Below are 72,089 nucleotides of genomic sequence, written 5' to 3'. Positions count from 1 at the left end.
GTCTATGGGACTCGAACGTTCGAAATCAAAAGTGCTCATTTTAAAGGCTAATTTGCATGGTATTGTCCTAAAAAGGTTTTGGGGACCCGGGTCCTACCCCAGGGGACATGTATCAATGCAAAAAAAACTTTTAAAAACGGCCGTTTTTTCGGGAGCAGTGATTTTAATGATGCTTAAAGTAAAAAAAAAAAAAGTGAAATATTCCTTTAAATATTGTACCTGGGGTGTGTCTATAGTAGGCCTGTAAAGTGGCTCGTGTTTCCCGTGTTTAGAACAGTCCCTGCACCAAATGTAATTTTTAAAGGAAAAAATCTCATTTAAAACTGCTTGCGGGTTTAATGTCATGTCGGGTCATGGCAATATGGATGAAAATCAGTGAGACAAACGGCATGGGTACCCCCCAGTCCATTACCAGGCCCTTTGGGTCTTGTATGGATATTAAGGGGAACCCCGCACCCAAATTAAAATAAGGAAAGGCCCTATATACTCTGAACAGCAGTATACAGGCGGTGCAAACAAGACAGGGACTGTAGGTTTGTTGTTAAGTAGAATCTCTTTGTAATTTTGAACGGGTAAATTTTTAAAGCGTTTAGCTCCAGCCAAAAAATCTTTTTTAAGCTTTTTGGAAAACATAGGGAAGGGTTATCACCCCTGTGACATTTGTTTTGCTGTCTTTCCTCCTCTTCAGAAGATTTCACCTCACTTTTTGTCCCAATGAAAAATGTTTTTTGAAAATTTGGGTTTTTTAAGGAACAAGGATTGGAAAGCATCAGTGGAAAGGAGAAATTGTTTTCCCATATTAACTCTTACAGGAGAGAATTTCCCTTCCTAGGGGTAGATTTCATCTCACTTCCTGTTGTCTCCTTCCGTTTGCAAGTAGGAGTCGTTTGTAAGTTAGATGTTTGAAAGTAGGGTCCTGCCCTATATACTCAGCAGAAATTTGGGCCTTAGGTGTTGCTGTGGCCACAACACTGTAAGCCCTCACAGGGCCCTGCTGTGAAATATTAGATCAAGAATTGTAATTACATGCCCCTGTTGAACAGGAGCTGAAAAATTAGGCCTTAGGCACTGGTGCTGGTGCCACAACACTGCAACCCCTCACAGACACTCTAGTTGGAACGCAGGAACGAGCCCTGCTGCAAAGTATTGCTTCAAAAATTGTAATTACACGCCCCTGTTAGACAGGGGCAGAAAAATTGGGCCTTAGGCACTGGTGCTGGTGCCACAACACTGCAACCCCTCACAGACACTCTAGTTGGAACGCAGGAACGAGCCCTGCTGCAAAGTATTGCTTCAAAAATTGTAATTACACGCCCCTGTTAGACAGGGGCAGAAAAATTGGGCCTTAGGCACTGGTGCTGGTGCCACAACACTGCAACCCCTCACAGACACTCTAGTTGGAACGCAGGAACGAGCCCTGCTGCAAATTATTGCTTCAAAAATTGTAATTACACGCCCCTGTTAGACAGGGGCAGAAAAATTGGGCCTTAGGCACTGGTGCTGGTGCCACAACACTGCAACCCCTCACAGACACTCTAGTTGGAACGCAGGAACGAGCCCTGCTGCAAAGTATTGCTTCAAAAATTGTAATTACACGCCCCTGTTAGACAGGGGCAGAAAAATTGGGCCTTAGGCACTGGTGCTGGTGCCACAACACTGCAACCCCTCACAGACACTCTAGTTGGAATGCAGGAACGAGCCCTGCTGCAAAGTATTACATCAAAAATTGTAATTAACACGCCCCTGTTAAACAGGGGCTGAAAAATTGTGCCTTAGGCACTGGTGGTGGCGCCCAGAACCAAAAATGTTCTTACAAGCTATCAGCGTGATGATTGAGGAGGAAGAGGATAATTACTCAGGGATAGTCACTCAGCATCAGCATAGGCAGTCTTTGAAGGGATCTGAGATTTAAAAAAAAATTATTCGGTTACATCAGCATCAGGTGCTTGGTAGCTGGTGGTGATCCAAGACTCATTCATTTTTATGAAGGTCAGCCGATCGACCGAGTCGGTGGACAGACGCACCCTGTGATCGGTTACCACGCCTCCAGCAGCACTGAATGTGCGTTCCGAAAGAACGCTGGATGCAGGACAGGCCAGTAGCTCAATTGCATACTGTGCAAGCTCTGGCCAGTGATCCATCCTCAAGACCCAGTAACCCAGAGGATTTTCGGTGGGAAAGGTGTCCAAGTCTGATCTTGCCCCTAGGTATTCCTGCACCATGTAAAACAGACGCTGGCGATGGTTGCTGGAACCGATCATACCTTGGGGCTGCGGACCAAAAAATTGTCTGAACGCATCGGTCAGACGGCCACCTTCTCCACCGCTCCTTCTTTGACTGACCGAAGCCTCAGCAACACGTTGTCCAGAAACAGGAGTTTGTAACCTCCCAGTCTCTGGGAACGCATTGCACAGACCTTTCTGCAAGGCCTCCCGAAGATGTTTCATCCTCTGCTCCCTCTGCGATGGCAAGATAAGGTCCGCAACCTTACCCTTGTAACGTGGATCAAGGAGGGTTGCCAGCCAGTATTGGTCCTTCTCCTTGATACCACGAATACGAGGATCCTTACGCAGGCTTTGCAGGATCAGGGAGGCCATGCAGCGTAGGTTTGCTGAGGCATTCAGTCCGGAGTCCTCTGGGTCACTAAGGACGACAACGTCTGCAGCCACCTCCTCCCAGCCACGTACAAGTCCATGTGTTTCTTGGGACTGATCCCTTAAAGACTGCTGCTGATGCTGAGTGCCAGGCTCCACCTCCATACTGACACAATCTTCCTCCTCCTCCTCCTCCTCCTCGTCCTCTTCCTGTGTGATCGGCGGGCACGCAGGAACACTGTCTGGATAAAGGGGGCCTTGAGAGCTAAGGAAGTCCTCCTCTTCCTGCCTCTGTTCTGCCTCAAGTGCCTTGTCCATTATTCCACGCAGCGTGTGCTCCAACAGGTGGACAAGGGGGACAGTGTCACTGATGCATGCACTGTCACTGCTCACCATCCTCGTGGCCTCCTCGAATGGTGACAGGACAGTGCATGCATCCCTGATCATGGCCCACTGGCGTGGGGAAAAAAAACCAAGCTCCCCTGACCCTGTCCTGGTGCCATAGTCGCACAGGTACTCATTGATGGCCCTCTGCTGCGTGTGCAGCCGCTGCAGCATGGCCAACGTTGAGTTCCACCTGGTGGGCATGTCACAGATTAGGCGGTTCTTGGGCAGGTTAAACTCCTTTTGGAGGTCCGTCAGCCGAGCACTGGCATTATATGACCGGCGGAAATGCACACAGACTTTCCTGGCCTGCCTCAGGACATCCTGTAAGCCCGGATACCTGCCCAAGAACCGCTGCACCACCAAGTTAAGGACGTGAGCCAAACAGGGCACATGGGTCATTTGTCCCTGTCGGAGGGCAGAGAGGAGGTTGGTGCCATTGTCGCAAACCACCATTCCTGGCTTAAGTTGGCGTGGCGTCAACCACCTCTGAACCTGCCCCTGCAGAGCTGACAGAACCTCTGCCCCAGTGTGGCTCCTGTCCCCCAAGCACACCAGCTCAAGCACCGCATGGCATCTTTTGGCCTGCGTACTTGCGTAGCCCCTTGAATGACTACGGAGCACCGCTGGTTCCGAGGAAGAGGCCATGGAGGAAGAAGAAGAGGAGGGGGTGGAGGAGAGAGGTGTGTCACAATCAGCATTTTGGAGGCGTGGTGGCGGAACAACCTCCAACACTACTGCACCTTGTCCTGCATCCTTCCCAGCTGCTAGCAGAGTCACCCAATGTGCCGTGAAACTTAGGTAACGTCCCTGTCCATGCCTGCTGGACCATGAGTCAGCGGTAATATGCACCTTACCGCTGACCGCCCTGTCCAGCGAGGCATGGACATTGCCTTCCACATGCCGGTAGAGAGCCGGAATCGCCTTCCGTGAGAAAAAGTGGCGTTTGGGTACCTGCCACTGAGGAACCGCACATTCCACAAACTCACGGAAGGGGGCAGAGTCTACCAACTGAAAAGGCAGCAGTTGAAGTGCTAGCAATTTTGCCAAGCTAGCATTCAACCGCTGGGCATGTGGATGGCTGGGAGCAAACTTCTTTCGGCGGTGCAGCAGCTGGGGCAGGGAAATTTGCCTGGTACAATCTGACGTCGGTGTACCAAAAGCAGATTGCCCACAAGTACTTGGCTGTGACACACCTAATTCTACACCTTTATTCCTCTCACTGCAGGTCTCAGAGAGGACTGGAGGTCTAGTGGGGTTGGAAATCTCAGCTGATGAGGAGCAAGGAGAGATCCTCTTTGTTCTTTGGTGTGGGTCTTTTAGATACGCTTGCCAACGAACTGCATGGCAGGTCAACATATGTCTGGTCAAGCATGTGGTACCCAAGCGGGAGATGTTTTGGCCACGTGAGATACGCTTGAGACATATGTTGCAAATAGCAGCGGTGCGATCTGATGCACTCGTCTCAAAAAAGGCCCACACCAAAGAACTTTTTGAATAACGCGCAGAGACTGCAGCGCCCTGCACATGTGGAGCTTTGGGGTGTGATGCAGTCAATGTGCTGCCCTTAGGCTGGCCCCTGGAGGGCATCCTGCCTCGTTGGTGATGTGCCGCCTCCTCCTCCTCCTCCTCCTCCTCTCTCCTATCAGGCACCCACGTTGAGTCAGTGACCTCATCATCCCCTCCCTCCTCATCACTGGAGCAAACCTGGCAGTATGCTGCAGCAGGGGGAGCATGACTGCCAGATTGCTGTCCTTCTTGGGCACCCCCTCTGTCCGTGCTCATGTTACTGCCTTCATCGAGCTCAGTATCATCATCAGAGCCTTCCAAACGCTGGGCACCCTCCTGGAGCATGTACCCAACACTGTGGTCAAACAGTTCGAGGGAATCCTCATGAGGACATGGTGGAGCTAGGGAAGGAGTCACTGATGACATTGAGCTGAGGGAAGAGGCCGCTGCTTTGCCAGACAAAGCACCCTGGGCATGGGTGAGAGAGGATGAGGAGAATGAGGACAGCTTGGTCATCCACTCGACCAAGTCTTCCGCATGTTGCGGCTCAACACGGCCAGCTGCCGAAAAAAAGGCCCAGCGTGTCCCATGGCCACGTGCTGATGAGGATGCACCGTCTCCACGACCAGCACTAGACACAGAGCCTGCTTGCCCTCTCTTATTGGCTTGTGACTGTCTGCCTCTCCTTCTTGGCCTTCCAGACCTACTAATGGCCTGTAGCTGCACTAAGCTGGGATAGAACACCAGTAATTTTCTTCAGGTAGCTTTATATACTGTAACCAGACAAGCCTGCCTGTCAGTAGGAAGATAACAGGAACGGATCTAGCTGAACACTGTGAGCAGGACGCACTGTACTAAATGTAAATAGTCTAGCTGCCTGACCGTGGTACTAATAGGATCTAATAGAACACCAGTAATTTTCTTCAGGTAGCTTTATATACTGTAACCAGACAAGCCTGCCTGTCAGTAGGAAGATAACAGGAACGGATCTAGCTGAACACTGTGAGCAGGACGCACTGTACTAAATGTAAATAGTCTAGCTGCCTGACCGTGGTACTAATAGGATCAAATAGAACACCAGTAATTTTCTTCAGGTAGCTTTATATACTGTAACCAGACAAGCCTGCCTGTCAGTAGGAAGATAACAGGAACGGATCTAGCTGAACACTGTGAGCAGGACGCACTGTACTAAATGTAAATAGTCTAGAAGATAACAGGAACGGATCTAGCTAAACTGAATACAGTGTATATATATATATGCAACACCTGGGATGCATATATATACACAATACACTGTAAGTGCAGCTAACTGACTGACTGTTCTGCCTAATCTATCTAACTCAAATCAAATGACACTGTCTGTCTCTCTCTCTCTCTCAATGAACGCCGGAACACACACTACACAGGGCCGCCGTGCAGGCGGCCTTATATAGTGTGGGGCGTGTACTAAATCCCCTGAGCCATAATTGGCCAAAGCCTCCTTGGCTTTGGCCAATTATGGCTCTTTGTTCAGGCGGCGCTGTGATTGGCCAAGCATGCGGGTCATAGTGCATGCTTGGCCAATCATCAGCAAGCAATGCACTGCCATGCCGCAGTGAATTATGGGCCGTGACGCGCCACACGAATTTGGCGCGAACGGCCCATATCGTTCGCAATTCGGTGAACGGGCGAACAGCCGATGTTCGAGTCGAACATGGGTTCGACTCGAACACGAAGCTCATCCCTAGTTACAAGTATCTGGAGGTGCACATAGATAATAAGCTGGACTGGAACAAGAACACTGAGGTGCTCTATAGGAAGGGCCAGAGCTGCCCCTAATTTTTGAGGAGACTGAGGTCCTTTAACATCTGCCAGATGATGTTGAAGATGTTTTATGAGTCTGTGCTGGCCAGTCCTCTCCTGTATGCAGTGGCATGCTCGGGAAGCAGACTTAAGCCTCGTACACACGATTGGATTTTCCGCAGACAAAATCTCGGACTTTTGTCCGAAGGCATGTGCCTGGATTTTGTCTCGCATACAAACGGCAAGGAATTGTCGGCCAACAAACACGAACGTAGTGACGTACTACATGTTTTACTACATGTTTTTTCAGATCTTTAGCGCCACACTTTGGGCTCCTTCTGCTAATTTCGTGTTAGTAGAAGTTTGGTGAGTGTTGATTCGCGCTTTTCATTTAGCGCTTTTCAGTTCCGCTTTTCATTTCGTGCTTTTCAGTTCGTTTCTGAACGGCCGTTAGTCAACCAGCCATGTTGCGGAATCGGAGGAGATAACGTGTTATTTATTATTGGCCTTGGAGTTATAGTTTTTCCAGTCCAGGAACAGGACGAGGAGGAGTTCTTGGACCAAAAATTGGTTGCTTTACAAATCGTGACCAATTATGTCATATTCCTTTGCTGCGGGAGCTCCAGGAGAATAATCCAGATGATTTTTTGAATTATATCCGGATGACGGACCCCTGCTTTCACCAACTCTTGGCATTGTTGACCCCCTATATTAAGAAGCAGGACACATGCATGAGGCTTTTATTTTATTTTATTTTGAATAATATTGACTTGATTTGTTATATTTTCTATATTTTTGGATGCATAGAATGCACTTTTTGGTTAAGTTCTATTGGCAGATAGCATGTCTAATTTTATTTGTTTTCTTTTTTTAATGCTCAATAAAAAAAATAGTGTAGAATAATACTTGGCTATGTGTTTTACTTCAAATGACAGTTTGGGAGTAGGCAGTTACATTTAAAAAAATACAATGTAAAATTAACAAGAGACACCAACATAGTTGTATCTTTGATCTTAAAAAACTACGGATAATGGTGTTGTGGTCTTGCCCAAAAAAAAAAAAGCATAATAATATTATTCTTGATATCACTAAAAAAAAAAAAGCCTTTGAAAATTTGTTTGCAATAACTCCATCAGTATCACCAGCAAAGCAGCTTCATTATTATCCCATTAAAGAAGAAGAGAATTGTATTTGGAGATTTCATAATTAACCACGTCACCAATGTTAATTCTCCATTACAAGCGCTAGTTTACAAGACCGACCGCTTCTGGCTCGTCCTTGCTTCCGAGCATGTGTGTTCGTACTTTTGACTTTTGTCCGACGGACTTGGGTACACACGCTGGGAAAATCAGACAACAGACATTTGTCCGCGGAAAATTTTAAAACCTGCCATCCAACATTTGTCTGCGAAAAATCCGACAACAATTGTCCGATGGAACGTACAAACGGCTGGATTTTCCAGACAACATCCTGTCATCACACAAATCCATTGGAAAATCCGTTGTGTACGAGGCTTTAGGGTGTCCGACACCAACAGACTAAAACAAACTGATTTGCAAGGCCAGTGATGTTGTTAGATTGGAATTGGAGTCTTTTACAACAGTTTTGGAGAGGAGAAGGTTGTTCAAGTTATGTCCTATCATGGACAACTCCTCCCACCCACTCTACAATACACTAGTCAGTCTGCGGAGTACTATCAGTGATAGATTGTTACACCCACAATGCACCACAGAGTGACACAGGAAATCATTTTGCCTATGGCGATCAAGATATATAATTCTTTTCTGTGAGGGCTGGAGGTGAACATTTATTTCTGGTTGTTTATGATCAGGATTTTGTGTTGTTTTTATCGTATGTTGGTATTGGTTATTATCTGGGGTGGTGTTAGAGAAAGTGGTGTATTATTTGTATTTGGTAGTTTGCCTGTTATTTTAATCTGTGTTATTTATTTTATGTTGTATTTTAATTGTATGGATGTTTTATTTGTAGTGTAGTTTTAATTTTGTTATTTGGTGTTAATGGCTGTTATTGGTAATTTTGTTGTCTTTTTGTATCTTGTTCAGTCTTCTGTTGTGATCTTGTGTTTTTTTAAGTGTGTCTGTTTCGTAACAATTTCTCAATTTCCCTTTGGGAATAATAATGTATTCTGCATTTGGATTCCAAAACTTTTTGAATTTGAAAACTTTTCGAATTCGAAAACTTTTCACATTCGAATTTCGTCCGAATTTTTTTTCATTATTTCGGATTCGGTAAAATCTGGTAATATTGTAATTCGGAAATTCAGATAAATCTGAATTTCTGAAAATTCTTCCGTATTTAAATTCGGAATGAAACGAAACGAACAGCACATGTCTAACACTTCCCATCCCCCATGGTTCCCCAATATCCTTCCCCATCTTTCCTTAGGGTTTCCTGGTCAGAGCAATTCCCATTGGTCAAAGTGGTCACATGCCTGTACGTGACCAATCGGAATCACGCTATTCCATCGAGCCCTTAAGCCTGGTACACACTACAAGGTTTTCATATCATTCAACCCAGTGAGTAAAAAAAAAAACTGACAGCTGCAACCATTCACAGTGAACAGTTGTTTCTTCCTCAAAAGACCCTGAGATGATGGTTCGTCCAAGTGCCCAATATGTGGTCAGTGGAGCAAAGGATGGGGTCAGCGGGATAGAGGATAAGACGGCACTGGTGGGCACTGATGAGGAAGCACTGATAGGCAGCACTGAAGGGCACTGATAGGCGGCACCAATATGTGGCACTGATTGTCAGCACTTATTTGCCCTGATAGGCAGCACTGATGGACACTAATTGGCAGCACTGATTGGCAGCTCTGATTGCCACTGGTAGGCAGCACTGATGGGCACTGTTGGGGCTGCACTGATAATCAGGACACTGATGAACAATGCCCTGATAATCAGTGCAGATGTCCACTTTAACACTGGCCATTTACCGGCTTTCTCCTCTCCTCTCCTCACCCTGTGACATCGCGAGGAAAGGAATGCCGATAACCGGCAAGTGAATTTACATTGTAATCAGCTGTGATTGGACACAGCTGATCAAGTAGCAAAGAGTCAATGTGAATGGTTCTTTACCCCAATTTGTGATCAGCTGTGCAAGTCGCCTGCAAGACGGTGCCACCCCCCCTGAAAAATGCTGCCCAAGGCAAACACCTTGTTTGCCTCATGGCAGATACGCCTCTGGCTGTACTAACCATCCAAAGTTTGAACAGCGATCTCCTCCACTGAGCTGTTGTGTTCTGACATGGGGACGGCCTCCCCGCCAGAACACTCCGATCAGCCCTCTCTGCCATTGGCTGAAAGTGCTGATCGGGAGTCGGTCAGCTGTGGGTTTTTCAGCACATTCATCTGACAGAAGGCGGCCAAACGGCTGGCTTCTTTCGGACAGACCGACATACAGACAGGCCGAATGTCGGACAATTTTTATTGAACCGGCCGAAGTCTCCCGACATTTGGCCCGTGTCTATGGGAAAGACTAGGAGGAAGAGTGGGGCTTCCAAGTCCCCAGACAGCTGCATCAGCTGTGTGGGCACTGACAGCTAACCTACAAGGAGGTGGGGTGGGTGTAGGGTGTTAGTTCACCTTCATTTCATAGGGTGAACTTACACTTTAGTTCTTTCTTAGGCTAGGTTTACACTTGTGGTTGAAGGGCAGTAAAAACACGCAGATGATCTGCATTTTACTGCCCCAACCGCTCCCCCTTATGCAAGGACAAATGTCAAAAATGATCCTGGTTGCAGCAGGGTGGTGCAGGTTTTAGGGGTTAAATCAGGTAGTGAGGAGGCAACATACCACCTCCTCACTGCCTGTCAAACACCCTCTGAAAAGTGATCCCCGGAGGATCACCCTTCAGAGAGCCACGCATGTATAAATGAAGACCTGCATTCCGGACCTTCATTTTTGAACACACAGGACCCTAAACGCCGATACAACATTCAGCCTCATCCAGCCGCAGCCTGCCATAGACTTTGACAGGCTGTCTGCAGGGCTGGGTGCTGCACCTGCCCTTCCCGGGCACACTAAACCGCTTTAGACGGCCCGTGTGCAGGGAACCTTACTCTAAAATATGTTCTGCAGGATTTAGCCTCTCAGCTTGGTTATACCTTCTAAACTTTTATGGAAATTTGTGATCTAAGAGCAGTGGCGGCTGGTGGGACCCGGAGCAGCCGGCGGTGCGGCAATGACAGCACCCCCCTCCTTACCCGATCGTGTCTGTGATCTCCTCTTCTTCTCCTCCTGGAAGTTCGGTGAGCGGCAACCACAGGTGCAGTGAGCAGGGCGCAGGTGCGGGGAGTGGCAGCCACAGGTGCGGTGAGCAGGGCGCAGGTGCGGGGAGTGGCAGCCACAGGTGCAGTGAGCAGGGCGCAGGTGCGGGGAGTGGCAGCCACAGGTGCGGTGAGCAGGGCGCAGGTGCGGGGAGTGGCAGCCACAGGTGCAGTGAGCAGGGCGCAGGTGCGGGGAGTGGCAGCCACAGGTGCGGTGAGCAGGGCGCAGGTGCGGGGAGTGGCAGCCATAGGTGCGGTGAGCAGCCCACAGGTGCAGGGAGCGGTGGCCATAGGTGTGGGGAGCAACCCGGAGGTGCATAGAGCCATAGGTGCGGTGAGCAGCCCGCAGGTGCAGGGAGCGGTGGCCATAGGTGCAGGGAGCAGCCCGGAGGTTCGGGAATGGCAGCCATAGGTGCGGTGAGCAGCCCGCAGGTGCAGGGGGCGGTGGCCATAGGTGCAGGGAGCAGCCCGGAGGTGCAGGGAGTGGCCCACAGGGGGCGGTGGCCATAGGTGCAGGAAGCAGCCCGGAGGTGCAGGGAGCGGTGGCCATAGGTGCAGGGGGCAGCCGGAGGTTCGGGAGTGGCAGCCATAGGTGCGGTGAGCAGCCCGCAGGTGCAGGGGGCGGTGGCCATAGGTGCAGGGAGCAGCCCGGAGGTGCAGGGAGTGGCCCGCAGGGGGCGGTGTCCATAGGTGCAGGAAGCAGCCCGGAGGTGCAGGGAGTGGCAGCCATAGGTGCGGTGAGCAGCCTGCAGGTGCAAGGAGTGGCAGCCATAGGTGCGGTGAGCAGCCTGAAGGTGCAAGGAGTGGCGGCCATAGGTGCAGGGAGCGGCCCGGAGGTGCAGCCATAGGTGCGGAGAGCGGCCCAGAGGTGCGGGGAGCGGCGGCTCCGGTGTCAGCTCCTCCCCACAGTGTACTATAGGTCTGAACTGTGATCTCCTCTCTTCCTTCTCCCGGAGGTGCGGGGAGCAGCCTGGAGTTTCGGGGAGCGGCGGCTCCAGTGTCCTCCTCCTCACAGTGTACTGTAGGTCCGGGCCGTGATCTCCTCCTTCTTCCAGAGGTGTGGGGAGCAGCAGCTCCAGTGTCCCCTCCTTCATCTCGTACAGCGTACTGTTCCTCTTCCACCTAATAGTATCGCTAACGCTTAGGCCAATCTGGAAACAGTTCTCACGACCTGCCTCCTGATTGGCGGGGAGGAACTTTAGTGTGAAAATAAGGAAAATTAATTTGCTATAGTCACACAACAGAGTGGGATCGGGACGCAGTGCTCTGCGCCCCCCGAGTCCACCCATTTTTGAAGCCTATTAGTGCCTCTAGCTCTAATCACATGCTTCAAAAATTCACCCACCACCCATTGGAATCCATGCACCCGCTGCCCTGATATGTAGATCCGGGGGCCAAGCGCATGGATGGGGGGGGGTGGTGCCCATGCGCCCTCTATGGATGGCCCGCCACTGTCTAAGAGGTATGTTTATTCTTGCTGAAATGTTGCTAGTATTGTTCTCTCTGTGACACCTCTGGCATACATATCCTCAGTCAGAACTATAACACTTCGTTTGCTTTTTGCTCAAAAATATGTAAATAATAATTCTGGAAATGCGAAAAAATTGCAGACGAGTATATTCACTGCTTCAGACAAAACATTTGAACAGGGAGGGAGATTGTACGGCAAAACTTCTTGCAACACAAAACTGCAGTTCCCGCAGTCTGCAATATCTGGCTGTAATTAATCAAACCTAGAAGCAAGCCTTTCGACTTTAGCACAGCTGCAGCATTTCCAACATAGTGTAGCTCACCTCCCAAAGGACATTTAAATAGTTACAGTGTAAGCTGGCCATACATTATACAATTTACTGATTCAATTTCCTTTAGATTTACCTTCAACTATGTAGTACAAGGGCCTTCCTGATTAAATATAAATTGGAAGTGTTTAGGTTTGACCTCATATTATATGGTTTTGGTAAATCAAAAGGAAAATTGTACAAGAAAATTGTATAATGTAGGGCCAGCCTGAGGCCCCATTTACACCTGAGAGATTATCCGCTTGAAGTTTGAAGCTCAAAAACGTTGGGGGAGAAAAAATTAATTACTCTCTATTCTCCACTCCCAGTCGCCTGAAGCTCAAACAAGTTCTGGAGCTTTTTTTTGTCGCTCGAATCGGGCAGATTTGGGCATTTTTAGCGCGTTGGTATTCCCATAGAAATGAATGGAAACACGCCATTCGTGCGTTTTTGCGTGATTCTGTGCACGTTTTTGCTTGATTTTCTGCTCAAATGAAGAAAAGTTAAAAAAAATAGTAATAATATATGAATAAATACATGTAAAATAAATACACAAATAACTAAAAATCATCATAAATAAGTAAAATAATATGTAATAATACATTCATAAATAATAATTAACCTCTAACCTTAAAAAATATTAAATACATTATTATTAGTATTAATAATGTAGCACCCTCTACCAATAGGTAGAGGGTGCTAGGGTTTTCAGCACACATAAATTTAAGCAGGCCTATGCTGTAAGCTAGGCCTGTCTGTTTTGATCTGGGGCCTGGGAGTGGTCAGAGTAGCAGTGGGTGTGACCACCGGTGCTCTAGTTCTGGGGCGCCTACCCTGCTTCCAGAGAGAAGGTTCTGGAAGAGGGGCAGGGCCTGGAACTGGAGTGGCAGGCAGCTCTTGTGGAGCCCTGACCAATCCCCAATTGGTATTGGCAGGGGGTGGGCCTCCTATATAAGCTGAGGTGATATGCCACTGAGGGGAGAAGTCAGCTGAGTGAAGTGAGGAATGGAATACTAGGCAGCAAGAGGCCCTCCCCATCTGGGGGGGGTGCGCCAATCGCAAGAGAAAGCCCAGGGAGAGCTGTGAGGGAACTTTGCCTCTACACGGTCATTGGCAATGTCTTTGTCACCACATGGCAGAGAACTCCTGGAGCAGAGGGGCAGGTGAAGCTGTCAGAATGTATGGTCCGGTCAAGTTCCTCACCAAGGACTCAGAGCTGTAGAAGGTCAGTGAGTGTTACCACAGTGGAGGGCTGGATGTGCCAGGAAGTCTGTGAGGGAACTTTGCTTCTACACGGTCATTAGCAAAGTCTTCATCATACACACGGTGGATGATGGGGAGTCTTGCATCAGAGAAGAGACTGTGGTTACCTGTGTCAAATCGATGTGGCCTGAGAGCACAGGATTTGTAAGTTGGGCTGGCTGGGAACAGTAGTCCACCATCTAAGTCATGTTTTTAAACAACTAGTCCTCCAGGAAGAGGTTCTGCAGGTCTCAGGCCTAGTAGCAGCGAGCAACCTGAGCCTGTAAAGGGACTTATTCAGAGGGTCCCTATTACCCAATAGAAGAAGAAGTGACATACAGTGGAACCTCGGATTACGAGAATAATCTGTTCCAGGAGTATACTTGTAATCCAAAGTACTCGCATATCAAAGTGAGTTTTCCGATTGAAGTCAATGGAAACGAAAATAATTTGTTCCGCATTGACTTCAATGGAATGCAATACCGCATGCGGCCAGAGGCCCGAGCACACTTCAGCGGATCTCGGCAAACCTCGAAAAGACTACGTTCACGAGCCTTTCCGAGGTTTGCCAAGGTCAACCGAACTGTCCTCGGGCATTTCCGTGCATTTCCGAACGCAGACGATCGGTGCTGTTCGGCTCCGGCGCCCCCCACCTCAGGCCAAAAGCGGTAATGCACAACACTTTTGGCCTGAATCCTGCTCGTTTTGCGAGACAACACTCGCAAACCGAGTTAGGATTTTTAGAAATACAGTGCTCGTTTTGCAAAACACTTGTTAGCCGCATTGCTCACAAACCGAGGTTCCACTGTACTTCAATTCAGTAACTACAAGTGTGTGCAGGAGGAAACCAGTGTGGGTAGAAGGAACAAATTTGTACAGGAGGAGTAACAGTCTGCATGGAGATGCAGGAGAAGATTTACATTCAATGTTCATGCACATCTAATCTTCTGGCTCTAACATTGTGCTGTTGTGCTTAAATTATAAATATGATGGCAATGATCAATCCTATGGGCATCCCATATCCCTATTCCCTATTCAAGTTGTACCCCCCCAATAAAACAACAAAAACAAAACCAGCAAAAGACTGTTCATTGTCTCCGGAAGTGATTATGAAGTCTGGAAGAGGGGTGAATTGGTGAATTGTTTGTTTCTAGCTGCAACACCATGGCTACATAATAATAATAATCAGGGCTTTTTTTAGCGGGAAACGGGGAACGCAGTTCCGGCACCTTCAGCACAAGGAGTGCTGGGGTATGCTGAAGGGTCTATTCATGCTGGCTGCTGGGGGATCTATTGTCACTGGGGGTATCTATTTCTTCTGGTGGGGGTATCTTTTTTTGCTTGGGGTCAATTGTTAATTTGAGAGACCTACCATTGAGAGAGTGGTCTATTGTTGCTGGCTACTGGGAGATCTATTGTTGCTGGGGTGGATCTATTGTAGCTGGGGGAGAAAATTGTTGCTGGGGGGGGGTCTAGTGTTCCTGGGAGAGCTATAGTTGCTGGGGGATCTATTGTTGCTGAGGGGGTCTATTGTTGCTGGGAGAGATCTATTTTTGCTAGCTGGGTCTATAGTTGCTGGGAGGGATCTATTTCTGCTAGCTGGATCTATAGTTGCTGGGAGAGATTTATTTTTGCTAGCTGGGTCTATAGTTGCTGGGAGGTATTTATTTTTGCTTAAGGGGGTCTATTGTTGCTGTAGGGGCTTTTTGTTTGCAAATTTCATAGAATCATATCAAGCACCAAATAATATTTGGTTTTGTATTGTCTTAAAGGGACGGTGCTTGGAGGTGGGTAGGGGGTGGAGACAAGGGATCCTAGATTGTAAGCTCTAACGAGCAGGGCTCTCTGATTCCTCCTGTATTGAATTGTATTGTAATTGTACTGTCTGCCCTAATGTTGTAAACCGTCGGCGCTATATAATAATTACTTGAAAGGGTGGAGTACCTGCACCTATTCTATGAGAAAAAAGCCCTGAAAATAATAATAATAAAATAACAACACCCAAACTCGAACAAAAATATACATTATTAATATGGTCTGGTCTACACTGTGTGTGTGTGCCTGGCTACTATCACCCTAAACTAGGAAAAAGATTTGGGACAAAAGACATTTTTATTCGCGAATATAGTTACTTAAAAAATGTATTTTGTCCCAGATCTTTTTTCCTAGTTTAGGGTGATAGTAGCCAGGCACACACACACACAGTCACACTTCTGGCTCAGGGAAAAGCCTAGAAGTTGACTTTTTTAAAGATTTATTGCTGAATAACTTGGATAGGGCACGGGGAGCCGTGGGATACTCCATCAACACTGAGCAATAGGCTGAGGACCTTCTCCACTGTGATATTTCTTCTCAGAGTAGCACCCTCCTAGATACTGGAGGCGCTAAGATAGTTAGATAAGTGTGGTTTTAATAAGAAAGTTTAGTTGCCACAGTATAGGCAATGTTGGTTAACCGCTTGCCCTCCAGAAAATTTACCCCCTTCATGACCAGGCCATTTTTTACGATACGTAACTGCGTTATTTTAACTGACAATTGCAAACTGACAAACTGTTGTAATTCCTACACCATTCACCTGATTTGGATGAAAATACCCTCAAATTAAAGCTGAAAGTCTGCAGTTAAAGCACATCTTGTTCGTTTCATTTAAAATCCATTGTGGTGGTGTATAGAGCCAAAAAGATTAGAATTGTGTCGATGTCCCAATATTTATGGACCTGACTGTAGTGGGACTGCAATATTGCGGTGGACATTCTGACAGTTTTGACACTTTTTGGGGACCAGTTACATTTATACAGTGATCAGTGCTAAAAAAAAATACGCACTGCCACTGTACTAATGACACTGGCTGGGAAGGGGTTAACATCAGGGGCGATCAAAGGATTAAATGTGTGCCTAACATGTGTTTTACTAAACTGCGGAAGGTGCTTTCATTAGGGGAAGACATGGATCCTAGTCACTGCTTTGCAGAGACACAGGATCCATGCCTTCCCTCCTGTCAGAACGTAAAACTGTAGCAGTAAAACTGCTATAGGGTGTACCTGAACTGGTTAAAGAGGAGCTCCAGGCTGCTTCAGAAAAAAATTAAGTCAGCAGCTACAAATACTTTAGCTGCTGACTTTTAATATTAGGGGACTTACCTGTCCAGAAATCCAGCGGTGTCCTCACCATCTGCCACCATCTACACTTAGACTTCACAGCCGGTTTCCTACTGCGCATGCGCTGCTGCACTTTGTGAATGGGCTGGCTGCTGGGGAAGGAGGAGGAGGCCGAACTTTCGGTGTACCATACGCAGACAACCAGACTGTATCCTGGCAAATCACAGAGGCTAATGTATAGTTCACTAACAAAATGGTTTGCTTTTGAATGCATGCTTTAAAGTGGAATTCTGGTCAAAACTTAAGCTTAAACCTGCTCCTGCCCCCATTCTAAGCCCTATACTAATTAACCTAGAACGCTCTGGTTCGGTCACATAATCGGTTCCCAGCACTGACTTCAGGGAAGAGAAGAGAGAAGTGGCAAAGGTTGCAGAGTCTGGGTAGTGACATCACCCATAGACTTACTATGGGGCATTCTTTGTCCATTGTCGCTCCTCTCCCTTGAGACCGACACTGAGACCCGATCAGCCGATCACATGACCAGACTGGAGAAAGTCACATGATCTGTGATGCAACACGTCAGCAGGATCCGGGTAACGTCACTTCTGGCCACGGCTGAGACCGGAAGTGTTGAATATATCGATGCTACTTGTCTTGAAATTTTGATGTTATTTCATTAAATGGATGTTTATTTTGTTGGATACAGCTTATGGACACTATCATATATTCATTACGTATATTATGTTATTTACTCATTCATGTGTATATGAGCCATTCTCAGCACTTTCGTTTTTGATTCGCTGCCAAAGTAATTTGGACTTTTTTATATATGGTTAAAAGTTTTTGCTGTGTTCACTCAACACTATAATTAGCACTTTGAAGGTATTGCCGCATTTTTAAATTTATTTTATGACCAGACTGGAGCACCCTTAGATTATTTAAGCATACACATCTTTTCTTGTCCACGTGGCTGCCTATTGTAAACTTTAAAGTAGTATTCTTCTAAAAGGGATAAAACACAGACAACCAGAGATGCCTACAAAAACCTAATGCAGCGTACACACGAGCGGACTTTGCTGCATACTTTGCCCGGCGGACTTTTCAACGGACTTTACGACGGACTTTCTGAATGAACGGACTTGCCTACACACAATCAACCAAAGTCCGACGAATTCGTACGTAATGACGTACACCGGACTAAAATAAGGAAGTTGATAGCCAGTAGCCAATAGCTGCCCTAGCGTGGCTTTTTGTCCGTTGAACTAGCATACAGACGAGCGGACTTTTCGACCGGACTCAAGTCCGTCGGATAGATTTGAAACATGTTTCAAATCTAAGTCCGTCCAACTTTTGAGAAAACAAAGTCCGCTGGAGCCCACACACGATCGAATTGTCCGACGAAATCCGGTACGCCGGACCAAGTCTGCCGTAAAGTCAGCTCGTGTGTACGCGGCATTAGAGATCTTCCAGAGCACTCGGTGCCACAAAACCCGAATACAACATAAAGTAGAAGTCCACCCCAACACTAAAATCTGTAAATCTATGGGCATCCTTAATCTAGAGCCTCTTACACACGGTACGATTGTTGGCCAACCGAGCGTCTGATTTTTGTCAAAAGGGCGTGTGCCAAGATCTTGTCTTGCATACTAACGGTACACAATTGTCGTGCCACAAACACAAACGTAGTAGGTAGTGACGTATCACGAGGAATTTCAGTTCTTGAGCTCCACCATTTGGGCCCTTTCTGCTAATTTTGTGTTTGGTGAGCATTGGTTCTGATCATGCGTGTTTGTACTTTCGACTTTTGTGTGACAGGTTTGTGTACTGACCATACGAAAATGTGACATCCAACCGTTGTCCGCCGAAAATTTACTAGCCTGTCATCCAACATTTGTTGGCCGAAAGTTAGACAACAATTGTCAAAAGGAGCGTACTAACGGTAAGATTTTAGGACAACAGTCTGTCAACAGACAATCCCCTGACAACAATCGTACCGTGTGTACGAGGCTTAAAGTGGTTGTAAACCCTCAGGGACAACTTTCACCTACAGGTAAGCCTAGATTAAGGCTTACCTGTAGGTGCTTGCAATATCTCCTTAACACACATGGTTTAGAAGATATTTGCAAAAAAGACTGTAGCGATGTCTACGGCGCATGCGCGCCATAGACAATCGTGCCGTCACTGGCAGCTCCCGCGAGCTTGCACGGGAGTGACGTCATTGCGGCTCTGGCCAGTCACACAGCCGGAGTCTGTGAACACGGAAGTCACTCCGAGACATGGTGGCGACGGAGGAGGGGAACGAGGACCGCTGCGGGGGCTTCGATCTGAGGTAAGTAATTCAAAATGAGCTAGTATGCTATGCATACTAGCTCATTATGCCTTTGTCTTGCAGGGTGTTTTTTTTTTTCTTTTTTCAGAGGGTTTACTTCCTCTTTAAAGGGCCGTACACACGGTCAGAAAATCTGAAGATAAATTTATTTCGCTGAACGATCTGACGATTTTCTGATCATTAGTATGCTGCTTTTGGCAGCCGATTACGAATTTTCGGCAGACAAAAACTGGATGTGCAGGCTTGAAAATTTTTGTCTGATGTGACCACAACGTCCGATTTTCTTTTCATTAGTACGGTTTTCTGCCAAAAAAAAAAAAAAAAATCTGAAGAGCAAGACTAGGCATGCTCAGAAATGAAAGAACACATACAAAACAATTCAACACATTACGTCACTTCTGACATTGAATTCTGTCGTCAGGAAATTTTCTGATGGTGAGTACCCTCTTCACAATAATCTGACCATGTGTACAAGGCTTTAGACTAACCTAGCCCTGTAAAGAAAAAAAATCGCCATACATACCTTTTCTGAAGCCGCTCTGGTCTGGTGCCACGCTGAGCTGTCATCTGCGGCTTTGCTGTGGAGACGGGTGCAGGAGAGGCAACCGACAACGGAAGCCCCATGGTAAGTCTACGGGTGACGTCACTTCCCTGGCATTTCACAACCGCTGCCGGCTGTCTCTTGCACACATCATGTGACTGCTGGAGACCGCTGGAGACCACTGAAGACGGGAGCGGCTTCAAAAAAGGTATGTATGGCGATTTCTTCATTACAGGTCTAGATAGGTTAGTGTTATATTGTGGATGCCTGTAGATTACAGTATACAGATTTTAGTTTTAGGATGAACTTCAATAATCATTTTTATTTTGCTGCCCTTTAGTCTTTTAGTTGTACTGTTGAAAGCTTTTTTTTATATTTGTTTAATAAGTGCAAAGAATACCTGTTGATCCAAGAGAAGTTGCTAGGATTGTAAAAGATCTAGGGGAATTCTTGGGCATTATGTGGAGAGTATTTCTGTGGGCCAATGGTGCATATGTATGGTAAATAGAGGGTGCTAATGCAATAACTAAATAAATATTAACCAAAATGCTGCAAAATTAAGTGATGTGAATTGTTGAGCAATAATCGTACATATAAACCTATGTAGTATGAATCAAAAATAATGATCAGATAAATGTAAATATACATACAAATGATTAATCACAAAAACATTAAAATTGTGAAAAATAAAGTTCCAAATAAGGAAGAAAGAACACAATTCTAGTATAGACAGTGATCTTCTGTGTGGATAATCTTCTAGGCATATAGTGAGATATCCTTCACCAAGAAAGCGGCACCCAACAGTGCTGGATATAAAATCTGCTTATCGGATCTAAGTGACTTCTTTTATTACAAATAAAGTCACAAAACGCTTGTGCAGGATAGTGCCTGCTCACATGGATAGACTGGAGATGAATAGGAAAGCTTCCTCCCTGGGTAGTTAGACATGGGATATATAAAAGACAATGGAGATGTCCATAGCGTAATTCAGTTTATTAAAAAAGTAAAAGCATAAAACAGAGCCAAAAGGCCGCTTACATTTGCTGGTGCCTACCCGGCACTGGGGCTGCTAGCTCGTCGATAATGGGGCTGTGCATGAATGCTGTCTATCCACCTCCGTGTTCGGCGTGCGTTCCACATGAGACGTGAGATGACGTGACCAGGTACCGCTCTGACGTACGTTTCGTAATAACATCTTCAGGAAGCGTACCTTGGTCACTAGGTTACATGTAACTTATAGTCAAAGGGGGCAGACTAGAGGCGTGGTGATTGCAAAAAGGGGAAAATGGTATTGTGCAGCCGCGATGCAAATTCAAATTGCTTGCAGCTAAAAGACACTTGTGCACACTAAAATAGGAGTGCAATAACTTCGCTTAACCATTTGAGGGTAAATCATTGTATGGGCCATAATAGTTATAATACACAAAAAAAGAGAGAAAGAGAGGCCGGATTGGGGGGCGTGTTAATTGTAAGAGAGGGGACTCGTATTTTACAGCCCCGGTGCTGGTTCACATTGGTTAGCAGCTAATAATTCTTGTACATACAATCATAGAAGTACAATCACTTAAAGCCGAGTTCCGCCGAATTTTTTTTTTTAAAAGTCAGCAGCTACAAAAACTGCAGCTGCTGACTTTTAAAACATGGACACTTACCTGTCCAGGGCGCACGCGATGTCGGCACCCGAGGCCGAACCGTCTCTCGGTCCTCGGGTGCTGCCGCCTCCATCTTCGGTAAGGGAATCAGGAAGTGAAGGCTTGCGGCTTTACTTCCCGGTTCCCTACTGCGCATGCGCGAGTCGCGCAGCGCAATACGGATGGTCCCTGCTGTCTCTGGGACCCGTGTGTTTCCCAGCAGACAGCGGGGGGGGGACAGGAAGTGGCGTAAATAACCGCAGATTCTGCGGCTATCTATGCCGGAAGTGGGTACAGATACCTGTAATATACAGGTATCTGCACTCCCCTCCCCCCTGTAAGGTGTCAACTGTGACACTGGAGGGGGGGAAGAATGCGATGAGTGGAAGTTCCACTTTTGGGTGGAACTCCACTTTAAATTACCCATAAATAAAACATTCCACGACCATAGATATACGCTCAAGTAAGCAATGACCCCAAGCAGTGTGTTTGGGGTCATTGTCCTGCTGGAAGGTGAACCTCCGTCCTAGCCTCAAATCACACACAGAGTGGTACAGGTTTTGCTCAAGAATATCCCTGTATTTAGCACCATCCATCTTTCCCTCAACTCTGACCAGTCCCAGTCCCGACTGCTGAAAAACATCCCCACAGCATGATGCTGCCACCACCATGTTTCACAGTGGGGATGGTGTTCTTTGGCTGATGTGATGTGTTGGGTTTGCGCCAGACATGGCGTTTTCTTTGATAGCCAAAATGTTTAATTTTAGTCTCATCAGACCAGAGCACCTTCCTCCATACATTTTGGGAGTCTCCCACATGCCTTTTCGCAAACTCAAAACGTGCCATTTTGTTTATTTCTGAAAGTAATGTCTTTCTTCTGGCCACTCTGCCATAAAGCCCAACTCTATGGGGCGTACGGCTTATTGTCGTCCTATGTACAGATACTCCAGTCTCTGCTGTGGAACTCTGCAGCTCCTCCAGGGTTACCTTAGGTCTCTGTGCTGCCTCTATGATTAATGCCCTCCTTGCCCGGTCCGTGAGTTTTGGTGTGCGGCCGTCTCTTGGCAGGTTTGCTGTTGTGCCATGTTCTTTCCATTTGGTTATGATAGATTTGATGGTGCTCCTAGGGATCATCAAAGATTTGGATATTTTTTTATAACCTAACCCTGACTTGTACTTCCCAACAACATTGTCCCTTACTTGTTTGGAGAGTTCCTTGGTCTTCATGGCAGTGTTTGGTTAGTGGTGCCTTTTGCTTAGGTGTTGCAGCCTCTGGGGCCTTTCAGAAAGGTGTGTCTATGTAATGACAGGTCATGTGACACTTAGATTGCACACAGGTGGACATCATTTCACTAATTATGTGACTTCTGAAGGTAATTGGTTGCACCAGAGCTTTTTATGGGCTTCATAACAAAGGGGGGTGAATACATACGCACATGCCATCAGTTTTTTATTTCTGAAAAACAGTTTTATGTATATATTTTTCTAACTTTACTTCACCAACTTAGACTATTGTGTTCTGATTCATCACATATAATTCAGATTAAAAAAAACATTGAACTAAAGGCTGTAATGTAACAAAATAGGTAAAAATCCAAGGTGGGTGAATACTTTTGCAAGGCACTGTAAGTGGATGCAAACTGCGTGTGAATTCCCGGGTTCGTCCATATGCAGAAGCTGGATCTATAAATAGCGCTCTCCCTCTACATTGTGCATTTATTTTATCCTGCGGTGGTGGGGATTTGTTTATACTGCAGCACTGTCCTATGTTTATGTTTGTCTTTCATTGTATGTTTCCACTGGATCTTTCCAAGTTGTTGTGTTCAAGACTCTTTACCCCTTTCCAGTTTATTTATAGAGCAGGAAATTAGTTTACTATTGTGCTATTTACAGCATTTGATAAGAGACAGAAAGCTTACATTAGGATTATGCCTACGCTTTAAGATTTTTCTAGTCCTTTTTTGTTCTATCAGCGTTTGCTTATAAAAGCGCAACACAGTCTCCGACATAGAATCCGAATGAACTGTGAAATGAGAACCACATAGTTGTGTCATGTTTGTTGTGTAGCGCACAAAATACAGTTTATAAAAGAAATAAATGTTTTCTCCTTTCAGCAACATTGTCCGTTTTGCTGCATAGGCTTAAAAAATATGCGGCTCGTGGTTTATTATTTTCCATTTATGAAAACATGAAAGCTGCATGAAGCTGCCTTTTTTTTTCTTTCCTATAGTCTTGGGGCCAGTTCACACCATAGAAACGCAGTCCAGATGTGTTCCGGATGCTCTTCTGCATGCACTTTTTTATGCGTTTTTGGTGTGTTTTTAATGCGTTCCAGTGCTTTTTTTTCCTCCCTCTTTTATCTTCACCCACTTACCGACCGTCTCCTGTACATATACGTCGGCAGTTTGAAGATGGATATCTCCGTAACGGCAGCAGCTGCTGCCACAACCGAGGTATCCATCTTTAGAGCCGGCGGTTCTGTGTACGATAATGGTGGTCTCTGCGGCGGATTCACCCGTGAGATCACCGTTATCGGCGGCGGGAAAGATGCCTCCCGCCGCTCTCCCGCGCCCTCCGCCGCTTACCGGAGCCGTCGGCAGCGGCGGAGACGATCGGGACCTGTCCGTGTCTGTGTATGGAGACGAGTGAGGGGAAGATGGCCCCCACCGGTCTCCATACTATAGCAGGGCGGAAGCGACGTCAAAATGCCACTTCCGCCCATACTTTTTAAAGGACCTTTTTTCTGTTGTCATTTTTTCAATTGACAAATTTTTTATTTTTTTTTTTTTATTATTTTTTATTATTTTATTTTATTTCATTATTATTTATTATTTTATTAATTATTGCATTTAAGTCCGAATATGAGATCTGAGGTCTTTTTGAAAAAAGTCGCTCAATTTTTGCCACGATTTTGCTGCGATTTTGTACAAGTCAAAAGGTCACCGATGTAAAAAAGCAGAAAACGTCCGTAATCTGCCAAAAAAGGAGCTCCTGTTCTTTTTTGAGCTTCAGGCGTTTAGCTTCAGATGACAAATGCTCAGATGTGAACAGGGGCCATTGAAATTAATAGGATTTGTGTTGTCGGTCGTTTATAGAGCTAAGGCTTACAGCAGAAAACGCCCAAAAACGCCTGGGTGTGAACAGACCTTCAGGGCCAGTTCACACCATAGAAACGCACTCCGGATTCGTTCCAGATGCTTTTCAGAATGCACATTTTTGGAACGTTTTTGGTGCATTTTTGATGCAGTCCAGTGCATTTTTCCCCCCTATTTCTTTCTTAGACCCCTTCCACACTGAGGCGCTTTTCCGGCGGTTTCACACTAAAAAAAAAGCACCTGAAAAGCTCACGAAAACCTATTTCCATTAAAATCAATTAATGCTTTCCCACTGGGGCAGTGCGCTGGCATGGTGGTGAAAAAACGCCCCTCTCCATTGAAAGCTCTTCAAAAGCACCTGAAAAGCTCTTGAAAAGCGCTTAGTGTTTTACTGGAGGTTTAGAAGCGCCTCAGTGTGAAAGGGTCCTTAACCTTAAGACCCCTTTCAAACTGGAGGTGTTTTTCAGGCGCTTTAGCGCTAAAAATAGCGCCTGTAAAGCGCCTGAAAAAAGCCTCATCTGCAATCCCAGTGTGAAAGTTCAAGTGCTTTCACACTGGGGCGCTGCGCTGGCAGGACGTCAAAAAAAGTCCTGCAAGCAGCTTCTTTGAGGCACTTTAGGAGTGGTGTATACACCGCTCCTAAAGCACCCCTGCCCATTGGAATCAGTGGGCAGCACCGCCGAAGCGCCTTGTGGGCGCTTTTAACCCTTTATTTGTCCGCTAGCGGGGATTAAAAGCTCCCCGCTAGCACCTGAAAAGCACCGCAACAACTACGGTAAAGCATCGCTAAAACTAGCGGCGCTTTACCACCAATGCCCCTGCGCTGCCAGTGTGAAAGGAGTCTTAAAAAGGACGTGTTACAGTGCATTTTTGGTGCATTTAAGTGCGTTCTAGTGTGTTTTTGATGCGTTTTATATACAGCCCACTTCCTCTTTCTTGTCTGGTCATTAGCCTAGGCTTATGACATCATGCACAGCTCTCTATCACTCTCGTGAGAGTTTGCCAGGAAGGGAGGGGGGGTGAGTCATAGGAGGGCCAATGAGAGCTGCAGAGCTGGAGGTGTGTGTCTGTGTAAATCCAGGAAGTGAACAGACAGCAGCTCCAGATGCCCACAGTTAAAATGGCTGCAGACAGACTCAGTATAGGGAGATTTCTGCAGCATATTTGACAAGTACAGAATCACAGTATATATAAAATAATATGCAAAGTGGTTGGAGAGAAGCTTCAGAATGGCAAAGGTGTTTTTATTACAAATTATGTGAGCAGACTGCAGTTCCTTCTTTAACCGCTTGCCTAGTGGGCAGTTATACACCTTCCTGCCCTGGACAATTCTCAGCTTTCAGCGCTGTCACACTTTGAATGACAATTACACGGTCATGCAACACTGTACCCAAATTAATTTTTATCATTTTTTTCACAGAAAGAGAGCTTTCTTTTGTTGGTATTTAAAGTAGAAGTCCATCCTAAAATTAACATCCCGGCATCTACAGATATCCACAATCTAACTCTAACCTATCTAGCCCTGTAAAGAAGAAATCAGTATACATATCTATTCTGCAGCCGATCCGACCCGATCCCACACTAAGCTGTCAGCCGCAGCTTTTGCTGTAGAGTTGGGTGCAGAGGACATGTCTGACAACAAAGCCCCATAGTAACTCTATGGGGGACCTTCGCTCCCCATTCATTTCACAGCCGTTGTCAGTCGTGTCCTCTGCAGAGCTTCCGCCGCTGGAGACCTGATCGGAATCGGTTTCAGAAAAGGTATGTATACTGATTTCTTACAGGGCTAGATAGGTTGGTGTTAGAATGTGAATGTCTGTAGATGCAGGGGTTTTAGTTTTAGGGTGGACTTACACTTTAATCACCACTGGATTTTTATTTTTTGCTAAACAAACAAAAAAATGACAGACAACAGGTAATTTTTCTCTTTCACTGATGTGCGCTGATGAGGCGGCACTGATGGGTACTGATGAGGCGGCACTGATGTGCACTGATCAGGAGGCACTGATGAGGCTGCATTGATGGGTGGCACTGATAAGTGGCACTGATGGGCACTGATAGGCGGGACGGAGAGGTTTTACTGGGATTTTAGTTTTAGGGTGGACTTACACTTTAATCACCACTGGATTTTTATTTTTTGCTAAACAAACAAAAAAAGACAGACAACAGGTAATTTTTCTCTTGCACTGATGTGCGCTGATGAGGCTGCACTGATGGATACTGATCAGGCGGCACTGATGGGCACTGATAGGTGACACTGGTGGGCACTGATGGACACTAATATGTTGCACTGGTGGGCGCTGAGGGTACTGATTTGCAGGACATTCGGGCGCTAAGTGGACCAATGTCCCTCTAAAAAAAAAGATAACCAACATCTGTTTATGTCTGTGATCAGCTGTCATTGGCTGACAGCTGATCACCTGGTAAAGGGCCTGCTGTGATTGGCCCTTTACCCAATCAACGATCAGCCGAGTCTCACGGATTCGGCAATCACAGAGCGCTCTGCCCATCTATGGACACCCTCTCGGCAATTTCAGTATCTTTTGGCTACAGCGCGGGCAGCAAGTGGTTAAATAAGGACGTGTGTTCCAGTGCGTTTTTGGTGCATTTAGGTGTGTTCCGGTGCGTTTTTAATAAGTTTTACTGCGTTCCAGTACAGTTCAGTGCAGAAAAAATGCAGCATGTTCTACTTTTTTTTTTTTTCTGGAACGCACTGAAACTGACCACACTGGTGGGCGGCAGAGTCGCTTCACGTTTGGGGTGCTATTAAGGGATAATGGCACCCATACGCGTGTTATGCAGCGATCACCATGAGATTTTAGAATTGCGGCAATTCCAAATTGCGAAGTGTGAATGGAGCCCCAGAGTCAGCGTTTAACCACTTAAGGACCGCCCCACGTAAATTACCTGTGGCAGGCCCTTAAGCGCAAAAATCACGTACCTGTACGTGATCTTTTCTTCCTGGTCTGGGGCTCCCACTGTGATTGGACCCGATGTCCGCTGGGAACCTGGCGATCGTTCTGAGAGAGGCAGATTGGCGATCTGCCTATGTAAACAAGGCAGATCGCCGTTCTGCCAGAGGGGAAAATGGAGATCTTGTGTTTCTGCTAAGCAGAAACACAGATCTCTGTCTTCCCCTAGTCAAAGCACCTCCCCCAAAGTTATAAAGCACCCTCTAGGGACACATTTAACCCTTTGATCGCCCCTGATGTTAACCCCTTCCCTGCCAGTGTCATTAATACAGTGACAGTTACTTTTTTTTAACACTGATCACTGTATTGGTGTCACTGGTCCCCAAAAAAGTGTCACTTAGTGTCAGATCTGTCCGCCGCAATGTCGCAGTCATCGTTGATTGCCGTTGATTGCCGCCATTAGTAGTAAAAAATATTAGTCCCCAAATAGTTTGTAGATGCTATAACTTTTGCGCAAATCAATATACGCTTATTGTTTTTTGTTTTTTTTTACCAAAAACATATAACAAAAAACATATTGGCCTAAATTGATAAAGAAATTCGATTTTTTAAATTTTTTATTGGATATGTTTTATAGCAGAAAGTAAAAAAAAATTTTTTTTGTTTTTTGTTTTTTGTTTACAGCGCAAAAAAAATAAAAACTGCAGAGGTGATCAAATACCACCAAAAGAAAGCTCTATTCGTGAGAAAAAAAGAAAATTTTTTGGATACAACGTCACATGACCGCGCAATGGTCGGTTAAATTAACAAAGTGCCATAGCGCAAAAAACGGCCAGATCGTGAAAGGGGGGTAAAACCTTCCGGAGCTGAAGTGGTTAATATATTCGTGTAACATTTCTACCAATATCAGGAGAAGAGAAATTTTATTTTAAGCCCAAAGGTTGAGGTCCTAAAATGTTATTTACAGTCTTATTGTACAAGATTCCTTGGGGTCCAGTGTAAGTGATTTACACGAGACGGGCAGAAGGTGAAACATAGTGTGGAATATCAGCACCATTAATCTTCCATATTGCTGCAAAGATGCTGGGAGGAGGTCATCGACACAACTCATTAATCCTTAAGCTTTGTCTTTGCTGATCAACATTTTACTGTACTGGGTTCTGTACTTTAAAGTATATTTTAACTGCTTCAGCCCCGAAAGATTTGGCTGCTGAATGACCAGGCCATTTTTTTGTGATTCGGCACTGCGTCACGTTAACTGACAATTGCGCGGTCGTACAACCTTGCACCCAAACAAAATTGGCGTCCTTTTTTCCCCACAAATAGAGCTTTCTTTTGGTGGTATTCGATCATCTCTGCGTTTTTTATTTTTTGCGCTATAAACAAAAAAAGAGCGACAATTTTGAAAAAACCCACAATTTTGTACTTTTTGCTGTGATAAATATCCCCTTTTTTTTTTAAAAAAAAAGCAATTTTTTTTCTCAGTTTAGGCTGATATGTATTCTTCTACATATATTTGGTAAAAAAAATCTCAATAAGCGTATATTGATTGGTTTGCGCAAAAGTTATAGCGTCTACAAAATAGGGGATAGATTTATAGCATTTTTATTATTTTTTTTTACTAGTAATGGCGGCGATCTGCAATTTTTATCATGACTGTGACATTATGGCGGACACATCAGACAATTTTGACACATTTTTGGGACCGTTGGCATTTATACAGCGATCAGTGCTATAAAAATGCATTGATTACTGTAAAAATGTCACTGGCAGGGAAGGGGTTAACACTAGGGGGGCGATCAAGGTGTTAACTGTGTTCCCTGCTACGTGTTCTAACTGAAGGGGGGATGGGACTTGCTAGGGGAAGAGATAGATCGGTGTTCATACCTTGTATGAACACACGATCAGTCTCTTCTCCCCTCAGAGAACCGGGGTCTCTGTGTTTACACACAGAGATCCCGGTTCTTGACGTGTCACAAACGATCGCAGAAGCCCATCGGTCATCGCGACCGCCGGGCACTGGCATCAGCTCTGGAGGTGAGCAGAGGGCGCGCGTGCACGCCTCCGGCCAGCGCGCGCTCGCCCCTAGTGGCCACAATAAGAAGCGACGTAATGTGACGGCGATTCGCCCAGCCGCGCCATTCTGCCGCAGTAAAACTACGGCGGCTGGTCAGCAAGCAGTTAAAGAGGAACTGCAGTCTGCTCACATGATTTGTAATAAAAACATCTTTGCCATTCTGAAGCTTCCCTCCAACCACTTTGATTATTATTTTATATATACTGTGATTCTGTACTTGCCAAATATGCTGCAGAAATCTGAAAACTGAGTCTGGCTGCAGCCATTTTAACTGTGGGCAGCTGAAGCTGCTGCCTGTTCACTTCCTGGATTTACACAGACACACAGAGGCACACCTTCAGCTCTGCAGCTCTCATTGGCCCTCTTATGACTCACCCCCCACCCCCCCCTTCCTGGCAAACTCTCAGGAGAGTGATAGGGAGCTGTGCATGATGTCATAAGCCTAGGCTAATGACCAGACAAGAAAGAGGAAGTGGGCTGTATAAGGTATTTACCGGCAGAAAGAAAATATGTTTTACTATCCAAAGTTAAAACAACAACAAGGACAGAAGATTTAATAGATGGAAAGATGAAAAAATGACTGAAGTGTCGCTTTAATTTTGCAGTCGTGTAATATGATAAACTACACTGTACCTTAATTTGTTCCCATTTACACAGCATATTCGAATCTCAACCACGGCACTCCCTGCCTGGAGTTTGCATGTTCTCCCTGTGTCTGCATCCGTTATAGTGTAGGCATTTACACAAAATGTGGTGTAAAATTGGTTGTTACTGAATTATAGATATAAAAAATTTACAGAAAGTTAACCCCTTCCCGCCGAGCGTACGCAGATGTGCGGCCTCGGCTTTCAGGGGTTATACCGGGATGATGCCCACAGCTGTAGGCATCATCTTGGTACTGTTTTTTAGAGCCGGTGATCAGCTATCCAGGTATAACAACCGATGTAGCTAAAAGCCGCTCGGCCCCCCCTCCCACCGCCTCCCGCCGCTCTTACTGGGCTTCCCGTTCCATCAGGAAGCCATGAGAGGCTTCATTCCAGCCTCCTAATAGTAAACACGGAAGCGACGTCATGACGTCACTTCCCGTTTACTCGGCTGCCAATGGCGCCGGTTTAAAAAAAAATATACAGTATTCAGAATTACTGTTTTCGGCGATCTGAATACTTTGAAGTGCAAAGGAGGGATCGGGGGTCTTTTAGACCCCCCAATCCCTCCATAAAGAATACCTGTCACCACCTATTACTGTCACAAGGGATGTTTACATTCCTTATGACAGCAATAAAAGTTATCAAAAATGTTTTTTTTTTTTTTAAAACACAATTTATTAATATAAAAATAAATACGAACATTTTTTTTTTAAAGCGCCCCCATCCCCGCGAGCTCGCGCAGCAAAAAAGATGCATTAGGAAGTCGCGCCCGCATATGTAAACGGTCTTCAAATCACACATGTGAGGTATTGCCAAGATCGCTAGAGCGAGAGCAATAATTCTAGCACTAGACCTCCTCTGTAACTCTAACCTGGAAACCGTAAAAAAAAAATTTAAAGCGTCGCCTATGGAGATTTTTAGGTACCGTAGTTTGTCGCCATTCCACAAGTGCGTGCAATTATAAAGCGTGACATGTTTGGTATCTATTTACTCGGCGTAACATCATCTTTCACATTATACAAAAAAATTGGGCTAACTTTACTGTTTGTTTTTTTTTAAATTCATGAAAGTGTCCCTTTTCCCAAAAAGTTGCATTTAAAACACTGCTGCACAAATACCGTGTGATATAAAATATTGCAACAATCGCCATTTTATTCTCTAGATTCTCTGCTACAAAATATATATATAATGTTTGGGGGCTCTAAGTAATTTTCTAGCAAAAAATACGGATTTTAACTTGTAAACACCAAATGTCAAAAATAGGCTTAGTCATGAAAGGTTTAAACAGGTTCAAACGCAACCAGTGGATCTATCCCTACACATTCATACTTAGGCAATAAACCCTATCTATTTACCCCAGTTTAAGAATATGACAATAATATTCACAATTAATTGTTACTTACTTAGCTTCAAAATAGGGACTTTAATTAACTACTTAAGGACCGGAAGGATTTACCCCCTTAATGACCAGGCCATTTTTTGCGATACAGCACTGCGTTGCTTTAACTGACAATTGCGCGGTCGTGCGACGCTGTGCTCAAACAAAATTTATGTCCTTTTTTTTTCCTTTCCACAAATAGAGCTTTCTTTTGGTGATATTTGATCACCTCTGCGGTTTTTATTTTTTGCGCTATAAACAAAAAAAAAGCGACAATTTTGAAAAAAAAAAGCAATATCTTCCATCATACTTGAGGTGATTGTAGCCGTATTAGTGCAATTGTGACAGAGAAAATTGAGTACTGTCTGGGATACTTTTATTTATTTTTGCAAATAAATAAAAGTATCACGGACAGTACTCAATTTTCTCTGAAAAAAAAACAATATTTTTTTACTATTTGCTATAATAAATATCCCCAAAAATATATATTAAAAAATAATTTATTCCTCGGTTTAGACCGATATGTATTCTTCTACATATTTGTGGTAAAAAAAAAAAAAAATCACAATAAGCGTATATTGATTGGTTTGTGCAAAAGTTATAGCGTCTACAAAATAGGGAATAGATTTATGGCATTTTTATTATTTTTTTTTTTTCTTTACTAGTAATGGCGGTGATCTGCAATTTTTAGCGGGACTGCGACATTGCAGCAGACAGATCGGACACCTAACTGACATTTTTGACACTTTTTTGGGAACCAGTGACATTAGTACAGTAATCAGTGCTAAAAATATGCACTGTTATTGTACTAATGACACTGGCAGAGAAGGAGTTAACATCAGGGGCGATCAAGGGGTTAAATGTGTTCCCTGTTTGTGTTTTCTAACTGTATGGGGGACTGTGTGACTGGGGGAAACACACAGATCCATCTTCCTGCATGGCAGAAAGACGGGATCTGGGTGATTCCCCCCTGTCAGAACGGAGATCTGCCTGGTTTACACAGGCAGATCCCAGTTCTGTCACTGCGGGGAGCGATCGTGGGTGGCCAGCGGACGCCGAGACCACCCCACCACCCGCTGATTGGCTCCCCCTGCTGGCCAGCGGGCGCGCGCGCACCCACAAAATAGAGTTCCCGAGCCGAAATACAATGACGGCGATTCGCGGGAACGAGCCGGCCTGCCGCAGTATAATGACGGCAGCTGGTCTGCAAGTGGTTAATTCTGATAATTGATACATGCTATCTGGATCAAGATCTCTTTGATTGCTCAGGGAGCAGAGCCATTACTGGTCCGGCTCTTCCAGTCTCCAGCTCTCTGTGGGATCCATCACATGACTGTTATCACATTTCCTGCTTCCCCCCCAATTTTTCTGCCAACATCGCTTCCTGTTTAACTAGCCTCTGCCAACCAGCTAAGCAAGTTAATTAGCTTTTAAATAGAGGAAACACAGCTTCTGACTTTCAGATGGCAGCTAAAATAGTGGTGGCAACACAAAGACAGTGTTAAAATTTAGTGTGTAACTGATAATGAAATCTTCCAGCACAGTACAGACAGGGTTAACTATGGTAAACATTAACTCCACAGCCCCCTCCTTAACATTCCATGGAGGGAAGATAGGTATCAAGTAAAAAGCACCTTAAAAAATTTAAGCACCAACCTTTATTTATTTATTTTTAAGTGATGCTATGTGAATGGGAATGTGGCGGTATGCCAATGCGGAAATACACTTTAACCACTTGCGACCAGCCGCCGTCATTATACTGCGGCAGGTTGGCTTGTTCCCGCAAATCACCGTAGCTGTACATCGGCCCTTTAAACAGCTATAGTACGGCAGGGGGGGGGGGGGCCTGCGGCACATGGCCAGCGGCCACCCGCGATCGCTCCGCAGAGAGGCAGAACGGGGATCTGTCAATGTAAACAAACAGATCCCCGTTCTGACAGGGGAGTAGAGAGAGATCGTTTGTTCCTAGTGATCAGAAACAGCGATCTCTTTCTTCCTCTTTTAGTCAGTCCCCTCCCCCAACAGTTAGAAACACCTCCCAGGGAACACATTTAACCCCTTGATCGCCCCCTAGTGTTAACCCCTTCCCTGCCAGTGACATTTATACAGTAATCAGTGCGTTTTTATAGCACTGATCGCTGTATAAGTGTCAATGGTCCCAAAAAAGTGTCAAAAGTGTCTGATCTGTTCGCCGCAATGTCGCAGTCCCACTAAAAATCGCTGATTGCCGCCATTACTAGTAAAAAAAAAGAATAATGATAAAAATGCCATAAATCTATCCCCTATTTTGTAGGCGCTATAACTTTTGCGCAAACCAATCAATATACGCTTATTGCGTTTTTTTTTTACCAAAAATATGTAGAATACATATTGGCCTAAACTGATGAAGACATTCGTTTTTTTTTGGGGGGGGGGGGGGATATTTAATAAAGCAAAAAGTAAAAAATATTTTTTCTAAATTGTCGGCCTTTTTTTGTTTATAGCACAAAAGATAAAAAACGCAGAGGTGATCAAATACCACCAAAAGAAAGCTCTATTTGTGGAAAAAAAAAGGACGTCAATTATGTTTGGGTACAGCGTCACACGACGAATTGTCAGTTAAAGCGAAGTAGTGCTGTATCACAAAAAATGGCCTGGTCATTAAGGGGGAAAATCTTCTGGTCCTTAAGTGGTTAAGGGCTCATGTACATGGCTGAAAGGGGGCCATACAGTGTGCAAGAGCATAGAGAACATGCAAAACAACAATGCATTTACAGAGTTCCATACCTCCCAACTTTTTGAGATGGGAATGAGGGACACCTATCAGCAAAAGTATGCAGGCATAGGACACACCCCATTGCCACGCCCCCTTAAAGGAGAATTGTACAAAAAAAACAAGATTGGTTAAACCCACAAGTGCTTTTTATACCACTAATATCCCTTTATATTGGCTTTTGGAATGTACAAATGCAGCAATTTAAAGAAATCAGATGAAAGGTTTAGTGCTGGAAAACACTTTTTGATAGATAAAAAGTGCATTTTAAAAACATCTCTATAGATCAGACCAAAATGAGGGACAAATGAGGAGGAATGAGGGACAGAGGGACTTTGCTCCAAATCAGGGACAGTCCCTCAAAATGAGGGACAGTTGGGAGCTATGGGGTTCTGCTGTACATAGGTGTATATACACCAGTAGTTGCGTAAACATATGCACAGATGTACAACCCTAGACACGAACGTCCTGCGTCAAGGGTTGTACAGCCATGGAAGTGTTAACATAAATACCGGCCATACACACAGTTGCATCCTGTAATTGCATTTTACAGGCGGCTGTATGCAGCAGCTGTGGCTATTGGGGAAGATATTTTGCAGGTTCTGTATGCTGTTGCATACTATACAGCCCCCTTTGAGGTCGTGTGCATGAGAGTGTGGTGGCCTCAAGACCAAAAGTTCTGGCAGAGTTTCCCTTTGGGGCAATGAAACATACTCAGGCTTTGCATTCATTTCTGAAATGCGTACCATAATTATACTGTAAATTATAGAAACTTTTTTGCAAGTTAAAACCAGGACCACCAGCAAGGATTTGCCTCCACCAGCCATGGAGTGCGTACTTGTTGCAGGAGCCTCAGACGTTTAGACGTTAGTTCTTGGTGATCGAGCCTAGAGAAACCAGAGGTAAGATTCTTTTACAGAGGAAGATCTGATAACGCTGTTTTGCATATGCGAGATATTTTATGTTTAACATACAGGCAACCTCAATTTTGAAGGCAATCATGAAATGTCAGCGTTATCTCCATTGATGTGATATGTCCTAATATAGACATATGACTGACTGTGGAATCTCACAGGCCTCTTCCAAACAAGCAGTCATTTGGCAGGAGATGAATTCTCATCAGAGGTTTTGCCTCATACAAGCAACTTGAAAAAAGACTGGCTAAGTTTCATGAAAATGTTTTTCCACATAAGAGAGGGACATGTTTGGAGAGGTCACATTAAATGTACCGCTGTAGACAGATACGTTCTGGAAACGAGAAATGTTCCTGAAATTAATCATAGCATTTATTCCATTTGGGCCTAAATAAAATGGGGCAGAATGACTTTAATTTATGTTTGTTATGCTTGGCTTAAAGGCATGGTATGCTTATAAAACGGCAGCAATAATCAGATCATGCATAATAGTCAGGTTTTTTGGAAACATTGGACCCTTAGCAAAAGCCCATGCTCCACAAGGTAAAAGTCAATAGTGATTAACATACAGCATATTTATATAGATATCTATAGATATCTATAGATATCTATATATATATATATATATATATATATATATATATAGATATATAGATATATATATAGATATATATCTATATATATATCTATATATATATATAGATATAGATATAGATATCTATATCTATATATCTATAGATATATCTATAGATATATAGATATCTATATATATAGATATCTATATATCTATATATATCTATATATAGATATCTATATATCTATATATATATAGATATATAGATATCTCTATATATCTATATATATACACTCACCAGCCACTTAGGTACACCTTGCTAGTATTCGGTTGGACCCCCTTTTGCCTTCAGAACTGCCTTCATTCTTCATGACGTAGACAAGGTGTTGGAAACATTCCTCAGAGACTTTGGTCCATCATGACATGATAGCATCAAGCAGTTGCTGCAGATTTGTCGAGCTGCACATCCATGATGCGAATGTTCCACCACATCCCAAAGGTGCTCTATTGGATGAGATCTGGTGACTGTGGAGACCATTGGAGTACAGGGACCTCATTGTCCAGTGGAGAGATGATTGGAGATTTGTGATATGGTGCATTATCCTGCTGGAAGGAGCCATCAGAAGATGGGGACACTGTAGTCGTAAAGGGATGAACATGGTCAGCAACAATATTCAGGTAGGCCGTGGTGTTTAAGCGATGCTCAATTGGTACTAAGGGGCCCAAAGTGTGCCAAGAAAATATCCCCCACACCATTACACCACCACCAGCCTGAACCATTGATACAAGGCAGGATGGATCCATGCTTTAATGTCATTTACACCAAATTCTGACCCCCGCCATCTGAATGTTGCAGCTGAAATTGAGACTCATCAAGCCGGGCAACATTTTTCCTATCCTCTATTGTCCAATTTTTTTTGCCTCAGTTTCCTGTTCTAAGCTGACAGGAGTTGCACCCGCTGTAGCCCATCTGCTTCAAGGTTCAATGTGCATGTTACAGGCAATGTGTGAAATATATATATTTATAGAAATATATATAGATATATCTATATATATAGATATATCTATATATTATACTAAAGAGCCACTAAACACACTGATGGTGTGTTTTAAAGCATATCTAAGAATTGAAGGATAGGGGAAAATGGACTTTAATGGCACGTATAGAAAACTTTTTCTATATGTGCAGTTAAAGTCTATTTTCCCCTATCCTTCAATTCTCCAATATCAGGATGTGGCACTTGTCTACTCGGGGTGTTTGATTGCCACCCCAGGGCACAGCATTCAATTTTTCTCTTAAAGCATATCTAAACTTACCATTCCTTCAACAGTTCCTGTCCCTTGCTGATGTTTGGCATTTTCTGCTTCGTGCCTTCAATGGCCAGCATGGAATGATGTTGCTCCTGCACATGCACAGAACTTAGTCATCCTGGCGCTCAGAGACAGTGCCGGTATGCCCTAAAAGACAGGGAGCAGGCAGGTAGTTGTATTGTATTGCAGAAGAGACATTGCATGTTTCTTCTGCAGTAAAGAGCCTGCCTGCTCACAGGTTTTGACAGCTGGACATTAGTTCCACTTATGCCCCGTACACACGATCGGAAATTCCGCCAGCAAAAGTCCGATGTGAGCTTTTGGTCGGAGATTCCGACCGTGTGTATGCTCCATCGGACTTTTGCTGACGGAATTCCCGCCATCAAAAGATTGAGAGCAGCTTCTCTATTTTTCGGTCGGAAAAAGTTCAGATCGGAAATTCACGATCGTCTGTACCAATTCCGACGCGCAAAATTCCTACGCATGCTCTGAAACAATTCGACGCATGCTCGGAAGCATTGAACTTCATTTTCTCAGCTCGTCGTAGTGTTGCACATCACCGCGTTCTTGACGGTCGAAAGTCCAGAGAACTTTTGTGTGACCGTGTGTATGCAAAGTAAGCTTGAGCGGAATTCCGTCGGAAGAACCATCCAAGATTTTCCCGACGGAAATTCCGCTGGTGTGTACGGGGCATAAGTTCTTCTGATCAATAAATACCAACCTTCCTAAAGAATCCACTTGGAAGCACATCTCTGCTGACCACACATTGGTTCCGCTTTGGGGCCTCATCCCCCCCATTGTTCACTCGATCTGAACGCAGCCTTGCGCAGTGCAGAAATGTCTGGAAAATCCTGAAGAGCATCAAAGGTGACAGCCCACACTCTGTACGGAGACACTCGTATTCTCTATATGTGCTAAAATAAGCAACATTATGAATGAGAGCATAAGCTTGCTACACGTTTTGCTGTACTTTCCATAAATGTACAACTCATTACTACTCTTACAAGGATCTCCCTTTCATCCCTCTTATTCTCCTTGTCTCTACTCCCCTGCAGCTCCAATGACTCATCTTGTATTACACTAAGCCATTGTTTTCATTGGATTTCAACTACCTCCATGTACCTGAAGCGACTTGCAGTTTAAAATAAGAAGTTCCCAGAAGCCATAAAATTTGAGATACTCTAGCATCACGGGGTGTGCCAGGTGTGCCTGGGCACACCCTAATCACCCTGTGTGGTGCAGATTCCTTCTGTTTAGACCCCTGATATTTCACCAAAGCCCCCATAACGGGGCTCCTAAAAAAAAAAATTGTAAAAGAATAATAAAAATAAAAGCTACTGACATTGTCCACTGCCCTACTGACACCAACCTCTGCCGTACTGACACTGTCCATTGCTCTGCTAACACCGTCAGTATACTGTGTATACATGTTTGAGCTTTGGGGTGCACACCCTAATGCAATAAGCTGTGAACACCTACGTCTATCATGCTTATTAGCTAGGAAGTTGACACTTTACCCTACTTCTTGTACTTGAGGCTGCCCATCACACTGATAGAGCAGAAGTAAGTTAAGGGAAGGGGACCTTACTGAAGACAGATTTACAGGTTTTCGGGGAGGTGCTTGCCCTTATGTTAGACTGTTGGTTTCCCTAGCTTAACACCACTATGAGAGTGTATGCGTAAAAGTGAAACTATGATGATTTTAATTTTAGTTGTTTTCTTTTGTGGTTGTAAACCTCAGACATGAAAGAGGAACAAAGCATATCCCTCTATAGTGTATATTTGTCTCAATCAAGGACACTAAGTCATTTCTGTCTGCTGCTTTGTTGTGTGAAGGGAGGTGTGTCCCTTCCCTCCAATCAGCTCTCCGAGTTCTCACTGAGCTCTACGGAGTGTAACTTCCGCGCTCCACCCCCTTTTTTCTGACACCTCACACAACCTATAAATTCTGGACTTTGAGCGGATGTAGAAAAGAGAGGACGGCAGAGAAACAGGTACAGCTTATGCAGGATGTGTCACGTACCTGGTCAGTGAGTCTGACATGTAGAGGAAGGCCTCTTGCACTGCTCCAGCTCGGGGGCCGCTGGTAGTGAGACAGTGGAGGTTATTTACTAAACCTGGAGAGTGCAAAATCTGGTGCAGCTCTGCATAGAAACCAATCAGCTTCCAGGTTTTATTGTCAAAACTTGATTGAACAAGCTGAAGTTAGAAGCTGATTGGCTCCCTTGCACAGCTGCACCAGATTCTGAGTGCTCCAGTTTCAGTAAATCTCCCCCAGTAGCCACAGGAGCATGGTGACGTATGAGTGCCTGTAATCAGTCCAGTAGTGTGCGTGGCAGCAGTCAGCAGGTGGATGTGGCAGCAGAACAGGCTGAGAGCAGATGAGCTGGCACAGTGCTTGACTGGCAGCAGACTGTAGTAGGCAGTTGGAAGCAAGAACCAGATGGGAGCTTGCTGGCATGGAAGCTGTAGCAGGCTGGATAAGCAAGATGCAGAGTCAAACAAGCCGGGTCGGTAAAAGTCGTGCAGATCAGACGTTGATGGCAGACAGCAGGATGATCGGGTAACAAGCCAAGCATAGGCTTGCGCACAGGGTGTGCCAGGTGTGCCCAGGCACACCCTAATCACTCTGTGCAGCACAGATTCCCCCTATTGCCCCCCCCCCCATTTCTCCAACAGCACTGCCGGCTTTCCTCCTCTCCTCTCCCACTGGCTTCTGCTGCGGGCACACACAGGGGGATGTTTTAGGATGAGTGGGGAAAGGGGCTGGTTAATATGTCATTTACCGACCCCTTCCTTTTCTAAATGATCACAGTGAGTGATCAGTAGCGTGTGTTTGAGCTTTGGGGTGCACACCCTAATGCAATAGGCTGCGCACACCTATGAAGCCAAGTCAGCAATCAGAAGTCAATCAAGCGGAAACAGGAGGCAGAAGCAGAATCCAAAGACAAGCCGAGGTGGGTGGCAGGAAGCAAACGCAGGTCAGAAGTAAGTTGGATCAGGTTCAGAGGTCACATGGAATCAGGAACAACACACAGAAGCTGCAGATCAAACAGCAATGAGCCCATACGGAAGCCTGTTTAAATAGCCCGCTTGGCGCCAGCATTAGTGACAGATGCACGCATTGATGCGTGAGTGTACCTTTGCCCACGACTATGCACGTCTGTCTGGCCATTTGCTGGTCTGTGCATATGTGTGCGCCGAGAGATTCCATCAGCTGGACAAAAGAGGACATACTTTTCCTGACAGGATGATTTCTTTCATTTCTGTGCATCACCTTAGGCCAGTCACTTCACTGGGTATAAGTAAAACCAGGTACAAACGGGCCGAATGTCAGAAAACAGAAAAAATCGGCCAGTTAAAAAAAAAAAAAATGGCCGTCATTCAGCCCATGTATATGTCGGTCTGTCCGACAGAAGCTGGCCAGCATCTGTCGGACGTGCATGCTGGAAAACCGGCAGCCGACCCACTCCTGATCCGCTTTCTCAGCCAATGGCGGAAAGCGCTGATCGGAGTGTTCTGTCAGAATACAATAGCTAAGCGGGGGAGATCGCTATACTAACTTTGCATAGTTAGTATAGTGGCTCTGACTGAAGCTGACAATTTTATTCATTCAACCCGCTGGGTTGAACGTAAAAAAACGAATAGTGTGTACCAGGTTTAAGACCTCTTTCACACTGAGGCAGTTTTCAGGCGTTTCACATCGCTCCCAAAACGCCCCTGTTGCAATGAATGGGCAGCGTTTCCAAAGCACTTTTCAGGCGCCGCAACACGGGAGTTTTTAACCCCTTTTCTGGGGTTAAGAGTGCCCTGCTAGCGGCTGAAAGCGGCTTAAACAGCAGTGAAGTGCCGCTAAAACGAGCAGCGCTTAACCGCAAACGCACGGACAGCCCCAGTGTGAAAGGGGTCTAATGCCCCGTATACACGAGCGGAATTTCCGTCAAAAAAAGTGTGATGGGAGCTTTTGGTCGGATTTTCCGACCGTGTGTACGCTCCATCCAACTTTTTCTGTCTGAATTTCCGCCAACAAAAGATTGAGAGCAGGTTCTCTATTTTTTCAGACGGAAAAAGTTCTTGACGGAAATTCCGATCGTCTGTATGCAATTCCGACGTGCAAAAAACCACGCATGCTCGGAAACAATTCGACGCATGCTCGGAGGCATTGAACTTCATTTTCTCGGCTCATCTTAGTGTTGTACGTCACCGCATTCTTGACGGTCGAAAGTCCAGAGAACTTTTGTGTGACCGTGTGTATGCAAGCCAAGCTTGAGCGGAATTTCCGTCTGAAAAATCTTGGATGGTTTTTCCAACGGAAATTCCGCTGGTGTGTACGGGGCATTAGGGTTTACAACAACTTTAAGATTTATGGAGATTCATCCTGGGGCAGGACTGGGAAGGGCAGATGCTCCCCCTACAACTTTGCTTATTAAACAGTTAAAGTGATTGTAAGGGTAATTTTTTTTTTTTTTTAAATAACAAACATATCATACTTACCTCCGCTGTGCAACTCGTTTTGCACAGAGTGGCCCCGAACCGGTTCTTCTGGGGTCCCCCGGTGGCTCTCGCGGCTCCTCCCCACATCTGATAACCCCATCGGAGAAGCGCTTTCCCCGAGGGGGGTTACCTTGCGGGCGCGCTCCCGAGTCCAGCATTTGCGTCTATAGACACAGAATGCTGGACTCAGCCCCAACCCCTGGATCATTGGATTTGATTGACAGCAGCGGGAGCCAATGGCTGCGCTGCTATCAATCTATCCAATCAAGAGCCAGGAGCCCGTGGAGAAGGAGCCAGCTCATCCCCACCGACTGAATGAAGGGGTTCAGGTAAGTAAAACGGGGGGGGGGGGCTAGGGGGCCGGTGAATGCCAGGTGTTTTTTCACTTTAATGCATAGGATGCATTAAGGTGAAAAAAAAACACGTACCTTTACAACCCCTTTAAGCTCAGAGATACAGGGGTTTGGAGTGAAGGTGAGAGAGCTGCTTGCAGGGAAAAAAAAAAACCTTATAACTGGGCTACCTGAAACACGTGTGTGTCTTGGACTCTCTCCTGGCTGGCGAACCCTCTTTGGTATACTTTGAACCTGTTCTGAAGCAAATTGTTATGTTGCTGTGTTTCAGACACCGAAAAGAAGCCATAACATCATTTGTTTGCACTGATGTAAAAGTCTTTCTTTGTGTTGTCTGATCCTGACAGTATAAACATTTTAAAAGGGTTGTCTTATATTTATTTATCCTTTATATTATCTATATAACAGCTTTGTATTATAAAAAAAACATAATACATGACAAAGGATCCCCCAGAGCACTAATGGTTATCTAAAGAGGAAGTACAGCTGACAATGTTTGTTTTGAGTTTGTGATTTGTCGGAATAAAATTTCAAAATGGGTAAACTAATAAGGAATGAGATACCATGATGTGTCATTAATACTCCAATGAACTCATTTGTTTACAGACCATTACACTGATGCCCCGTACACACGATCGGAAATGCCGCCAGCAAAACTCCGATGTGAGCTTTTGGTCGGAAATTGTGACCGTGTGTATGCTCCATTGGACTTTTGCTGGCGGAATTCCCGCCAGCAAAAGATTGAGAACAGGTTCACTATTTTCGGTCGGAAAAAGTTCCTAAAATGCGTTCGTCTGTATGCAATTCGGATGCGCAAAAAAAATGCATACCTGGAAACAATTCGATGCATGCTAGGAAGCATTGAACTTCATTTTCTCGGCTCGTCATAGTGTTGTACGTCACCACGTTCTTGGCGGTCGAAAGTTGAGAGAACTTTTGTGCGACCATGTGTATGCAAGGCAAGCTTGAGCGGAATTCCGTCGGAAAAACCATCCAAGATTTTCCTGACGGAAATTCCGCTCGTGTGTATGGGGCATTAGGGCCAATTTATTCTTCAGGGACTTACAGCTGCCACGTACCCATCGTCTGTATGCAGTTATGCGCTGGGGTTGCGTAAAGCATGCACATGAATATGTGTTCTAAACATAGATAATTTGGAGCAGACATCTTTGCCCATGCGGGTGCATAACCATGTACAGCTCCATCTTTTCATATATTTAAATGCCACCTGTATGTGGCAGCTACAGATCACAAGAGAGTGATTACACAGACTGTTCAGGCTTTATGAACCCTGTACAGCCCTGTGAACGCAACCTTTTAAACCTGGGATTGTCTCTAAAAAATAGTATTGCTGGGAAACTATCACCAGTTCGTGGTATATTGGACAGTATTTTCAACTGTGGAAGCTAATAATAATAATTTCCTCAGATGAACCTGCTCCTTTAATTGTAGTGAATGCCATGGTAATGATTACCAAGCTGCTGAAATGAGTGTGAATATCACTGGATCACAGAGAATAGCGTATCATTCCTTTCACCCTTTGTAAACATTCCTAGAGATATTATATGTCAGTTATTTGTCAGTCAGTTATTATATGTCAGTTTTTTGGGTTTTTTTTCATTTGATCTTTATTTTTATTTTTTTATTTTTTTTTTTCTGTTTCCTTTTTCTTTTTTTATCATAATAGACAATTTTTTTTTATTATACAGAAAAATGGTTAGATGAATAGGAGAAAGTTCAATTTAAACTGTTAAATACACGTGAATGAATAATTTGATTAATAATTGGATTAAACGTTTTTTTGTTTGTTTTTTTTAATTCTTTTTTTTTGTTGTTGTTTTTTTATTTAAAGCGACAGTCTAAAATACATAGTTACATAGTAGGCGAGGTCGAAAAAAGACACAAGTCCAACAAGTCCAACCTATGTGTGTGATTATATGTCAGTATTACATTGTATATCCCTGTATGTTGCGGTCGTTCAGGTGCTTATCTAATAGTTTTTTGAAACTATCGATGCCCCCCGCTGAGACCACCGCCTGTGGAAGGGAATTCCACATCCTTTGCCGCTCTTACAGTAAAGAACCCTGTACGTAGTTTAAGGTTAAACCTCTTTCTTCTAATTTTAATGAGTGACCACGAGTCTTGTTGAACTCCCTTCGTCCGCAAAAAAGTTTTATCCCTATTGTGGGGTCACCAGTACGGTATTTATAAATTGAAATCATATCCCCTCTCAAGCGTCTCTTCTCCAGAGAGAATAAGTTTAGTGCTCGCAACCTTTCCTCATAACTAATATCCTCCAGACCCTTTATTAGCTTTGTTGCCCTCCTTTGTACTCGCTCCATTTCCAGCACATCCTTCCTGAGGACTGGTGCCCAGAACTGGACAGCATACTCCAGGTGCGGCCGGACCAGAGTCTTGTAGAGCGGGAGAATTATCGTTTTATCTCTGGAATTAATTCCCTTTTTTTTCCCATAAAATCCCCTTTTTAATGCATGCAAATATTCTGTTTGCTTTGTTAGCAGTGGCTTGGCATTGCATGCCATTGGTGAGCCTATCATCTACAATACAGAACCATAATTTTCCATAATTTTTCATATACCCTAATGCATAGTAAATTCACAGATACACTCAAGATGCCCTTATGTATTACACATCAGAAACTTCTGACCATTAACAATAATACAAATCAAATAGAAAGGTTATTGCATTTACCCACTACGTCTACTCTGCTCTGTGCTCTTTCAAAAAGGAAAAATAAATAAAAAATTACCACCTACTCAGAAATATTCTTTAGTACTGATAATAGATGTATGTTGCTTGTGGGGATACATTGCACAGTTTTTTGTTTTTGTTTTTTACATATTTTTAGAAAAAAAAAACTAAAAAACAAAACCAAAAGTCAAAACAAAAATTGATACCAGAAAGAAAGTAATGAGTGTGTGAATATCACTAGTCCACGGAGAATAGTGTATCATTCCTTCCACCCTTGGTAAACATTCCTATAGATAATATATGTCAGTTATCTGTGTGCATATGCCCAATCTAATTTAGTTTTATAGGAGCAGAGGCAGCTGTGAACATCATTTAACCCTAATCTGATATTAATCAGACCATGGATGGGTCAGCTGTAAATTTCAGGGCTGAAAGAATCTACTTGGACATCAAACAGCCATTTAAATTCATGCAGATTATCAAGAACTACATCTGTTCATTTTTATGGTAATTTTACCACTGTTTCTATTGTCCCCAAAATGCTCTCATTTGACTTGAACACCAACATTTTAGATGAAAAAGTTGTTGTCATCATTGTGCACAAATGATATCTGGGCCGTTTTTTTTATATATATCCCATCAACTTACGTTTTCGCACATGTAGCTCTACCCCTGTAGGGGCTGCTGGTGAAGGTGGTCATCTCCCACCCAGCCAGGCGCACAAATTTTTCATTTACTTCAGAGACAAGAAGCAGTCCTTGCAGCTTTGTTTTGTTTTGTGTTTTGTTTTTTAATTAGGGGAATTGAGCTTGGATAGGGAAGGGTAGATATGGGATGCCCATTTGATCAATGGAAACTCTTTAGGGACTTTAACTATATGTACCCAGTGTTTACATGCTTTCCTCTTCCACCTCCAGCACACTTGCTTGCAGAACAACAACTCCCAGGACCAGCTAGCACAGTTTCAGATTCAGCACAGGCTCAATCTGGACAAATGCCCTTTGTCGGCAGGGACCGTGGGCCTCTGTGGTGTAGCCAAAAATAAAAAGGTCTTTGGTGCTAACTGTCCTTCTCTCTGGCTGCTGATCCCAGTACCACTTCTTCAGGCACTGCCAGCCATCCTGGCTGCAGCTGCCCCTTTCTCCTGCCCGTGCCACCACAATCCCCCTAACTGGCTCTGCATCCATCCCAGACTGCTCCATCCCAGTCTTCTCAGGCATGACTCCCAGTCCTCCTGACTGTGTGTCACTCACCAGCCCTCTTGGCTGTTCCTTTTCCTCCTGGAGACTTGCCTGGCAGTGTTCTCCTGCTGTCCTCTCCTTGCTCCCATGCCTCCTGGCCAGGACAACTCTGTGTGTCTTGAAGAGGGTCCTGTCTGCGCCCGTGCCTAGGCCAAAGGTCACCCCCCCTGACTGGGAGCTCCCTCAAAGACCACGACAGCCTAACACTCCATCTCCAGCATCCACCCAGACTCTTTACCCCCTGCTGGGCTGATCCTGAGTATTTGAGGGGGCCTTCCCCCTGCCAACCCTCTGTTGGGGATTGGTCAGGGCCCTCAAAACACTCCAGGCAGCTCCACCTTACTTCCCCTCCCATTCATCTAGAAGGTTCCAGTACATTCTAGAAGTAGGGGGGGGGGTTGTCTCAGTGATGCTGCCTGTGAGTCATCCAGCTCTCCCTGGATCTCTGCCCAACCCAGGAGAAAAACACACAGGCTTGGCTGCCAGCCAAACCTGAAATTTACCTGCACTGACAAACAAAAATCCTAGCACTCCAGCAACACAGGAAGGGGGTGCTACACACATTTTAGGCAGTTCTAGGGTGGCTACTTACAGTTAAAGGGAAATGTTAGTCTTTCTTCTTCTTTTTTTTAAATATACTTTACTTGTGAAAGATAACATCTTGCAGTTATTATAATATTTGTAAATTACACATAAAATCTCTACTTCCTACTAAATCGTGCCTTGCTGATCATCCTGTCTCTGTACAAATATACCATGCAGGGTCTGCTTGATTTGTTTCAGAGACTGCAGTGAGTCTACTGATTTCAAACACCCACAGCGCTTTTGGTAGCCAGAGTTGTTATCTAGATTATAGATTACATAAGAACTCTTCGTTTCTGTGCAAGAAGAAAGAAAGAAGTACATTTCACTCAAAATAATAATGGACTTTAGTAAGACTGCCTTGACTGTCATTGATTTATGTACAGTGCACATTTTAATAACAGGTTCTTTTAATCATAAATTTTTTAAATATTTTTTAAAAATTCACTAGTAAAGCTTTTAGTGGATTTTGCAAGTGGATCTAAGTCCAGTCAAGCAGGTTACAAGGGAAATTCTGCCATAAAAGCATAAAAGCATAACTAATGTAAAACCTGAACAACTTGTAGTTCTGGTGAAAAAAAAAAATAGCCATTAGCTAAAAAAGTTGAAAATAGTTTAGAAATATATTTTCAAACACTGCCCTTATGTCAGGGAAACATTGGGGTGCCAGGAGGGATAGTTCACTATTGTGCTACAGGAATCTGTCTTTTTTTTAAATAGATTATCCCAGGGGCCATGTCATTAGAAGTCAGAGCTCCATTACAGAAATTAATACTAAATATATTTTTTTCCCAACCTTTATTGGAGGACATATACCGTAGCTCCTACCCACAAGATATCTGAACTCTGTGGAAGGCAAAAGAGCCCCATTTAGCGGTACTACCCATTCACCTGCACAGTTTAGCTCAGTGTCCTGAGGAAGAGGTAGGCTGGTGGCAATATCAAAGGAGGCTCCCATATTGTGGATAGACAGTGCCTTGAAAAAAGTATTCATACCCCTTGAAATTTTGCACATTTTGCCATGTTACAACCAAAAACGTAAATGTATTTTATTGGGATTTTATGTGAAAGAACAAAGTGGCACATAATTGTGAAATTAAAGGTAAACGATAAATGGTTTCCCAAAATTTTTACAAATAAATATGTGAAAAGTGTGGCGTGCATTTGTATTCAGCCCTCCCCCTGAGTCAATACTTTGTAGAACCACCTTTCTCTGCAATTACAGCTGTAAGTCTTTTTGGGGATGTCTCTACCAGCTTTGCACACCTAGAGAGTAATATTTTTGCCCATTCTTCTTTGCAATATAGCTCAAGCTCTGTCAGGTTGGATGGAGAGCGTCTGTGAACAGCAATTTTCAAGTCTTGCCACATATTCTCAATTGGATTTAGGGCTGGACTTTGACTGGGCCATTCTACCACATGAATATGCTTTGATCTAAACCTTTCCATTGTAGCTCTGGCTGTATGTTTATGGTCGTTGTCTTGCTGGAAGGTGAACCTCCGCCCCAGTCTCAAGTCTTTTGCAGACTCTAAACTAGGCCAGATTTGTGGAGTTCACGACAAATAGTCATCCTGTGGACAGATTCTCCCACCTGAGCTGTGGAGCTCCTCCAAAGTTACCATGGGCCCCTTGGCTGCTTCTCTGATTAATGTTCTCCTTACCCGGCCTGTCAGTTTAGGTGGACGGCCATGTCTTGCTAGGTTTGCAGTTGTGCCATACTCTTTCCATTTTCAGATGATTGATTGAACAGTGCTCTGTGAGATGTTCAAAGCTTGGGATATTTTTTATAACCTAACCCTGCTTTAAACTTCTCTACAACTTTATCCCTGACCTGTCTGGTGTGTTCCTTGGCCTCCATAAAGTTGTTTGGTCACTAAGGTTCTCTAACAAACCTCTGAGGGCTTCACAGAACTGCTGTATTTATACTGAGATTAAATTACACACAGGCGGACTCTATTTACTAATAAGGTTACTTCTGAAGGCAATTGGTTCCACTGGATTTTAGTTAGGGGTATCAGAGTAAAGGGGGCTAAATACAAATGCATGCCACACTTTTCAGATATTAATTTGTAAAAAAAAAAAAAAATTTAAACCATTTTGAAGTGTGGCATGCATTTGTTAGAAGTCAACTAATTCTTCCTTGATCTTCTGTAAATCACGATTGCACACCATGATCTCCCCGATGAGGATCTGTGCACTTGCACTTGTGAAATGAGTTTCTTATTCCACAATATCCACATCACCTAAAATTAAAAAACACACCATGTATTAAAAATATGCAAGCATACATCTATGTATGTGGTCTCAGACACTCACCTGTTGGAGTCACTATTTCGCCCACTTCATAAACCTCTCCTTCCTCCACATCCTCTGGTTGTGGTGTTGGTATTTCCCCTTCTTTATGAGGTTGGGGGTCCCTGGTGTCCTCAGATGTCCCAAGTCTTTTCTCCCCTATGTGAATAAAAAAAGGTATACTTAGCACACATATATTTATTCCAGAAAAAGGAATCGGAAACATTGCTTGAAAGTGTCGTACAATTGTCTTCTTTGGGCAAAGTTCCAAACTGAAGACATTTTGTTCCCTTTCTAAAGCTGGAATACTTACCTTTTTTGTACAATTTTCACACATGGAGAGACCCCTAGTATCCACTGGAGCACCTGTGTGGGACACCCTAAAAAGGGTGTTCTGGTGTCCCACACTAGTGCTCCTGCGTCCAGATGTGTAAACAGCTGCTGAGTGTCCTCTCCTTACACTGAATCAAGTTTACATTTCATTCTAGTTACAAACCCATCTAGAGAACAATGTACTAAACTTCTTTTAATACAAATAGGCCTGAACAAATGTAGTTAACCTGGATCTGCCAAAAACATTGTATTAGTGGGCGAACAAACGAATCACAACCACAAAACAGAAAGTTGCCATTTTAAACTGTACAACAGTAAAGAAAAACACATGGAGCAGCATGCAAGTAATAATAATAATAGAAACACAGGACAAATACTTACTTTTAGAAGCAGTTTCCTGATCCTTCTGTACTGATCCTGCTTCCTCAATTTCAGGTCTGATCAGCGTTTCCTCAATTGATCCTTGGATCGTCGTACCCCAAAATTCCTGTGCAGACTTTTCACAAATTTAGCCATGATCTTGGCCTTTCTCACATTTGGGTTTGGGTAAGGTCCATACTTCCCATCATAGTCGGCTCTCTTCAAGATGTCCACCATTTCCACCATCTCTACAAAGGACATATTTGAGGCCTTAAATCTCCTCCGGATCGGGACGTTCATGGCTCCGGCCTTTCGTCATTGCTGCTGCTGTCTGCATGCACTTGTTCTTTCTACGCCATGTGCTCTCCCACTGCGCCGAAAGAGAAGGGGCGGGGAATATACTAGATAGAAGGTCAGGGGTGGGTGAAGTTTCACGCATGCGCAGTGTATAAAAAGCGGAACACGCGTGCGTCGTACGTACGATCTGCGAGCGGAGGAAGGTATAGCGGAAGGGCCGATCGTGATAACGAATGTACAATTTAAACTTGGTGCATCAGTGGCCTATACTGCTTATAGATTGAGGCCTATATTGGGACAAGATTAGAAGAGTTTAGCCTGACTTGTCCGACCTCCCTTTTCTAACACACATGTGAATGTCTTGTGTTGTGTTTTGCAGAGAAAATGGATCCATTCAATGATAGGGAATTTCTACCAATAATCATTGACATGTTCAGGTAGCTGCCCTGTCTGTGGCAGGTGAACCACCCATTTTTTAATAAGCTAAGAAAGAGGAAGGCAGCGCTGGAGAAACTGCTTGAATTTTTGAAGCTGATGATCCCCACGGCAGACATCAACTATTTGAAGGCCAAAATTGATGGCCTGAAGAGTACTTATCTTCGGGAGCAAAAGAAGGTCCAGAATTCCCATAGATCAGGAGCAGCAGATGACGTTTATGTCCCCAGGCTGTGGTACTATGGCAGACTGCGTTTTTTGTCAGACCAGAGTGAACCCAGGCAATCACTCTCCACTCTTCCTTCAAGGCTTACTTCCGAGACCTCAGCTGAGGCTTCCGATGTCCAACCTGGGCTTTCCAGGCAGGAAGATGTGGAGGAGACCAGCTTGAGTCAAGTATAGCATTGTTCAACATATTTCTTGTCGTAAATTAATGATGTTAACTAGATGTTATTATTGATCACTTTCTGATTTAACAAAGTGGTTTACATATCAATAGACAGTAGTGGCCAAAAAGGATTGAGACAAGAATGAAAAATGCTGGGGTCAAAATGATAGTCTTTGGTATTTGTTAACATTCAATTTGCAACAGTCATGAGCTGAAAATCGTGTGTGATTGATGAACAAAAAACTAAAACTATGTCCCTTTTTCATACACAGGAAAGCCTCAGCCAAGTGGCGGGGGTAAGTGGCAGCCAGGAGGTCGACCATCGTCCTCCTCCACCACCTCCTGCCACAACTCCAACACCAAAGCCACAGCCTGGAAGGAAGTGTCTAAGGAAGACAAGAGTGTGATGGCCTGGGTTCAGTCTGGTCTGGCAAAAGATGCAGGCTGTTGTATGACCACAGCCTGTGACAGATAGGTCATCTGCTGCTGTTCATGATTTCTTGGAGTCCTGGACCGGATTGTGCTCACTATTATATGGACTCTTCAGGCCACCAATTTTTCCTGTAAAATAGTTAATGTGTGCCCTGGGGTACAAAGGCTTCGCCAATTCCACCAGTTTCTCCAGCGTTGCCTTCCTCTTTATTTTCTTATGACCCCCTAATAAATGTCTATTTTTGATTTACAAATACTTGCCTATGTGTTTTACTTCAAAAAGGACAGTTTGTTTGTGAGTAGGCAGGTACATTTCAAAAATACAATGTCAAATTAACAAGGGACACCAACCAACCTCCTTGAGGTTAAAAAAATACAAGAAAACAATGGTGTTGTGGTAACTTGACACACAAAACGAAAAATATTATGGAGATCACTAGAAAAAAAAAAAAAGACGTCTTGATAAAAAAAAAAAAATCAATACAAAAATAAATACAAAACATTATTATGGAGATCTGATGAAAAAAAAAAACGAATATTATTCAGGAGATCACGAGAAATATTAAAGAAATCAGTTTGTCAGAACTGTGTGTGAATATCAGCAAAACAACGTCATTATTCTAGCATTATAAAGAAGAAGAGAATGCGCTGCATTCAAAGATTTAAAAATTTGCAACGTGACGAATGTGCTATCTCCATTACGAGCGCTAGTTTTACCAGAACGAGTGCTTCCGTCTCGTACTTGATTCAGAGCATGCGTGGAATTTTGTGTGTCGGAATTGTCTACACATGCTCAGAATTTATGAGAACGGATTTTATTGTCGGAAAATTTGAGATCCAGATCTCACATTTTGTTTGTTGGAAATTCCGACGGAAAATGTCCGATGGAGCCTACACACGGTCGGAATGTCCGACAACAAGCTCCCATTGAACATTTATTGTCGTAAATTCCGACCGTGTGTACGCGGCATAAGTGTGTTTTTTAACTTTTCCATCTGCATTTAATAAAACAGCATTACACCACTAGATTTATTTTTGTGTGTGTGTGTATGTCTGTGATCCCAGCTGTGCTGGTCTTCCTGAGATGAGATGAGAAGTTCCTGAGATGAGAAGTGAAGATCGGATCTGATTTTGATGATTATCTAAGGAGCTTGCTGTTTTTGACCTTTTATAATAAAAAGGTCAATACTATCTGCTGTGATCTGCTTGTCACATGGTGTGTCACATTAGGAAGTACACTTTTTTGTTTTGAATTAACATTTCCATATGAACATACCTCACAAATTTGGAACCTTTTCATTTGATTTATCACTTTAAAGCACTATAATTGTTACGTTCTGCTATATCTGATATTTGTCACATCGCAAAAGTTGGAATTATTGTTGGCATTGAAATGTGTAAGAGATCATATACTCATTTTTAATAAGACTATTAATATACACAATCTTTAGTAGTTGGTTAGTGCTGTATTTTTTAGTTGTTTATTTTTGAGGCACATATTGTGAATTGTAAAACCGAAGCATTCCACTACACATATGCATATACAGTATATAGTTATTTTTTCATTAACCTTTATTGTTTGTTTTTTTTATATATTTTTTTCAAATTATTTTTATTAGATTTATCCATAAACTGTATATACACACATTTTTTGCACTGATTTTCTTTTGTGGGTAGGGCAGTGTATCAGATCTGAATGAAGGAAAAGTTACCCCTGCAGGGGGCGCCCTCAGCACTTCAAGGATTAAACGCTCGTGTTGTCTAATGCAGTGTTTCTCAACCTTTTTTCAGTCAAGGCACCCTTTAAAATGATGCACAATCTCAAGGCACCCTATTCTAAAATGAAAAACATGAAACAAATAGTTTTACATATCACAGCAGCATCCACACACGTGGGCCATCCAACATTAGAAGTGATTTATTTCTCCACCTTTGCATACTGGTACTGATTGGTATTCTAGTGTTTCTCTGGTACAGTTTCTCTCTCTCACTCAGTTAACATGACCTCCTTGTGAACAGAGAAGGGGAGGGGAGGGGCAAGCAAGGATCCGGTGCAGGCACCCAATGCCTTCCTTATCAACGAATGGCATTATTGGTTGTTAGGATGCCAGAGGCTGGCCCGCACGGTGCCCAATGTTCAAATGCTGCACAATAAAAACCAGTGGCTTTGTGTAACAAAAAAGGCAGCCATGTTCAATTTTGAACAATTATTAGGCATTTTGCCAAGGCACCTCTGAAGAACTCAAAAGGCACTGGAGGGTGCCACAGCACCCTGGTCGAAAAAGGCTGGTCTAACGGATGAAGAAAAAAGTGAATTATGTATCTTGTCCCTAGCTCCCTTGGTAGCTGAGTCCTCTGCTCCTCTGCTCAGGATATGTATGGGTCCTCCTAGCCATCTTCACATACAATGGAAGAAACTCTTTGGGTCCTTCATACAAAAACAAGTCTTCATACAATCACCTGGGTTTTATTATTAGGCATTTTGCCAAGGCACCTCTGAATAACTCAAAAGGCACCGGAGGGTGCCACAGCACCCTGGTTGAAAAAGCCTGGTCTAATGGATGAAGAAAAAAAGTGAATTATGTATCTTATCCCTAGCTCCCTTGGTAGCTGACTCTTCTGCTTCTCTGCTCTGAATATGTATGGGTCCTCATAGCAATCTTCACATACAATGGAAGAAACTCTTTGGGTCCTTCAAACATAAACAAGTCTTCATACAATCACCTGGGTTTTAAAAACTGAAGGATGATACATAAAATACCTGATGTTTTGTTTGAAGGATTCATTTAATTTTACTTGCTGAAAAACATCCATAATAAGTCACTAAAAAATAGGCTGTTTGTAGATCTTAGTTGGTTAGTAAATACATTTTATCTAATTCATCACCTTCTACTTCTTCCTGATCTTCCTGATATCTTCCAAGATGACCATTACTGTTGCCCAGGCCAGCACTTGACTTCTGCAGTCAGTACATAAATATAAAGCACAATTTTTTGAAGCACAAAACCTAACTCTACACCTCAATAAAGACATGTCTATGTAACTAAGTCTATAGAATTCTTGCAATAAATTCCAAACATTCATAATAATCTTCAACATTGTGCTGAAAAGGTCTTAGCAGTGCTTTGATTAGAGGCCTCTGTCCCAAATACTCTTATAGTTTGAATCCTAGGATCTTGTTCCGATGCGACTTGTTCTCCAATTCTCTGTATGATCATTTTCATGCAACAAATGGTAGAGTACAGTTTATTTCAAACAAAATTTAGACTGTACCAGTTGCACACATTTTTGTCTGTGAAAACACATCAATATACCCAAAAACAACAGCTTGGGAGTTTTTCAGCATGCTTGCCTCTGGTTGCACAGCATCACCTTCTCCTCCCAATGTGTTTTGCCATGTAAAGACTTGTCCAAAAGCAGAGATTTTACATCATTCAAGTTGAAAAATATGCATATTTAGACAAAAAGAGCATGCATGTTTGTCATGATCATTATACAGTATTGTGCAGCAGACATATTATATGTTACAAGTATCATCTCATGTTTATGGGGAATTTAAAGTGGAGGAACAAAGTCCAGCAACTCAATACTGCTAAGCAGCGAACCCCCACCCCACCCGCTAAAAGCCATCCCCCCGTGACAGCATGAGGGGTTCTTCTTCCCTCTAGTCCCTGTCACTTTTGAATTTTTTGTGGCTTTGCAGAGATCTGCGATTGAGTGAACTACAAGACCCTATTAAAACTTATAGTTCTCAATGGAATACAAGTGTAGTGATCACCGGAATTGTAGTCCATTGGCACTTCAGCTCTCCGGCTCTCCAACTGAAACTCCATACCTACAGACAAGGAGCTGAAGAGTCTGCAGGAGCCAATGCCTAAGGCTTCGTGGTAAGTGGGATTAAAAAAATACATAGCGCCTGAGATCGGGAGAAGGAGGAATAGCACCCCATCATTGGTATGAGTGGGAAGAATAGTGCCCCATTTTTAGTGCCAGTGGGAGGAATTATGTCCCATCATTGGCGTCAGTGGAAGTTATGGTGGTGCATTGTCGTGTCAGTGGGAGCGATAGTGTCTTCAAACAGTGGGGATAATAGTACCCCAAGGGCCAGATAAAAGCAAGCAAAGGGCCCCATCTGCCCCGTGGACCACAGTTTGGAGACCACTGCTAATGAAGCAAGTAACCTTGGTCAATAGTTTTTTGCATTTTTTATTGGATATGTATTACAGTATAGCAAAAAGAAAAAAAAAAAAATTTTTTTAAATTGTCTGTCTTTATTAGTTTATAGCACAAAAAAAACCGCAGAGGTGATCAAATACTACCAAACGAAAGCTCGATTTGTGGGAAAAAAGGACATCAATTTTATTTGGGTACAGCGCCGCACGACCGTGCAATTGTCAGTTAAAATAACGCAGTGCCGTATCACAAAAAATGGCCTGGTCATTAAGGGGGTAAATCCTTCCGGGGATGAAGTGGTTTTAAATCAACAACTTTTTTTTTTTTAAACAGAAAAAATCTGCAACCTCTGATGATCCTGCCACGGAGGTCCTTTTTCAGGCATTTCCTGTTACGGTAAAAATGCTCTGCCCCTTAATGCTCCCGCATTGTCATCCTATCATGCTGGGAGTGCAGAAAAATATTTTGTATAATAAAGGCAAGTGTTTGTGGTACAGTGCTTTGGCAGTCTAAAGCCCCGAATGGGCCGAATGTCGGGAGACATTTGCCAGTTCAAAAAAAAAAAACCTGTCGACATTCTGCCCGTGTGTATGTCGGTCTGTCCGACAGATGCCGGACGTTTGGCTGGCTTCTTTTGGATGAGCATGCTGGAAAACCAGCAGCCGACCGACTCCCAATCAGTGCTCTCCGCCAATGGCAGAGAGCGCTGATCAGAGTGTTCTGGTGGGGGGAGCCGTCCCTCTGTCAGAACACAATAGCTCAGCAGGCATAGCTCCCAACTGTCCCTGATTTCGAGGGACTTCCCTGATTTGGAACAATGTCCCTCTGTCCCTCATAGCTCCTCATTTGTCCCTCATTCTGTTCTGATCTATATAGTTGTATATAAAATGCACTATTTATCTTTCAAAAAGTGTTTCAGAGAGCTAAAAATAAAAATATATATATGTGGCGCTCACTCACCCTATCAAAAAATAAAACAAATACCTACAGTGATATTCAGACTACAATAAATATGTCACAAACTGCAGTAAAAAACTGAGAAAGTCACGTGGTGGTGACGCAACGCGTCAGCGAGGAGCCAGGTGCCGCTGCTTCCTGGGTACGGCCGAACCCGGAAGCATCTCATTCGTTCGCTGCTATTTTCTTACTTTCATGTAAGTTACTATTTGTTTTTATTGCCAAATAAATTTTTTAAATAATACACTATGGAGCACACTTTTTTCTATCACCCTATATCCAACGGCATATATTGAGAGTGGAAGACTTTGATTGTGAACCAGATATTGAGTGTCCCCGTTCGCTGCGGCTATCACTGGATCCTGTGTGGAGTGCTTCACCCGTTGGCTCGTGCTTGATTCAGCTCATTGGGGGCCGCTACTACAGGTGAGAGGCTTGGGGGGAACACATATCGCACTCCGGAGCATAATTTGATCACTTCCTGTTGTCCGGGACACACTTCATCACAGAAACTGTCTTTTGCACTTCTACCTCTATCTGTGTTCATCTTTAACAAGATCGGATCTTGCTGATATTGGGAGTCACACTTTTTTGGAACTTGCACTAATCATTGGATTATTTATCAATACTGTACGATCATTATTGTTCATTTGGGATACCTATTACACACTTCAGTGTGTCAGTGTGTCACGTTTCTCTTTTGCACATTGTCACTTTATTTATTTGTCTGCACTTTATCAGTTATATGCTATCACTATATTGAAATTTGAATATTTATTAATTTATTTCATTAGTAGTTTTTTGTTCACTTTACACTGTGCGTTAGCATTTCTCCATTTTAGTGTTATTACACTTCATCACACCTATGATGGTTTTTATTGCTGTGTTATCACTTTTTTACTGCAGATTGTGACATATTTATTGTAGTCTGAATATCACTGTAGGTATTTGTTTTATTTTTTGATAGGGTGAGTGAGCGCCACATATATATATTTTTATTTCTTTGAGTTATGTGAGTACAGTTTTTTATGTAGGCAGCTCCTTTTCAGCTTATTTGATCATTTGAGGTTGTGCGCATTAGCTATTTTTAGATTTGTTTCTGAGAGCTAAACCTTTCATCCAATTTCTAAATTGCTGCATTTGTAAATTCCACAAGCCAATATAATGGGAATAGTAGTGGTAAAAAAGCACTTGTGGGTTTAACCAATCAATTTCTTTTGCACAATTCTCCTTTAAGGGGGCGTGTCCTATGCCTGCATACTTTTGCTAATAGGTGTCCCTCATTCCCATCTCAGAAATTTGGGAGGTATGTCAGCAGGGGAGATTACTTACTTACTTCGCATAGTTAGTACATCAGCTCAGACCGTAGCGGACAGGTTTTTTTCGTTCAACACGCTGGGTTGAACGGAAAAAAGCGAATAGTCTGTACCATGCTTAGGCTCGATTCACATCTATGCATGTTGCTTTTGAGCATTTCTGGAGTTTTTTTTGTGATGCTTGCCATGTTTTTGAGCAGCGTTTTTGCAGCTTTTTTACAGTGTTTTTGCGGCGTTTTTTGCCGCGTTTTGCGTTTTGCTTTTTTGTTTTTTTTTTAATTTATTTGTTTACAGTTTTTTTTAGACTGTATACAGTCTAAAAACCAAAAAAAAACAAAAACCGCCAAAAATGCAAAACGCATCAAAAACGCTGCAAAAACGCTGCACTTGCGTTTTTGATGCTGGTTCATTGAATTCTATTACATGGAAAATGCTGCATTTTGCATGAAAAAAAGTCCCTGACCCTTTTCAAAAACGCAGAGGTACAAAAAGGCATTGATGTGAACATGTTCCATAGGAACCCATGTTAAAAAATTCCCACGCATTTCTGCAAAATGCATCAAAAAACGCGCTAGTGTGAATGGAGCCTTAAGGCCTGGTTCACACCAATTTTATTTTTTATTTTTTGCGCGTTTTCAGTTTTGCAGAAACACACTACAGTCCATTTAACGTGGTTTCCTATGGATGTAGTTCACATCTGTGCATTTTATGGAAAGGGTAAGGGACTTTTTTCTGGTTTTTGTTCCATAGACTTCAATGGATGAAAAGCGTGTATTGAAAATTGCAAAATGCACCTGCAATATGCAAACTGCATAAGTGTGAATCAGGCCTAAGGCTCGATTCACATCTATGCATGTTGCTTTTGAGCGTTTCTGCAGTGCTTTTTGCTTTGCTTGCCGCATTTTTGAACAGGCGTTTTTTAACGTGTTTTTACCGTGTTTTTGCGTTTTTTTTTTTTTTAAGTTTTTTTTTTTTTTTTTACACTGTGGTTGCTTAGCAACCAGCTATATACAGTGTAAAAAAAAAAAAAAACTCTAATCGCAGCAAAAACACGGTAAAAACGCAGTACTTTGGATACAGGTTCATTGAATTCTATTACATGCAAAACGCTGCATTTTGCATGAAAAAAAGTCCCCAACCTTTTCCAAAAACGCAGAGGCACAAAAATGCATTGATGTGAACATGTTCCATAAACCCATGTTAAAAAATTTCCATGCATTTCTGCAAAATGCATCAAAAAACACATTAGTGTGAATCAAGCCTAAAAGCCATTCAGTTGCATCTACCTTATCATGCTTAAAAAAAAAAGAAAACATGTATTCAATTGGTCAGGTTATGCATATCTAACTGCTCTCTGTTGTTTATGGCCAGTTTTCAACTACAGAGCAAAATGGTTCCTATAGCTTGATTCGTGGACTTGGGTCACTGAACTATTGTCCAGAGCAGCAAGGTGACAGACAGTTCCACTGTTGCTTTGGAGGCAAGCTGTGGGAGTTCTCTGGTTTGTTTTACTCAATTTTTATTTGCTCTATTTTTTTTTTTTTTTTTTTATTATACATTGTTTTTTTTTTTTTTATATAGCACGAAAGACCAATACCGCAACACAGGGTAGCGCATTAAAAATAGGTTAGGATTGTCCAGCCTGGGACCCAGTGTCTTTCCCAGGAAGTAACTGGCTTCTTGCCCAATAGCAGAATATTTTAACTGTAGCTATATATGGAAAATCAAACAACAGGGTGTATTTGAAAATTCCAATCATACAGTACTGAAAAAATAAATGATGCTATCGCAGATCAACTTTCCGCACTTCAACTTCTACATTTCCTTCTACCGGCGTTATCTGTAGGTTTTCAAGAAACAAAAATCAACCTTTCTATTGTTTTTAAACAAACAAAAAAAAAAAAAATTCCTTTTGCACCAATTTTGGAATGTTCACTCTTTTGTCTATTTCATGTTTGTTTTATGTTTCATTTTATGCTTGGCGGAGAATTTCATTAAGGCAGACGCAATTGTGCCTCGACTGTTTCACAATTGTCTTCCAGTAACATCAGTTTTACTATATTTGAATGAATGCGAATGCAGGGAAACGAGGGTCAAAGATTACATATTTGTACACACTGCAGTCGCTGCATCATTTTTTCCATGAGATGGTAGGCGGAGTCTTGAGCTGCATGTGCGTGTGTATTTTTTCTTCTTAAGAGTCTAGAAACACTTCCTTACTGAAACAGCCTCTTTTAATCATCTTGTTCTCAGGAAAGGAATTCCGTAAGCTTTCTCCAGTCTAACTAATGTGCAGAAAGTTCAACTTTTTTTACAATAAATTACCAGCTCTGAAAAAAAAATTAATAAAAAAAAAAAAAATGGTAAACACTGATGATTGGTTATCTTCTGTGTTATAGATATTAGGCACGGGCTTACAATGAGAATCAGTTGTTTAACCACTTCAGCCCCGGAAGGATTTAGCCCCTTAATGACCAGGCCATTTTTTGCAAGACGGCACTGCGTCGCTTTAACGGACAATCGCGTGGTCGTGCCACGCTGTACCCAAACAAAATTGATGTCCTTATTTTCCCACAAATAGAGCTTTTTTTGGGTGGTATTTGATCATCTCTGCGTTTTTTTTTTGTTTTTTTTTTTGTGCTATAAACAAAAAAAGACTGACAATTTTGGAAAAAAAAAACAATATTTTTTACTTTTTGCTATAGTAAATATCCCCCCAAATTTTTTTTCAAAAAATAATTTTCTTCATCAGTTTAGGCCAATATGTAGTCTTCTACATATTTTTGGTAAAAAGAATCGCAATAAGCGTATATTGATTGGCTTGCACAAAAGTTACCGCGTCTACAAAATAGGGGATATATTTATTATTCGTTTTGTTTTTTTTACTAGTAATGGCGGTGATCAGCAATTTTTTTACGGGACTGGTCGGCAAGCAGTTAAGGTATATGTCGAGCCAAAAACTTTAATATCAAGGTTATTAGGTTTTTTTTTTTAGTTTTCAATGCTATCTAAAGCTCATTTATTGGGATTTATCTTCTTCACTTCCTGTCCTGCTGACAACAGTTTCACCAGGAAGTGACTGAAAATCTGCCACAGCGATGCAGAAAGAAATAGTTAGATTTATGGTTACCTGTAAAATCCTTTTCGGGGGGGGGATCTCTGTACTCAAAGAAAAATATTTTACAGGTAATAAAAATTTGAATGTCTTTTTCGGAAAACCATCTTCAAATTCATAACAATGAGGACTTCCTAATGCAATTTAATCAGGGGAGGGCACACAGCAACCAACTACCACCCCCAAAAAAAGGTAAGAACCTCAAACAGCAAGACGTGCCGACTGAAAAAAGTGCCCCCCCCCAATGGCGCAAACATCCACTTGATAAAACTTAAGAAACTAGCAAAATACTGGGGCCTGGCCTCATTGGGAGGGGTTATGTCTGGGAGAGGACAATCTGGGGGTTATTTACGAAAGTCTAATCCGCTTTGCACTGCAAGTGCACTTGGAAGTGCAGTCGCTCTAAATCTAATGCAGCCTACACACGATCGGAAATTCGGCCAGCAAAAGACCGTTGAGAGCTTTTGGTCGGAAAATGCGACCGTGTGTATGCTCCATCTGACTTTTTCTGGCCGAATTCCAGCCAGCAAAAGATTGAGAGCATGTTCTCTCATGTTCTTTTTATCCTGATCGCGTGTACGCAGCATTAGGGGTAGATCTGAAATGAATGGAAGCACTGCTGATTTTATCATCCAATCATGTGCAAGCTAAAATGCTGTTTTTTTTATTTTCCTTGCATGTCCCCCTCGGATCTACAGCGACTTTACTTCCAAGTGCACTTGCAGTGCAAAGTGGATTTTCCTTTAGTTTGTTCCGCATTGACTTCAATGGGCTGCAATACTGCATGCGGCCAGACGTGGGGGGCGCCGGAGAGCCTCGGAAACGGCCAAAAAGGCCCGAGCACACTTCGGCTGACCTCTGCAAACCTCGGAAAGACGAGCCTTTCCGAGGTTTGCCGAGGTCAGCTGAACTGTCCTCGGGCCTTTCCATGCATTTCCGAATGCCGACGATCGGCACTGTTCTGCTCCGGCCCCCCCCCCCCCCCACCTCAGGCCAAAAGCGGTACTGCACACCGCTTTTGGCCTGAATCCTGCTCGAAACCCCCTCTGTCTTTTTTTTTTCATTTGTGCCAGTGTCCAATCACTTAAAGCGTTTCATAGACAACAGTAAAAAACCTGACATGGGTTTTAACCCTTCTATTCAAAACTAGGAAAAACATTTTGTCACGGCATAGACTGTATTCTGTTGATCAAGAACCCCTTGCTAGGAAGTTTGGTTTGCACTATTTCACTATTCCAAGTCACCCTCACATTGGCATGTGATAGCAGAAATGCCAATATAAGCGAGTACAGATTATGCAGACAAGAGGTCTTGCTGTAGAAGTATCACCCACACTCAAGTCTTTTAGATAAATGGATAGTTTTTGTTAGACCTCAGTACAGATAATAGAAAATGTCCATAGTAGCAGATGGAAACTGTAGAATATCTTATCTCCTGCACGTCATTAACTGTACATACAGAAATTCCATTGGCCCTTCCTCGTCCTGCTGTACCATAACAGAACAGCTGCTACATGTGACCTTAAAGCAGTCCCCATAGAGTTCTTGGGTGAAAAGTATGCTTGTTAGGACTCTTTTCACCAAACCTAGAATGTGATGAAAGCTTTGGGTCAGGTTGTGATGTGAATGGGCACCCGTCAATACTGCCTTATTCATGTATATTTTACTAGAGCTCCCCGAGGAACCTAAATGATTGACCTTGTCATTGCAATGCACACATCTTATAGCAGTGCTTGATTAGAACCTGTCAGGATAGATTTATGGGAGCTGCCATGGCTGGTTTATTTTTGAGGGTGCATGCCCCCCCGGGCCTGTCGCTGTCATCTTTCTCTGCTTCATTACTCATTGTCATTGGCCTGGAATAAACATACAGATATAGAAATATCAGGATACCTAGGCTCCATGCACACTAGCATTTTTCATGAGCTCAAAAAAAGCTAGGAAAAAAACGCTGGATGAAAAATGCTGATAATAGCATTTTTGTTCCAGGTTCTAGTAGCATTTTTGTAGCTTTTAGAAGCATTTAGATGCTTATAGGAGCATTTGCATTCTACTAGCGTTTTTGCTAAAAAGCTCAAAAAAAGCTTTCGAAGCGCTCAGCATTTTTTTTTTTTTACTGCAAAAACGCTCCAAAAAACCTCTCCAAAAACAATTTTTTTCTGCTCCTAGACACTGAAGCTCAAAAAATGCTAATAGCCTAAAGTAGTGTGCATGGACACATAGGATAACACTACAGTGGAACCTCGGGTTTGCGAGTAATGCGGTTAACGAGCGGTTCACAATACGAGCACTGTATTTCTAAAAATTCTAACTTGGTTTGCGAGTGTTGTCTCGCAAAACGAGCAGGATTCAGGCCAAAAGCGGTGTGCAGTACCGCTTTTGGGCTGAGGTGGGGGGCGCCGGAGCAGAACAGCGCCGATCGTCGGCGTTCGGAAATGCATGGAAAGGCCCGAGGACAGTTCGGCTGACCTCGGCAAACCTCAGAAAGGCTCGTGAACGGAGTCTTTCCCAGGTTTGCAGAGGTCAGCCAAAGTGTGCTCGGGCCTTTTTAGCCGTTTCCGAGGCTCTCCGGCGCCCCCCACCTCTGGTCGCATGCAGTATTGCAGCCCATTGAAGTCAATGCGTAACAAATTATTTTCGCTTCCATTGACTTCAATGGGAAAACTCGCTTTAATATGCGAGTACTTTGGATTACGAGCATAGACCTGGAACGGATTATGCTCGTAATCCGAGGTTCCACTGTATTTAGCTTCTAGGAGCAGAAAGAAATGCTAATAACAGCTTCTAGGAGCTTAAAGTGGTTCTAAAGGCAGAAGGTTTTTTTTATCTTAATGCATTCTATGTGTAGCAGCCCCCTTCAACCCCCTAATACCTACCTGAGCCCCGTCTCCTTGTTCTCTCTCACCTTGACTATTGTAACTCCCTCCTCATTGGCCTACCTCTCCGCAAGCTATCACCTCTTCAGTCTATCATGAATGTCGCTGTCAGACTCATCCACCTTACCAACCGCTCAGTGTCCGCCACTCCTCTTTGCCAATCCCTCCACTGGCTTCCCATTGCCCAACGAAAAAATTTAAAACACTAACAATAACATATAAAGCCATTCACAATTCTGCCCCGAGCTTCATCACCAATCGTATCTCCAAATATCACCCAAACCGTCCTCTTGTCAGAAACCATGAAATCAGGCCGAGACAGAAGTACAGTTAAATCACACTTGTTTAATAATAAAAGTAAAAAGAACAAACGTAGTCAAAACATAGCCAAAGTTCAGTAACCGGAACGGATAATCAGCCAAGCCAGAAGTCAGGGATCAATGTAGTAGAACAGCAAGCAGGATCTGGAGCCAGAAGGGATGTCAGCAAAGCAAGTCTTGAACAGGATTGCAGGGGATAGTTTCTGTGATGTTGACCAAGGCGAAGGCAGAGATCCTCTGGACTGGACGGCTTAAGTTGGCGGAACTGACGAGCAGGATATCACCAACAGCTGAGTAACTGTGGAGAGATAGGAGCTGGCAATTAGCCGACAGCTGAGCGGCCAGCTCAGAGAAGGAAGGGCTGGGCCCAGACCTGACAACTCTTCACTCATCCTAAGACCTTCTGCTCTCTAGCTCCCTTGTCTCCTCCTCCCATGCTCATCTTCAGGACTTCTCTAGAGCCTCTCCCATCCTCGCGATTTCACTGCCCCAATCTGTCCGGTTATCTCCTACTCTGTCCACTTCTAGGCCATCCCTGAAAACTCATCTCTACAGGGAGGCCTATCCTGCCTCCAGCTAACAACCAAATCTTCTATTCCCTCATCAGTTCATCCCTCACAGTCCCTACCTTTTGTTTCACCAGCCCCTCCCTCTTAGATTGTAAGCTCGCAGGAGCAAGGCTCCTCTAACCCTCTTGTTTTGAATTGTGCTGTTGGTGTATTGTCTCCCTTTACATTGTAAAGCATTGCGCAAACTGTTGGCGCTATATAAATCCCATATAAAAATAATAATCTCCATCCAGCGATGTCCACGAGTGTTTCGGCCATCCAGGACTCTCCCTCCTGATTGGCTGAGACACAGCAGCGATGCCATTGGCTCCAGCTGTTGTCAATCAAAGTCAGTTAGCCAATGAGGAGAGAGAGGGGCGGGGCCAAACCACGGCACCCTGTCTAAATGGACACACAGAGCAGCGGCTCGGCTCAAATGCCCCCATAGCAAGCTGCTTGCTGTGGGGGCACTCGACAGGAGGGAGGAGCCAGGAGTGCAGGTGAGGTACCCGAGCAGAGGTCTTCTTAAACTTATTACACCAGAGCATCCCTTAAAAACAAAATAGGTTGCAGGGAACCCTGCTAAAATAAATTCATCAGGGATCATTAGTAAAATGGCCCTTACATTCATGATCGGTGGTCAAAATGCCACCCATAAGCTGGCTATACACTGCTTGACCAGACAAATTTCGATCGGAGTGTGCTCTCTCCCGTGTGTTGGGGCATGTTGGAATGTTTTCTGACACTCAGCAGGTGCAGTCAATCAGTTGCAGTCCCTGGTCAGTGTATTGTGACAGCAGAGGGTGTCGCTGTCAGAATACAAAGTCTCCATTCATTCCTTACAGACACCTAAAAAGATCATTGGTGTTATGCTGCTGGCTCTGCCAAAGGGCAGTAGACCAGATACTGTGCAAGCACCATCAAATGGGAGGGTAGTCAGACACAAGTCAACCCGGTGCCACTGTCTGATGTGTTTTACTCTCAAGAGGATAATGAAAATGTAATAAGGAACAGGAATAAACTTTTCTAAACATGAAGCATCAGAGGGTGGTTCTATGTCAAGCTGTACCTGAATAAAGTTCCCAGTGTGCTGTTTTTGTTAATAGCTACGAGGAGTGGGAAGTTGATATCCATTGTACCTGAGGGCTGATTCAGACCACATTTTCTGCATTCCAAATGCATTTCTGCATGCACGTTTTTGATGCGTTCTGGTGTGTTTTCGATGCATTTGGTGCACTTTTCCCCTCTTTTTGTTCTTCATCTCAACTGAGAACATTTGTATTCCAGTGCGTTTTTTTTTTTTATGTGTTTTGCCATGTTTCAGATTAATTCTATACAGAAAAAATGCAACATGTTCTACTTTTGTTGACTGCACTGGAACGCACTGCAATGGTGTGAACTAGGGCCATTAGAATCTTAGAGTGTTAAACACTGTCCGTGAGTTTTTGATGCAGAATAAAAACGCATTGGACTGCATCTGGTGTAAACCAGCCTTAAAGAGAAATAATGATTGGCTTGAAAGACTAAATTTCCACACTGAAAATGTCTCATCTCTAATAAGAATAAGCAACTTTGAAAAGTATTTAATTTGCATCATAAAGTATACTTCATATAAAACTAGCAAAAAGGCAGAAGCTTACTAGTTTTGCCCCCATGTCAATTTTAGAAGGGCCTCCCAAGGAAAGTTTTTGTATGTGTATGTATGTATTTGTGATATCTCGCCTGTTTATATCATCACTGATGTACAGTGGGGACAGAAAGTATTCAGACCACCTTAAATTTTTCACTCTTTGTTATATTGCAGCCATTTGCTAAAATCATTTAAGTTCTTTTTTTTTCCTCATTAATGTACACACAGCACCCCATATTGACAGAAAAACACAGAATTGTTGACATTTTTGCAGATTTATTAAAAAAGAAAAACGGAAATATCACATGGTCCTAAGTATTCAGACCCTTTGTTGTGACACACATATATTTAACTCGGGTGCTGTCCATTTCTTCTGATCATCCTTGAGATGGTTCTACACCTTCATTTGAGTCCAGCTGTGTTTGATTATACTGATTGGACTTGATTAGGAAAGCCCCACACCTGTCTATATAAGACCTTACAGCTCACAGTGCATGTCAGAGCAAATGAGAATCATGAGGTCAAAATAACTGCCTGAAGAGCTCAGAGACAGAATCGTGGCAAGGCACAGATCTGGCCAAGGTTACAAAAAAAATTCTGCTGCACTTAAGGTTCCTAAGAGCACAGTGAACTCCATAATCCTTAAATGGAAGACGTTTGGGATGACCAGAACCCTTCCTAGAGCTTTGGTGCGAAAGGTAAAGAAGAACCCAAAGATCACTGTGGCTGAGCTCCAGAGATGCAGTCGGGAGATGAGAGAAAGTTGTAGAAAGTCAACCATCACTGCAGCCCTCCACCAGTCGGGGCTTCATGGCAGAGTGGCCCGACGGAAGCCTCTCCTCAGTGCAAGACACATGAAGGCCCGCATGGAGTTTGCTAAAAAAAACACCTGAAGGACTCCAAGATGGTGAGAAATAAGATTCTCTGGTCTGATGAGACCAAGATAGAACTTTTTGGCCTTAATTCTAAGTGGTATGTGTGGAGAAAACCAGGCACTGCTCATCACCTGTCCAATACAGTCCCAACCGTGAAGCATGGTAGTGGCAGCATCATGCTGTGGGGGTGTATTTTAGCTGCTGGGACAGGATGACTGGTTGCAATCGAGGGAAAGATGAATGTGGCCAAGTACAGGGATATCCTGGACGAAAACCTTCTCCAGAGTGCTCAGGACCTCCGACTGGGCCGAAGGTTTACCTTCCAACAAGACAATGACCCTAAGCACACAGCTAAAATAACGAAGGAGTGGCTTCACAACAACTCCGTGACTGTTCTTGAATGGCCCAGCAAGAGCCCTGACTTAAACCCAATTGAGCATCTCTGAAGAGACCTAAAAATGGCTGTCCACCAACGTTTACCATCCAACCTGACAGAACTGGAGAGGATCTGCAAGAAGAAATAGCAGAGGATCCCCAAATCCAAGTGTGAAAAACTTGTTGCATCTTTCCCAAAAAGACTCATGGCTGTATTAGATCAAAAGGGTGCTTCTACTAAATACTGAGCAAAGGGTCTGAATACTTAGGACCATGTGATATTTCAGTTTTTCTTTTTTAATAAATCTGCAAAAATGTCAACAATTCTGTGTTTTTCTGTCAATATGGGGTGCTGTGTGTACATAAATGAGGAAAAAAAATTAACTTCAATGATTTTAGCAAATGGCTGCAATATAACAAAGAATGAAAAATTTAAGGGGGTCTGAATACTTTCCGTCCCTACTGTAAGTGTTCTACCTTTTACAATAAAACCCTTAGTTGTTGGTTTTACACTATGTGGCGGCTTTTTTCTTTTATGAATGGTGGAGTCCATGGTTGGGTCCGGTGACAAGGTTGAACGGAAGCTGACCTCAGATGTTTCCTGAGAGTGACCATGTTCCCAGTTCCATGCCTATTTGACACTGGCATTGGGCCCACTGAGTCCGGTAAGAGTATCTAATTTTTTTCATCGGTGGTGCATTCACAATCTAGGTGATTTCCTTAATGGATAGTGGCCTATCCTTCTGAGGTCAAATATGTCTTCAATTTCGACATTGATTCCTACCTAAACACTTGTGCTTTTATTTCACCTCTTTGGACTGTTTTTTTGTGTTTTCAGTCATAGGTTACTTATTCACAATGCCATTTTACATATATGGACTTTTTAGTGATTTCAATTTATGAATTGTGTTTATACTCATTTATTGCTGTTTGCACCTAGCATATAATATGGATTAGCGCCGCACTTTATATTCCCACTATCCACTCAATTTGTCTGATTGTGGTGTTTGCAGCAGCTTTTACTAAATCTGTTGAGTAGCGCAGTGCACGTTTTGAAATTTATATATATATATATATATATATATATATATATATATATATATATATATATATACAGTTGTGCTCATAAGTTTACATACCCTGCCAGAATTTATGATTTCTTGGCCATTTTTCAGCGAATATGAATAACACAAAAACATTTCTTTCACTCATGGTTAGTGTTTGGCTGGAGCCATTTATTATCAATCAACTCTTTTTAAATCATAATGGCAACAGAAACCACCCAAATGACCCTGATCAAAAGTTTACATACCCTGGTGATTTTGGCCTGATAACATGCACACAAGTTGACACAAAGGGGTTTGAATGGCTGTAAAAGGTAACCATCCTCACCTGTGATCTGTTTGTTTGTAATTAGTGTGTGTATAAAAGGTCAGTGCGTTTCTGGACTCCTTGGACAGACCCTTCCATCTTTCATCCAGTGTTGCACTGACGTTTTTGGATTCTGAGTCATGAGGAAAGCAAAAGAATTGTCAAAGGATCTGCGGAAAATGTAGTTTATCTGTATAAAACAGGAAAGGGATTTAAAAAGATACTCAAGGAATTGAGAATGCCAATCAGCAGTGTTCAAGCTCTAATCAAGAAGTGGAAAATGAGGGTTTCTGTTTAAACCAAACCACGGTCAGGTAGACCAACTAAAATTTCAGCCACAACTGCCAGGAAAATTGTTCGGGATGCAAAGAAAAACCCACAAATAAATTCAGGTGAAATACAGGACTCTCTGAAAACATGTGGTGTGGCTATTTGAAGATGCACAAACAGCACAGAGACGAGCCTCAAACCTTCTGGCACAAAGTCATTTAGAGTGATGAGACCAAAATTGAGCTTTTTGGCCACAACCATAAACACTACAATTGGAGAGGAGTCAACAAGGCCTATGATGAAAGGTACAGAGGTGGATCGCTGATGTTTTGGGGATGTGTGAGCTACAAAGGCACTGGAAATTTGGTCACAATTTTGGCAAGATGAATGCAGTATGTTATTAAAAAATACTGGAGGAACATTTACATTCATCAGCCAGGAAGCTGCGCTTGGGACGTACTTGGACATTCCAACATGACAATGATGCAAAACACAAGGCCAAGTCATCCTGCCATTGGCTACAGCAGAATAAAGTGAAGGTTCTGGAGTGGCCATCTCAGTCTCCTGACCTCAATATCATTGAGCCATTCTGGGGAGATCTCAAATGTGCAGTTCATGCAACACAGCCCAATAATTTACAGGAACTGGAAGCTTTTTGCCAAGAGGAATGGGCAGCTTTACCATCTGAGAAGATAAAGAGCCTCATCCACAACAAATACCACAAAAGACTTCAAGCTGTCATTGATGTTAAAGGGGGCAATACATGGTATTAAGAACTGGGTATGTAAACTTTTGATCAGGGTCATTTGGGTAGTTACTGTTGCCATTATGATTTAAAAAGAGTAAACACAGTTGACTGATAATAAATGGCTTCAGCCAAACACTAACCATGTGTGAAAGAAATGTTTTTGTGTTATCATTCATATTCTCTGAAAAATGGCCAAGAAATCATAAATGCTGCCAATGTATGTAAACTTATGATCACAACTATATATATATATATATATATATATATATATATATATATATATACCCCACTTTTAAGTACAAAATGGGGTTTATTTACTAAAGCTGGAAAGTGCAAAATCAGGCTCACTTCTGCATAGAAACCAATGAGCTTCCAGGTTTTATTGCCAAAGCTTAATTGAACAAGCGTATGCAGAAGTGAGCCTGATGTTGCACTTTCCATCTTTAGTAAATAAATCCCATTTTGGGGTTTATTTACAAATTTATTTTTGTATTCTGTTTAGCTACTGAAATTTTCAGTTTCGTCATACTGGGAAATCAAGTTTTTTTTAAGGCTTGTAAAGGCTGTAACAGCTGGTTTTGCTTTAGGGAATCTTCTAAATAGCTACAAATGTCGGGTCCAAATATGTTGGTTTCTATTTTAAGACACGCTAGTCAAAGAGTCCTATGGACAATAAGACAGCTGCCAGAAGTGGCTTTCAAACACTGTTATATAATTTAATGCTAAGTGGGATACATGGTTTATAGTCACAAAGAAAACCTACTGTAGCCTATTACACCTTTCTTTCTTTCTTTCTTTCTTTCTTTCTTTCTTTCTTTCTTTCTTTCTTTCTTTCTTTCTTTCTTTCTTTCTTTCTTTCTTTCTTTCTTTCTTTCTTTCTTTCTTTCTTTCTTTCTTTCTTTCTTTCTTTCTTTCTTTCTTTCTTTCTTTCTCTTTCTTTCTTTCTTTCTTTCTTTCTTTCTTTCATTCTTTCTTTCTTTCTTTCTGTCTTTCTTTCTTTCTTTCTTTCTTTCTTTCATGATTTTCGAGCCATGTACAGTGCTCAAAAAGTATTCATACCCCATAAAATTTTGTCATGTTACAGCCAAAAATGTAAATGTATTTTACTGGGATTTTATATGATAGACCAACACAAAGTGACCCATAATTGTGAAGTGTGAGGAAAATGATAAATGGTTTTCAAGATTTTTTACAAATAAATATGTGAAAAATGTGGCGTGCATTTGTATTCAGCCCCCCTGAGTCAATACTTTGTAGAACCACCTTTCACTTCAATTACAGCTGCAAGTCTTACCACAGATTCTCCATTGGATTTAGGTCTGGACTTTGACTGGGACATTCTAACACATGAATATGCTTTGATCTAATCCATTCCATTGTAGCTCTGGCTGTATGTTTAGGGCCGTTGTCCTGCTGGAAGGTGAACCTCCGCGCGAGTCTCAAGTCTTTTGCAGACTCTAACAGGTTTTCTTCTAAGATTGCCCTGTATTTGGCTCCATCCATCTTCCCATCAACTCTGAGCAGCTTCCGTGTCCCTGTTGAAGAAAAACATTCCCATGACATGATGCTGCCACCACCATGTTTCACGTTGAGGATGGTGTGTTCAGAGTGATTTGCAGTGTTAGTTTTCTGCCAAAAAGTTCAATTTTGGTCTCATCTGACTAGAGCAGTTTCTTCCACATGTTTGCTGTGTCCCCCACATGGTTTCTCACAAACTGCAAACGGGACTTCTTATGGCTTTCTTTCAACAATGGCTTTCTTCTTGCCGCTCTTCCATAAAGGCCAGATTTGTGGAGAGCACAACTAATAGTTGTCCTGTGGACAAATTCTCCCACCTGAGCTGTGGATCTCTGCAGCTCCTCCAGAGTTACAGTGCCTTGCTAAAGTATTCATCCCCCTTGGCATTTTTCGTGTTTTGTTGCCTCACAACCTGGAATTAACATGGATTGTTTGATGATTTGCATAATTTAATTTACAGAACATGCCCAGAACTTTGAAGCTGTTTTTTTTTTTATTGTGAAGCAAACGACAAAATAGGACAAAATAACAGAAAAAGTCAATGTGCATAACTAATCACCCCCCTAAAATCAATACTTTGTAGAGCCACCTTTTGCAGCTATCACAACTCCAAGTTGCTTTGGATAAGTCTCTATGAGCTTGCCACATCTTACCACTGGGATTTTTGCCCATTCCTCCTTGCAAAACTGCTCCAGCTCCTTCAAGTTGGATGGTTTGCACTTGTGAACAGCAATCTTTACGTCTGACCACAGATTTTCTATTGGATTGAGGTCTGGGCTTTGACTAGGCCATTCCGACACATTTATATGTTTCCCCCTAAACCACTCAAGTGTTGCTTTAGCAGTGTGTTTGGGGTCATTGTCCTGCTTGAAGGTGAACCTCCATCCTAGCCTCAAATCACACACAGAGTGGTACAGGTTTTGCTCAAGAATATCCCTGTATTTAGCATCATCCATCTTTCCCTCAACTCTGACCAGTTTCCCAGTCCCGACTGCTAAAAAACATCTCCACAGCATGATGCTGCCACCACCATGTTTCACAGTGGGGATGGTGTTCTTTGGGTGATGTGATGTGTTGGGTTTGCGCCAGACATAGCGCTTTCTTTGATGGCCAAAAAGTTCAATATTAGTCTCATCAGACCAGAGCACCTTCCTCCATACATTTTGGGAGTCTCCCACATGCCTTTTCGCAAACTTGAAATGTGTCATTTAGTTTTTTGCTGAAAGTAATGGATTTCTTCTGGCCA

The sequence above is a fragment of the Aquarana catesbeiana genome, linkage group LG08 (assembly GCF_042186555.1).
Source record: "Aquarana catesbeiana isolate 2022-GZ linkage group LG08, ASM4218655v1, whole genome shotgun sequence".
NCBI lineage: Eukaryota > Metazoa > Chordata > Amphibia > Anura > Ranidae > Aquarana > Aquarana catesbeiana.
Note: the sequence above shows the minus strand (reverse complement) of the source record.